Source organism: Coenobita brevimanus, chromosome 106, assembly GCF_032717465.1.
Source record: "Coenobita brevimanus isolate Jiangsu-jjx chromosome 106, ASM3271746v2, whole genome shotgun sequence".
Lineage (NCBI taxonomy): Eukaryota > Metazoa > Arthropoda > Malacostraca > Decapoda > Coenobitidae > Coenobita > Coenobita brevimanus.
This window is the reverse complement of record NC_137059.1, coordinates 15,451,734-15,523,822: the sequence shown is the minus strand read 5'-3', so window position 1 is coordinate 15,523,822 and position 72,089 is coordinate 15,451,734. Positions and strand designations below refer to the sequence as shown.

General features: G+C 44.0%; 1 non-coding gene and 1 pseudogene across 1 annotated transcript; one reads left to right on the top strand and one right to left on the bottom strand.

The window, feature by feature from the left end:
• Positions 1 to 12,274: 12,274 nt before the first annotated feature.
• LOC145416568 (5S ribosomal RNA) lies at positions 12,275 to 12,393 on the top strand. The gene has a single exon (XR_013900299.1). It is a non-coding gene; the product is annotated as a 5S ribosomal RNA (ribosomal RNA).
• Positions 12,394 to 47,243: 34,850 nt separating this feature from the next.
• LOC145416591 (5S ribosomal RNA) lies at positions 47,244 to 47,362 on the bottom strand (annotated as a pseudogene).
• Positions 47,363 to 72,089: the final 24,727 nt, after the last annotated feature.

Here is a 72,089-nt window from a genome sequence, read left to right as displayed (position 1 = left end):
TCTGGGTGGCATGTACAAATTGGCTACAATTACTTTACCTTCAGATGTGTCAATCTCTACTGCAATCAGTTCTACTTGTGATGGTATATCTAGTTTTATTTCCTTGACTTTTAGATTTTTCTTAGTTAATATTATAATTCCTCCTCCTTTTTTTAAATATCTGTCTCTTCTCCATATATTGTATTCCTCTAAGTTTAGTATGTCATTTGATATCCTTGGTATTAATTTTGTTTCTGTTAGGCATATTATTTGTGGTTCATTTTCTCTGACATAATCATTCATCTCTAGTAATTTAGATACCATTCCATCCACATTTGAGTACATCAACTTTATCATCTTGTTTATATACTTGTCATGACATGGTTCTACTACCTTCTTCCTTTTTCTTCCATCCTGTTTGTGTACCACTTTCGTACCTGCAATCCTATTACTTTGTAAAAAAATTTCTTCTTCTCCTCTTCTGATCTTCCCTCATTTTTTGTTTTTGCTTCCTCCCTTTTCTCTTTCAGTAATTCCAGTTCTTCTTGTGTTAGGCATCTTTTTATCCATACATTTTTGAACTCCTCTTTTTCCTTAAGAATCTTTGCATTTTTTAGTATCTCTTCCACAGTGTTTACACTCTGGAAAGTCACCTTTAGAGGTCTTGTCTTGCTTTTCTCGTATTTCCCTAACCTTTTGTGTTCCTCTATGTCTTTACTACAGATTTCCTCTGATACTTCTTTCAGTAAGCTCATTAGATTTGCCATCTCCTTTTTGTCTCTTGTGATCTTGTTTTTAACTTCATCCTCTTCTATACCAGTGATTACTATTGATTTGTTTATCTCTACTGAATCTCTGACTAACTTTGGATTGTTTTGGATTATTCTTTTCACCTCCTTTTTAATGCTTTTTTCCTCCACCTTTGTTTCTAAGTCTTTCTTTACTTTCACCATTTCAGCATACGTGGTTTCTACATCATTTTTGTAGCTTTGCACAGCTTCATTCACTTGTGTTATCTTCTCCTCAATATCACTGCTCTGGTCAATAAGACTGCTAACTTGCCTAATTGTCTCTGTGTCATTTTTGAACTCTTCCATAACACTCTCGTGACTGACTACTGTACTTGCCATTTCACTCATTTTCTTCCTAAGTGTACTCAATTCCATTGTTAGTTCACTGATGGTTGTGTCTTTCTTATTGGCCTCCCTTCCTAGTTTTTCTATTTCTTCCTTTTGCAAGTGCATCTGCTTCTTTATTTCATCAATTTCATTTTTGAAAGCCATTTCTAGTTTGTTTACACGTTCGACCAGTCTATTGTGAGTCTCTACTTCAACCAGTTCTTAGTAGAAATCATCATTTTGATTTTTACCTTTATCCCTTTTCTTTTCCAAATTTGTTTTTCTGAAGTATGTATCCATTTTGCAATACTTAAAGTGAAGAGCATGTACTTACAATCTCCGTGTTGTTGTAGTCTAAACAAACCTCAGAGATGACTCAGCGTATTCTTTCATCTTGCTTCTAGTTCCTGTTTGTACAAGTCTTGTTTAAACTTATTATTTTTTTCCTTTTAATAATGAACAATCATTTAGTCTAACCTGGTACTGAGTTTGACTCATACAAAGATACTATTTATGGAATGCCACTGGCCGTGATGATTTGGTACGGAGGGCCGGTGTCGCACGGCCGCCTAGATTGAATCCCTGTGTGTGTGTGTGTGTGTGTGTGTGTGTTCTTACCTAATTGTATCTTTACAGGAATGAATCAAGCTCGTACTGTCCCGTGTCTTAAACCATATTTATCGTACATATCCTTAAATTTGTGAATTGTTTTGGCACACACTATTTCATTTGGTAGTGCATTCCACTGATCAACTGCTCTATTTGGGAAACAAAATTTCCTTACGTCTTTATCACCTCTCTTCCTATGCAGTTTTTTCCAGTGTCCTCTTGCTGATGCTTCCCCATAGGTTAAGTAATCATTTATGACTATTTTCTCCTTCCCTGATATGCATTTATATAGCATAATCATGTCACCTCTTTTCCTTCTCTCCTGTAGTGTTGGTAGATTCAGTTTATTTAGTCTTTCTTCGTGGCTTAGATCCCTTAAGCTTGGTACCCATCTTGTAGTGGCCCTTTGAACTTTTTCAATCTTGTCTATGTGTTTTTTGAGATGAGGACTCCAGACTACTGATGCATACTCCAGGGTTGGTCTGATGAATGATGTTATTATCTTTCTTAGCATGTCTTCATTTATGTATGTGAACACTATTCTCATATTTGCAAGCAGTGTATACATGTTCTGTACCTTCTCACTGATGTGGTCAGCCGGAGATAGTCTGTTATTGATAATCACACCTAGGTCCTTCTCTCTTTCTGATGTGTGTAGGGTTTTATTTCCTAACTTATAATCCCAATCAGGTCTTTTTCCACTTTTACCAAACTTGATTACATGAACCTGTGGAGTCACATGGAGAGACAGGCTGATGAATGAGGATATAAAGGAGCGTTGTGGTGTGGATGTGGATGTGATAGGAAGCGTTGTGAGGAACACACTGAGGTGGTTTGGCCATGTGGAGAGGATGGAGGGTGAAAGACTGACGAAGAGAGTGTATGTGAGTGAGGTGGAGGGTGGAAGAGGGAGGGGGAGACCGAGGATGAGATGGAGGGATGGGGTGGAGAGGTATATGAGAGAGGGGGGTGTGAGTTGGGAGCAGGGCAGTGAAATGGCGGGGGACAGGGCGACTTGGAGGCGATTTGTTTGTGGCCACCCCAAACGGGATTGAGGCGTCTGGCAATAGATAGATAGATAGATAGATTACATGACACTTGTCCACATTGAACTCCATTTGCCATATATTACTCGATTCATTAAGTTTATTTAATTCTTCTTGTAGCTCTTTACAAGAGTCTGTGTTAGTAATTCTCCTTTGTATTTTTGCATCATCTGCAAACATATTTAGATAGCTTTCATTTCCAGTGTTACTGTCTATATTATTTATATACACTAAAAACATGATTGGTGCCAGCACTGAACCCTGTGGTACTCCACTAATCACTTCTTTCCATGATGAGTAGTTTCCTCTTAGTACTGTTCTCATTTCTCTTTTCATGAGAAAATCTTGCATCCAACAATACAGTTTGCCTCGAATTCCTACTTGATGGTACAGTTTCCATAAAAGTCTTTGGTGTGGTACTGTATCAAATGCTTTCTTGAAATCTAAATAGATACTGTCCACCCATCCTTCTGTTTCCTGTAATGTGTCTGTTAATCTGTCATAGTAGCTCAACAGATTAGTAACACATGATTTTCCTTTTCTGAAACCAAACTGTCTTTCTGTTATCATATTGTGTTCTTTTAGGTGATTTACCCAAGGTTTTCTCATAAGCTTTTCTAATATCTTGCTTACAACACTGGTTAGTGATACTGGTCGGTAGTTAAGTGGATTTTGTCTATTCCCTTTCTTGAATAAGGGAACAATGTTTGCTTTCTTCCAACTATCAGATAGTTTACCTTGACTCAAGGATTTCTTGAAAACTGAAAATAATGGTTTACTTAACTCCTTTGCACATTCACGCAGCACCCAACATGAAATTTCATCAAGACCAGTTGCTTTTCCTTTCTCTAATTTACTTAGCTCCTCCTGTATTTCTTTTTCTGATGTTTGTATATCTGGTAGTATGTGTGGGCATGCAAGTTCCACATAATCCCTCTCAAAATTTTTTTCCTCTGTAAAAACTGATTGGAAATTCTTGTTTAGTGCTTCACAAATATCCTTCTCTTGTGTATAAGTGATTCCATCGTCTGTAATGGATTGTATTTTATCTTTTACTTTGGTTTTGCTTCTGATGTAGCTGTAAAATAGCTTTGGTTGATCACTACTTTTATTTATGATATCCTCCTCAAACTGTTTTTGGGCTTCCCTCCTTATTCTTGTATAGTCGTTTCTTGCCTGTTTGTAATTATTATATGCCCTTTCACTATTGTGTCTTCTGTATCTATTCCACAACAAATCTCTTTTTTCTTTTTATTTTTTACATTCTGTATTGTACCATTTTTTTTATTTTATTTTCTTCTTTGTGCTGTGGGATGTATTTCTGGACTCCTATTTCATAAAGTTCACAGAATTTTTCATATATAGCATTTAAATCTTGTCCTCTAAGCTTCTTTTCCCAAGCAATTTCTAAGAAGTACTTCTTTAGGTCATGATACTTTCCCTTTTTATAATTTAGGCTCTTTTTGTAACTTTCATTGCTGTTACCTATGTCATATGCAATCCTGAAGCTGCAATTTAGTACTGCATGGTCGCTTTTGCCTTACGGAGGGTGATATATTAAATTGTCAATATCGTTTTCTTGCCTAGTAAATATGAGATCTAGCATTGAGGGTACATCGAGTTCTCTTTTTCTGGTGCTTTCCCTTACATGTTGCATTAGGAAAAACTCTTGCACGAGATCCAGGAGCTTTTGGTCCTAACAGCTTTCTTGGCTTATTATATCTACAGTATTCCAATTTATATTTGTATTAAAATCTCCAGTTAGTATAATTCTTTCCCATTTCTCTTCCATTTTATGTAGTAATGCTCTTAAACCCTGAATTATACTCTCTGCCAGGTCCTCATATTCGTCTCTTTCCCATGTGTTTGATCTGGGTGGCATGTAGAAATTGGCTACAATTACTTTCCCTTCAGATGTATTGATCTCTACTGCAATCAGTTCTACCTGTGACGGTATATCTAGTTCTATTTCTTTGACTTTTAGATTTTTCTTAGTTAATATTATAATTCCTCCTCCTTTTTTTAAGTTCCTATCTCTTCTCCACATATTGTATTCCTCTAAGTTTGGGATGTCATTTGATATCCTTGGTGTTAATTTTGTTTCAGTTAGGCATATTATATGTGGTTCATTTTTTCTGACATAATCCTTCATCTCTAATAATTTCGATACCATTCCATCTACATTTGAGTACATCAACTTAATCATCTTGTTTATATACTTGTCATGATTTGGTTCTACTACCTTCCTCCTTTTTATTCCCTCCTGTTTATGAACCACTTTCGTACCTGCAATCCAATTACTTTGTAAAAAAATATATTCTCCTCCTCCTCCTCTGATCTTCCCCCATTTTTTGTGTTTGCTTCCTCCCTCTTCTCTCTCAGTAATTCCAGTTCCTCTTGTGTTAGACATCTTTTTATCCATACATTTTTGAACTCCTCTTTTTCCATAAGATCCCTTGAATTTTTTAGTATCTCCTCCACGGTGTTTACACTCTGGAAGGTTACCTTTAGGGGTCTTGACTTGCTTCTCTCGTATTTCCCTAACCTTTTGTGTTCCTCTATGTCTTTACTACAGAGTTCCTCTGATACTTCTTCATTTCAGCATACGTGGTTTCCACATCATTTTTGTAGCTTTGCACAGCTTCATTCACCTGTGTTACCTTCTCCTCAATATCACTGCTCTGGTCTATCAGACTGCTTACTTGCCTAATTGTCTCTGTATCATTTTTGAACTCTTCCATAATACTCTCATGGTTGACTACTGTACTTGCCATTTCACTAATTTTCCTCCTAAGTGTACCCACTTCTACTGTGAGCTCATCTATGGTTGTGTCTTTCTTGTTGACTTCCTTTCCTGATTTTTCTATTTCTTCCTTTTGCAAGTGCATCTGTTTCTTAATTTCATCAATCTCATTCTGAAAAGCCATCTCTAGTCTATGTACTCGTCCCACCAGTTTATTGTGAGTCTCCATTTCAACCAATTCTTGGTAGAAATCATCATCCTGCTTTCTACCTTTATCCCTTTTCTTTTCCAAATATCCTTTACTAAAGTATGTCATCATTTTGCAGTACTACAAGCACATACAGTACTTACATTCCCTGGGGCAGTTGTAGACTAAACAAACGATCAGCTGATTGTGCACATTCTTGCTTTGCGTTGTTTTGTTTTCTGTTTGAACAAGTCCAACTTAAAACTTCTTTTTTTTTATTAGAACACCATTTAGTCTAACCTGGTACAGAGCTTGACTCATATGAAGATACCAATTTAGGTAATGCCACTGGCCAAGTCGGCCAGGTATGAAGCGGTGGCGACGTGCGTCTGTTCTCCTCAGTGCCTAGAGTGTGAGTGTGTGTGTGTGTGTGTGTGTGTGTGTGTGTGTGTGTGTGGTCGTGTGTTCCACTAGTGAAGGTATTGCTTGGCATGGTACCGCTCAAAACAATCACCCATGCAAAGCGGCACATCACATACAGGACACATGTTCCTTGTGTCCTTCCTCACCCCCAACCTGAAGCACAAGGTACACCTGAGCATCTCATAGGGGATCCTCGCCCAGTGGTGGCCCTGAGTGCGGTCTAACCTGATGTCGTCATCTATCACCCAGCGACGCTTGATTGGATGCCCTCGTGCTCCGTGGTCTTGTTGTGCAGGAAGGACAGCTGCAGGCCCAGGCACAGGTTCTCCTGACGGACCAGCAACTTTAGGTGGTGGCGGTGCTGACACCCATGATAGGCCTCCTGCAGGCAGTGCTGGTGGCGGTGATGGCACCCACGATGGGCTTGCTGCAGGTGGTGCTGGTGGCAGTGACAGCACCCGTGATGGGCTTGCTGCAGGTGGTGCTGGTGGCAGTGACAGCACCCGTGATGGGCCTGCTGCAGGTGGTGCTGGTGGCAGTGACAGCACCCGTGATGGGCCTGCTGCAGGTGGTGCTGGTGGCAGTGACAGCACCCATGATGGGCTTGCTGCAGGTGGTGCTGGTGGCAGTGACAGCACCCATGATGGGCCTGCTGCAGGTGGTGCTGGGGGTGGTGATGGGACCCGTGGTGGTCCTCTTGCAGGCGGTGCTGGTGATGGCTGGGCCCATCCTGGCACTGGTGCCTGTGCCTGCTGGGTGCCAGGTGTTGCTGGTGCTGGCCTTTGGGTAGATAGGCCTGGGGCATGGTGGATTACATCTCCAGACGCAGGCCAGTCCTCTTCATGGAAATGCAGAAGATCGTTGATGATCTGCTCCACAAATTCAAGGAGAGTTACTGTCCCACGTCTGTACTTTTTGTACAAGGCGAATGCGTTGAAGAGTGCCATGTGGACGAAGTAGAAGGTGATCTTCTTCGTCCACTTGATGGTTCGCCGTTGGATGGGGTAGTACTGAACCATCTGATCAAAATGATCCACACCACCCATGTACCTGTTGTAGTCCTCCGCTACGACGGGCTTGTTGACAACCTTCTCCACATAGGTTGTCCGCCTGTCATTACCCCGCACCTTCCCTCAAACCTTCTTTGGAATGGTGTCGGCGCTGTGGAAGGTGGACACCATGTTGACAATGCACTAGTCCCTCCACAGCAAGACAAGCACATTGTCTTTGTGCCTGTATGCCATACCCCCCTCAGGCAGGCCCTGGCAATGGCCTGCAGCTGCCGTGGTGCTCCTCTAGGCAGCTGCAGGGTCCCATACATGTAAATGCCTGCTGTGAAGAGTCATTTGCACAGGGCTACAGAATTGTAATAGTTGTCTATGAACAACTTACACCCCTGGTCCTTCAACGGTTACACCAGGCCCCACATGGTGTTCTCGAGGGTCTGCTGCACCCGTGCGTAGACCTCAAGGTTCCAGATGTAGCCCGAGGATGACTCAGCCACCATGCAGAGTTTAATGGCATACTTGGTGGGCTTCTGGGGGTTGTAGACACAGAAGGGCAACCTGCCCTTCCATCCCAGAGAGCCCTCATCGAGGCTGAGCTGCTCCTTGGGTTGGTACATTGACTGGAACTGCTGAAAAAGGTAGAGGTACCCCATGACTGTGTGAATGTGGATGAGCTGATCTTGGTTGTCCCAGGGTATGGCAAACGAGTTGAAGGTGTGGAAGTGCTTCAGGATGGCGTTGAAGCACCTTCCACTCATCGTCCGCCTGTACCTTGGGTAGTCGTGCTGCTCAGAACTCCTTCAGTAGTGCCTGATGGTGGGCATGTGCACGACTCCCATGAACAGGTACAGCCCCAGGAACTTGGCCATCTCCTCTTCATTACAGGTGAACCAGGCAACCAGCTGAGTCCCAAGGAATGTGGCATACCGGTTGGTTTCCATGGTGAGATATGACAACTCGCGAATGAAGAAGAGCTGGAAGAACTGCAACGGAGTTGTTGCAATATCCACCTTGATCCCTGGGGAGCCAGTGAACAGTCACTGGTTTGGTGTGAACAGGCCACTGCTCCACCCGGGACCCTCTTCACCGGCGGTGGCGGCAGAGGCAGCGGGTCGGCCTGCCAACACCCTTCGGCCTGCCCTCCAACCCCTTGGACGTCCCCCGTGACCAGACAACGGACCATGGTGCCCTCGTCTAGGAGGAGACGGCTCAGATGAGGACAAGGACAAGACAGAGGGCTCTGGGGACTAGAGATGTACTGATACCAAAATTTCGACCAATACCGATGCCGACAACACAAAATTGGACCAATGCCAATACTACTACCGATACTGATACTGATACCAGTGAGGGAGGGTGGTGCCTGCAGTCTGAGGGCTGTGGCAGGGCCCTGAGCTGCTGATATGAGGCTACTAACCTGTCTCGTTGATGTCCATGGTGACAGATGTGGCTCATTACCAAAGAATGTACTGTATTACTATGCACTGTGTACTCAAAATAATGATACTAAATAATTGGATATTATGGTACCAATAATTTATTTTTCAAACCTATAAAACATTCAAATCCTATTTAACAAAATAACTTCCTGTGAGTGATATGTTGTGATATGTTACACACTAAATTCCTTTTAAGTATCGGTAGTATCACCAGAAAATCGGCTGATACCAATTCCGATACCAATACTCTAAAAATGGGCCGATACCACCGATACCGATACATCGGTACATCTCTAATGGGGACACCATTCTCCTCGGCCTGGCTGGCGAGGATGTCACCATAGCATCCTGCACAGCAGGTGCAGGTGGAGGGGCCATAGTCACATACAATGGCCCAGATTCCAGTGACACTGGCTTGGCCAAGGGGGCAGAGGGGCCTGGAGATGGAAAGAAGACGAAGATAGTGGTGGGACCGGCAGGTCCTAGAGGTGGGAAGAGCCTCGAGGTGAGGCCGGCCACTGATGGTGGTGTTGTCTCCCATGGTGGAAGGCGGCGGGGCAGCTCCACTTGCTGGCCGGAAGGCGTGATGTCAATCTCCACCCCAGAATGTTTGCTCTCGCTGTCACTCTCCGACTCGATCTCATCAAGGAGTCTTCTCCACTTGTCTGGTGTCAACCCCTGTTTCATCTTTGCAAAAGACTTATTATCACTGCAAGCCAACTGGAGAATGAAATTGCTGAGCTAGGGTTGTGAGCTGAAATAAAGCAATCAAAATATTGTATCCACAGCCAGCCAAGAACTTTGCTCAACACTAGCACAACACAAGGATTCATGATATACATGTATGTCCTTGAAAAACATTGTCTGCTACACCTGACTTAGTGCACACGTAGGGGCCACCTAAGTGACCTACAGAACACATGCATGTACTTCAGTGGTAAACTATGCTGTATTTTTCATAAAGTGATAGATTTGGTTATTTCTCACGGGAAAAAAATACGTAAATAGTGCAGCGTGTTCTCATAAGGAAAATATCGTCTCCTACACCTAAGTTAGCACAAAGGTAGCGAAATGCAACGTGACCTACGGAACACGTGTATGTACTTTAGTGGTGAAATATACTGTATTTCTCATAAGTGATAGATTTGGTTATGTCTCATGTGAAAAAACACGTAAACAATGCAGTGTGTTGTCGTAAGAAAAATATCGTCTCCTACACCTGAGTTAGCACAAAAGTAGCAAAATCCAACGTGACATACAGAGCACATGAACGTACTTTAGTGGTGAAATATACTGTATTTCTCATAAAATGATTTATTTGGTTATGTCTAGCGTAACCAACACGTAATAAGCGCACCGCATGCTTGTGACAAATTCTCGTGTGCAAGACAATTAGTGCTACCTTTGGGCTTAGTCAGGTGTAGGAGACGATGTTTTTCTAACGAGCCCGCACCGCACTGTTTACATGTTTTGTTCAAATGAGACATAACCAAATCTATCACTTTATAAGAAATACTGTATATTTCAGCACTAAAGTATGTGCATGTGTTCCTTAGGTCACATTGCATTTCACTACTTTCACGCTAACTCAGGTGTAGGAGATGATATTTTCCTTACGAGAACACTCTGCACTGTTTACATGTTTTGTTCACATGAGACATAACAAAATCTATCACTTTATGAGAAATACAGAATATTTCACCACTAAAGTACCTGCACGTGTTCTGTAAGTCAAGTTCCATTTTGCTACCTTTGCGCTAACTCAGGTGTACAGGACAATGTTTTTCTTACGAGCATGTGGTTCACTCTTTCATTTTCTTTTCACATTACACATAACCAAATCTATCACTTTATGAGATACATAGTACATTTCACCACTATAGTGCATGCACATATTCCGTTGGTCACATAGGTGGCCCCTACCTGTGCGCCAAGTCAGGTGTTGCAGACGCTATTTTTGTAACGATAACACACTGCATTGTTTCTGTTTTTATTTCACATGAGACATAACCAAATCTATCACTCTATGAGAAACACTTCACCAGTGAAGTACATGCACATCCTCTGTATGTCACGTTGGATTCTGCTACCTTTGCGCTAAACTCAGGTGGTAGATGATGTTTTCTTACGAGCATGGGGTTCACTCTTCCATTTTCTTTTCACATTACACATAACCAAATCTATCAATTTATGAGATACACAGTATATTCCACCACTAAAAGTACATGAACGTTCTCTGTAGGTCACATGTGCAATACCTCAGGCATCGCACCACAATATTTTCTAACAAGAACGTGGTGCAGTGTTTACATTGTTCCACACAAGCATACGGTAAACATATCACTATAACATTCATGCTTTATTTCACACAACAAGCATACGGAATAAACATAACGGTATAAAATGAAATATCCCTAAGCCTTCTCCATTTCATCCCCTCAAGACAACAGCATGCCGTGGCTGTAAGGCATATGTGACTCATGCCCTAGCCAATATTTTATCTCGTACACTCATTGCACTGTACTCCTATTTATTGCACTATAACACTATCCCTCCTACATCAGCATAAAAAATGATTTCATCAACACTTTGCCAATTATTCCGTTCATGACAACGCCGTGTCGTAAGGCGGTTTCTTGTCTCCCCCTAAAGCTGCTGCACGTTTCACCATTTCCTTGCTCACTAGCTATTGCACACTGTATTCACTTGATTCACTATCACTATTTCAATGATTGAATACTCACATCTGGTGCAGGGCAGAGGCAGTGTAGTTGTGGGGCCACGGCGAAAAACAGGTAGCACAATCTTCGTTGGGCCAACGGTTGATAATGGCCAGGAATAATTCACAAACATCTAATTTCATATTGCAAACACCAAAGCTAATCACAATAGTGCCCAATAAAGTACAGACAAGCACTATTGGTATAGTGAAATATGACACGCACCTGGGACGGGGGTAATGGAGGAGGTTTAACCCCTTAACTGCGGGGCGTCACTTTCATGACGTTTGGGAGCAAGGGATCATACCGTGGGGCGACACTTTTGTGATTCTGTGTTATTTTGAATTCGCCCGGGCTTTCAAGTGGTGGCTTGTATCATCTATCAGTACTGCTAATGTCCAACACTAGTCAGCACTCCTAATCTCATCTGTACTCCCATCCATTGTTGACAATTTAGCCATTTCTCCCCGTTCTTGACTTCCCTCCCTACCTCCCCTCCATTACCCTATCCTCTCCCCTGCCTGGCCGTGCTAAGTAAATCTTCCCTGGAATTTTTCACTGATTTCATCCATTGAAATAAGCCCTATGCCATATTCTTATACCAAATAATATATACAAGAAAGAAATAAGGTAAGTGAGAGTGCCATATACCTAGAATTGGCTAATTATCACCTGACAACACCTCACATGCACTCGTTAGCTAATTTTCGCTTTTTATTTCCCCTTGAAATATGCCATATAATCTATTTTCGTAATAAAAATATATATAAGAAAGGAAGGGAGAAGCCTAAGTGATATTTACATTCACCTGGAACTACCTAATTATTGCAGGCCACCACACTGTATTCTACGCTGAGTAAATCTTCCCTGGAATTTTCCACTGATTTCATCCATTGAAATAAGCCCTATGCCCTATTCTTATACCAAATAATTTATACAAAAAAGAAATAAGGTAAGTGATAGTGCCATACACCTGGAATTGGCTAATTATCACCTGACAACACCTCACGGCCATACCACGTTGAGTACACCGCTTCCCGTCCGATCAGCGAAGTTAAGCAACGTTGGGTCTGGTTAGTACTTGGATGGGTGACCACCTGGGAACACCAGATGCTGTTGGCATCCCTACGTGTCAAGTGGGGTTGGTGGAGGATTAGTGCCCCTCCCTGTAAAACAATTAACTCTAAGTCCTTGGCCACCCCGTTTGGGATACATGGCGTCTGGCAATGAATGAATGAATGAACACCTCACGTGCACTCGTTCACTAATTTTCGCTGTTCATTTCCCCTTGAAATATGCCATATAATCTATTTTCGTAATAAATATACATATAAGGAGGGAAGGGAGAAGCCTAAGTGATATTTACATTCACCTGGAACTACCTAATTTATTATGTATTGTCTTGGTTTCCTGCCAATCATTTCACTGCTATATATTAGCAGGTCTCACAGGGCTGAAGTTGGTAGTATTGCACTCACCCTAGCCAGGCAGCAGGAGGCCACTACTATCAGATCACTGTCGTCTTTGAAGGTGGGAGTATGTCTGATTAGCTCCTGCTAACTTCCGCTGCTTTCTAGCCCCATGCAAAGGGCCCTGTGACCTTTACCCCCTACTAAACCTCGTGTGGAAAGAGGTAAAGGGCTGACAATTGATAGAGAGTGACTACGATCTTTTTATTGAGTAAAACAGTGCAAGTGGAATTGTAAATAATGTGTAAATAATGTGTAAACAGCAACTGAAAGCAATGAATGTAAATATAAGTGAACAGTGGAATATAGTTTTATAAGTTACTTCAAGTGACAGTGCATAACACAGTGTAAATAAAATAGAAATGTAAATAATGTAAATAAAATAGAGAACGTAAATAGAAATGTAAATGAGTAGTATTATAAGAATACGAGTATATATACTAGGAGTAATGAAAGTGAAAGTTTCACTCTAGCATGTATGAATACTATGAGTTATGAGAGTGAAGGTGAAAGTGACATTCACTCTCAATGCTAGTATACAGGACGAGAAAGTGAATGCTACGTATTTTACTGAAAGAAATTGAATCCCTACAGTGACAATAAACTACTATTATTGAAGGAAACTTATGGATAAAGACTGTAGATATATATGTGTTATATAGTAACAGATATATAAACTGTGGGTGTTTTTATGAATAATAGACAACACTAGCGGCGAACGATCGGAAGTGGGATGGTCATACGCCCTCGCAATTTTCATTACTTTCACAGTGTTTTTTTTTTGGAGTATGGATTCCAAACTATTTGAGAATCATAGAATAGTGTTTCTAGTGATAATATCAGGCTGTGGTAATCATATTACGAGTTGTCGGGAAGTGTAAAGTGGAGACTTCTTTACCCAACTTCAGAGGTCTCCACTAGTCCTACGGTACTCGACGAAGGCTCAACAAACACCCAAGGAGAAAGCTGAAGGTATGTGCCATAAGTATATGTGATTTTAATTTTCTAGGACCAATAACTGATTTTTGGCAAATATTTTTAGAGAGTCTGTCGGAGCGCGAATATGCCCGCGGGAGCCGCAAGTCAAAGCAAAACAAGCCCGCGGTTTAAGGGTTAAAGGGACACGACCATGCACTACCTTCTCCCCTGACAGCCAGTGTGGTACTAATCAACCTGTCTGCGCTGCCGCAAATCTTGGGACCAACAGTTGCCAACTAATTACTTTTGACAAGAGCCGGGCAAGCTATGACGCATCCAAAAATGACACAAATCACCCCAAAACTTAGTTTTGGAAGAATTTTTTTTACTTTTATAACGCTAATTGCGTCACTGTGCATTTACGAGGAAAGACCATAATGACGCAAAATGCATCACCGCATATGAAAGGGTTAAGAATATATGGAGTAGATGAGAATTTGTTGAATTCAGTGGAGAATATGTATGAGAGTGCTAAGGCTGCAGTGAGTGTGGATAAAGAAATGAGTGAATTCTTCTATCTGAAGGCTGAATTGAAACAGGGATGTGTCATGTCTCCATGGTTGTTCAATCTGTATATGGATGGGGTTATAAAAGAGATACAAGGTAGGGCAGTGGATGTTGGAGCGGCAGTGTTTGGAGAGAGCAGTGTTTGGAAACTCCCTATACTGTTCTTTGCAGATAATACTGTGTTGTTAAGTGAAGATGAGGGGGAGCTACAAGGCTTCATGGATGAGTTTAGGAAAGTGTGTAAGAAATGGAATCTAAAGGTGAACATAGGGAAGAATACAGTTATGGTCTTCAAGAGAAGTGAAGTCAGTGAATGTACAATGACGAGTGATGAGGAAACAGAAAATGTGTGTGTGTTTAAGTGCTTGGGTAGTGTGATCAGTAAGGATGGAAGTTTAGAGGGTGAAGTGTTTGAAAAGGTACAACAAGGAAGAAAGGTTGCTGGTTCCTTGAATGCAGTGATAAGAAACAGAGAATTGAGCATGGATGTGAAAAAGTTACTGTGACAGTACTGTGATACCAACTCTAACATATGGAAATGAAGCTTGGACTTTGTTGGAGGGACAGAAGTCAAGAGTGAGAGCAGTGGAAATGAGTTATTTGAGAGGAACATGTGGAGTCACATGGAGAGACAGACTGACAAATGAGGATATGAAGAAGCATTGTGGTGTGGCTGTGGATGTGATAGGAAGCATTAAGAGAAATACACTAAGGTGGTTGGCCATGTGGAGAGGATGGTGAGTCAGAGACTGATGAGGAGAGTGTGAGTGAGGTGGATGGGGGAGAGGGAGGGGGAGGCCAAGGAGGGATGGAGTGGAGAGGAACATGAGAGAGGGAGGTGTGAGCTGGGAGTAGGGCAGTGCAACGGTATTGGACAGGGTGACATGGAGGCAATTTGTTTGTGGCTACCCCATATGGGATTAAGGCATCTGGCAATAGATAGTACAGTGGAGTCTCTTTTATCCGAAATTCCTTTAACCATAATATGCCTTTAACCATAAGTTTTACCAAAACGTTTTCATTTTGATTAACCGCAAAAATCTGAAATCTATCCGAAAATTCATACACGGCGGGCTTGTTTCGCACCATTAGCGTTAGTTTACGGTTGCTCCGCTAGTCACTAGTGCGAGTGTTGGTTGCACCAGTCCCCATCCACCTTGGAAGATTTGGATGATGTGGGAAATGATGTGGATGATGAGGAAATGACTGAATAAGGAAACAGAAAATATGAAAAAACAATTAGGTTTAAGACTTTATTTGTTCAAATTACTTACAGGAAATAGTGTAATTGTTATGGTGAAGGTTTAAGTTTATTTGAGTGAAGGTTTATTTAACCCTTTAACCGCGGGCATTGTTTTGCCCCGACTGGCCTCTCCCGTGGGGGTTTCAGCCAAATGTAAACAAACCTTTAAATCTTAATAACTCTGCACAGAATAAAGCTAGAGAAAAAAATAAGGTACCAATAGAAAGTACTAACCTTCAACTTTGCACTGATGTAGGTTTCATGACTTTGTTGACTTTCACAGGACGGGAAGTGCCGTTAGAAGTGAGGGGTGTAAAATCACTATTTTACGCCCCACACACCAGTACCAAATGCCAACCACTCTCTGATAATAGTACTATAAACATATATGAACACTGAACATACGATAAACACCCACTCTGTGTTCACTGAGGTAGGTAAAAGGCACTGTAGTTGCCCGCACTTCACTGCGGCATCACACGCTTACTGACGTTTGGTTAATGGCGATGTTTTCATTATTTCTAACTTCTATTGCTATTTTACATATAATCTGGGCAATATACATTATATTTACACTGCACTTATTACTATATTGCGTCACTGTCGCATCACAGAATTACACAAGTGCCGCAGATCTTCTTATTACCATATCACTTATATACTGGCCATATTTACATAATTTTCTAGGTAAAATATCTCTTATTACTATATTATACAATTATTGGTAAAGCACGTCACTGTCGCATCACAGAATCACAGCAGTGCCGCAGATTCTCTTATTACAATATCACTTATTATACTGGCCAATATTTACATTGTTTTCTAGGCAAAATATCCCTTATTACTACATTATCCATTATACAATTATTGGTAAAGCACATCACTGTCGCATCACTGTATATCACTGTCACTGTCAGTATTTACTCAGAGAGTGGTACTCGGCAAAGCATGGAGTCACACAGAGAGCGACTTGACATTCCTGGCACTGGTGTGTGCTCATTTTTCTCGTCCGAGGCCTCCGTGTGGTGTTATGACACACTCTGCAGCAGCCCTGTGACAACCTGCCGCCTGCGGTAAGAGGCAATTTCACAAGCTGGTGCCGGCTCATGTAATTGCAGCACTCAAGACGGTCAGGTTGTGTGTCAGAGTGTCGCCTCGGGACCAATGCCATCACCTGACCAAATCGTGCAAGCAGCTGCAGCACGACAGTCTTGGAGAACTGTCTCAGGGATGGTTGCCTTATGCCCCGACTTGTGTCTTGTAGAGGAGGAAGGCGTTGAGCATGCACATATCGAGCATGTGCAGGCAAGCCTTCCTGTACCATCGGGTGTTTCTCCTGAGACAGTCTATTTCGCCAATCATCATGTCAGACTTATCAACAAGTCTCATGTTGATACTGTAGTCAATGACGGCATCGGGCTTCATGATTGGCTCTCCCATCCTGTAGCTGACCTTCCCAGTTCTCTGCAATTCCCCCTTGTGGATGGTGCTGAGCATATTCACGACCTTCTTGTCGTGCCACCTGATCGCCAGAAGCTTGTCTGACTTCTTCAGGTGCACATCTCCCTTGGATGAGGATGATGCTTCTGGGAAACTTGGCCACTCTTTCCTATGGCTCCGTACAGTGCCCACAGTGCCAATGCCATGTTCAGCCAGGTATTTGGCAAGTTTCGGTGCTGTGTAATAATTGTCTGTGTACAGCACATGATTCCCACCAAAATACCTCTCCATCAGCACTTTTACAACGGAGCCAGAGAAGCCAAGGGGGTCTTTCCTGTCCACGTCCATTGTACTTGCAGAGTAGATCACGAAATCAAGGATATACCCCGTCTCACAGTCACACAGCACAAAGAACTTTATCCCAAAGCGGTGGCATTTGCTGGGGATGTACTGCATGAATTTGAGACGTCCTCTGAACAATACCAGGGATTTATCTATGACGACTTTTTGCATAGGACGGAAAAATCGTATAATTCGATCCCTAATCCTGTTGAGAAAATCCCTCACTTTCCACAAAGGGTCAGTTTGGGACGGGTTTCCATTGTCAGTGAAGTGCAGGTATCCTAGCAGCTGTCGGAACCGATCTCGTGACATGTACTTCCCGAATGTTGGGATAGAAGTAATGTCATCAACCAGCCAGTACTCCTCCAACTCATGTCTCTTGATATGGGGCATCAAGAACATGAGAGCAAAGAACGCATACAGCTCTCTGATCCCGACAGGCAACCACGACACTTGCTTTGGTGAGCCAATAGGTCCCAGCCCTTCTGTTGCACACTGAGCTGCATACCTATTGGTCTCATCGCTGACAAACTGCACGATTTCGTCATCCATGAAGGCCAGGAAGTAGTCAACAAAATCATCTCCTTCGTTGGATGGGAAGGCAGGCTGTATTCCCGCATTTGTCATGGCAAATGGCGGATTGTGTGGCTGAAAATCAGCACCGTCAGACCAAACAAATGCATCCACTTTCCCGCTGCGTGGTTCAGTGGAAGTGGCAGGTCGCATTGCACTCTTTTCCCCGTGAGAAGGAGCTGAGGTGGAGGCAATGGGTGAGGCAGGAGGTGAGCGGGAGGGGGGTGAGTGGGGGGGTGAGTGGGGGGGTGGCGAGGGTGAGGGAGCTGGGCGGGGGGCAGGCGGGGGGGGGGTTACTGACCTGGTGTGTGGTGAAATCCGACCCTTTCTTCCCCGCTTATCACCTCGCTTATCACCCAGCTTTGCCCTCCTACTGCCACGCATCCCCTTTGTTCTAGGCCGGCCTGCCCTGCTTACCCTGCCTGCACGGCCTGCCTTCCCTCGCTGTGCAGGCTCTGGGAATTCATATTCCTCAGATGATGTAGACTGAGGAGAGGGCACAGCAGAAGATGAAGAAGATGTGAGGGCAGTAGGGCTAGGGGAACGGGAAAGTGGTGGGAAATGCTTGCTAGGGCCTGGTGTAGGAGACGTAAGTTTACGCTTCACTCCCTTCCCACATACAACACCAATTTTCCCCATAGGCGCCTTCCCTTTCCCAGAGTAAGTTGGGGGCGGTGGGGGGGAAACAACATGTTCACTTTCATCACTGTCACTGTCAATGCTAAACGGTTCACCACCGATCACTGCAAAATCGTCACTACTACTTGCTGTAAGTGTATTACTCTCACTGCCACAATCCAGAGTTGTACTTACAGTTTTATCCAGCTCTGTCCTAATTTCTGGGGTGCTCAACCCCTTCTGCCTCGCCGTCGGCAGTTCCTTCCTCGGTGTAGAGGTCGAAGGCACACTAGCACTAATAATTTCCCAGGAGGAAGCGAGCGATGATGACTCAGGACGGAGCGCCATTATCACGCACAGAGCTGGACAGATACTGACTGATGCGTGTCAGGGTAGGGGTGGAGGGGGCCCCCTCGGGGTGGGAGGAGGGAGGTGTGGGATGGCTGGTGTGAAAGAACTCGACAGCTACTCTTGCGTGAGACAATCTGCACACAGGAAAAACACGCGGTGTTCAAAATATTCACGAACATTCCAGAATGACACCTGCGGTTTGGTACAGTTTTGTCAATGTCATTCTGGAATGACACCCGCGGTTAAAGGGTTAAGCTGACAGTTTCTATTACAGTTACAAAAGTGCACTTACATATGCAGTTACTCGTTTCGTTTCGTTTTCGTTTCGTTTTTAAAGGCTCCAAGATGCTTGCATGTGTCAGCCTTGGTCACCTAATGGCGGTTTTCCACGCTGCACGATCCATTGCAGCCTCCCTGTTCAGTCCCTTAACCCTAAGGTCACAATTAATGACCTCGTCCCATGTCTTTCTCGGTCTACCCTTCATAACCCCATCCCCAATATTTACACTTCTCACCTTCCTCACCCAATTATCATCCCCCATCCTATCCACATGCCCAAACCACCTCAATCTACCTCTCCTCATCACAACACCAATACACTCCAGTCCCATCCTACCTCTCAACTCTTCCATTGTAAACCCAGCCCCTCCAGACCTTGGACGCAGGGACGCACTGCACATTCACCTAATCATTGTCATTTCTGTACGTCTGAGCCGGCGAATATCTTCCTCCTTCACTGCCCAGGTCTCACTGCCATACAGCATTACACTCCTAACACATGCTGCATACAAAGACCCCTTAGCATGTAGGGAGAGCCCTCTCAATGTCAGGAGAGGCAAAAGCTCCCTGAACTTCTTCCAACCACTTCTCACCCTAGCCACAGAGCTAGCTCCAGCCCCACCTCCAGCACACAACATGTCTCCCAAATAACAAAACTCTTCCACACACTCAAGAGATTCACCAGCAAGTTCAACCCTTTCACGTCTGACAATCTCCACCTGCTCACCCAGGCACGCCGTACACATCAAATCAGCATTATCTCGCAGTCTACCACTGATACCACTACATCTCTTATGCACCCATTTATCACACACACCGCACAAGATGGAATTACTTCCCATGCCCTTGTGGCAAACTGCACATGGCCACTCTCCCTCGTCTTTGACAGTACCGCCACCAACCCTAGATATCAACACTTTTGTTTTATCTGCATTTACCCTTAAACCCTTTTGCCCCATACCATCTCTCCACTTCCTAAACCTTTCCTCCGCCTCCCTTTCGTTCTCTGCAATCAACATCAAATCATCAGCATACAACAACTCCCACGGGAGTCCGTTTCTAAAGTCACGTGAAAGGGCTTCAAGTACCATGATAAACAACATGGGACTCAAGACTGACCCCTGATGAACACCAACATTCATGGAAAACTCATCACTCAAATCTCCTTTCACTCTCACCTGGGTGTGAGCACCCACATACATGGCCATAACCACCCTAACCAGCCACTCCTCCAAGCCAAGCTTTCTCATTACCCACTTCACCACCTCTCTAGGGACTCTGTCAAAGGCCTTTTCCAAATCAACAAAAACAAAGCTCCCTTCTCCTACCAATATATTTTTCCTGAAGCTGTTGAACAATGAATATGGTATCAATGGTCCCCCTACCTGGCATAAACCCAAACTGCATCTCATCAATATTCACTCTTTCTCTAATCATACCTTCTAAAACTCTCTCCATTACCTTCATTATCTGATCTAAAAGCTTTATACCTCTATAATTTCCTCTTTCCAGGGCATCACCTTTCCTTTTATACACATTTACAATTACACTCTTCAGCCAATCATCTGGGACAACACACTCATAAATAATCCTATTTATCAGGTCAGTGACTAAACTCACCCCTATATCGCCTGAGGCCTTCAACATTTCGGCAGTCAACCCAGACTCACCTGCTGCCTTCCCCACCCTCATCCTGCCTATTGCCTCACTCACAGTAGCAGTATCAATCAAAGGCCAAGGGCCAGACACTGGATCTACTGGCTCCAAACCTTCCCTGTCCCAGTCAAACTCCTCATTCAACAACCGGTTATAATGCTCTCTCCATGCATCTTTAATATCCTCACTGTTCACCACTACCCTTCCTTCATCATTCTTCACACATTGCTCACCTATAATATCCCGATTATCCCTCTTCACCCGACCTACCACCCTAAATATATTTTTCCTTTCCCCATGATTTAGGTTATCAAGATCAAGTAATTGTCTCTGTGACTCAGACTTTGCCCTGTATACCTCTCTTCTAGCCCTGTGCTTGGCAGCCAAATATTCCTCTTTGCTACCACCCTTCTTCCATTCCCGGAAAAGCCTTCTTTTCTCCTTAACTGCAGCTTCTACACCCTCATCCCACCACCAAGTTACTTTATGTCTTGGTGGTCCTCTTGTCCAACTGCATGTTACATCAGTAACTCTCAAGAAGTTGTTCTTGAGGGCTCTGTACTGTTCATTAACGCCTCTGTCTACAGCTCCCTGTTCAGCCACCACTCTCCTCAACTTGCTATAGAAGGCATCCCTTACTACTTGGTTTTTCAGCTTCCATATTTTCCTCCTAGGTACATAAGTCCTCTTTTTCATCACTTGTTCTTTAAGCACCATATCACAAATCAATAGTTTTTGCTGCTGCACACACTCCTCACTTCCTATAACTTTAACATCCCTCACTAACCTCCTATCGGCCCTCCTAACCAGAAAATGATCTATCTGACTGCTATTTCCCCCAGACTCATACGTAATTAACCTACTGTCTCTTTTCCTAAAATATGTGTTGCACACAATCATGTCTGTTGCCTCCCCAAACTCAAGTATCCTTTCCCCTTCTGCATTCCTTAGACCATACGCACAACCCCCATGCACTCCTTCATAACCTTGTGCTGCTTCACCTACATGACCATTTAAGTCCCCTCCCAAAATCACTATCTCATCATCCCGCATACCACCCACTACACGTATTAAATCTCAAAATCTATCTTTCTCTGATTCATCCAATCCTGCCTGTGGAGCATATGCCAATATAATCGCAGCTATCTTTCTTCCCAACAGAATTTTCACTACCAATATCCTATCGCTTACTCTCAAAACATTCATAACATAGTCAACCCATTTCTCCGCAACCATCACACCAACACCTCCATATCTGTCTGTCCCCCCCCTGCCAAAACAACTTATAGCAACAGTCCTTCCCAACAATCTTTCTGGCTGATCCACCCCTGTACTGGACTTCCTGCAAACATGGCACATCCACCCACCTCCTACTGAATGCCTCAACGACTTCCCCCGCTCTTCCCCTCAAACTTCCCACATTCCATGAACCCACCCTCATCCCCATGGGTGATTTACTGTCCTCAGGCTTGCTTTGAAACTTATTTTGTTTTGTCATCTTCAGTATTAATAAAGGGGGACAAACACAGCACAGGTCCCACTCACTGCACAGTCCCAGGTCCAGGCAATGGATCTGGGACCCCTAGCCCACCAGCTTACCTGTGGCTGTGGTAGTGGCCTCGGGGCACCCTGCCAGCACAGCTGCAGGGACACCCTCCAAGCGCATCTTGGCACTGCAACTATCCCGCCATTATACACCCACTGATAGGGCAGCCTCCTGGGGTGCTACTCCCAGGTTCGGGCCCCTCTCTATTGGGCGGAAAGCGGCAGCCTGGGAACCGCAATGCCCTGTACCCTCTAGCACAGGCCCGAGCCCCATCTCGCCCTGGACCCATGATCTATGCTGGCGGAACCCCCGCCACACCTCCCCCCAGAAGTCCGCCACTAGGTAGCGGGGGCAAAGTTTTCTGGCCGCATGCCCTTGGTGGCGGCAACCCCTGTAACGTAGTGGGATACGTTGGGTGAAATGTAAAGTGCATGTGGTGTAGTGCATAGATAGTTAGAGGAAATGTTTAGGAGAGTATGCTGGTCTACTCTCCATGTTACTGTCACACTGAAAAGGTCAGCAAAGGGGGATGGTCAGTTAGCTAGTGAAACAGGAGCTCTAGCTCTCCCTATCACCAGCATTCCCATTCCCCTCGGGAGTAATACCCTGTTCGGCCCGTGCTACGGCCTCCTCCTAACCTCTTCCTTACAAATAATCCTTCAGCTTACACTGTTAATCTTTTCTCTCCATTGGGCTCCTCCGATCACAACCTTATTACCTTAACCTGTCCTATCGCTCTGGTACAGCCTGTGGACCCTCTAAAAAAACATCGTATGTGGCACTTTTGAGCTGCAGATTGGGAAGCCCTTAGGCAGTACTTCTTTGATTTTCCCTGGAATAATTATTGCTTCCATGGCCAGGAGTCATCTGATTGTGCCTTGCGCATTACCGAGGTTATTCTCTCGGGCATTGAAGCATAAATTCCCTTCTCATATCCTTTGACTAATGTAAGAAAGCCTTTGTTTAATCACACTTGTTCTAATGCTGTCTGCAAGAAGGAAAGGGCCTATAAAAGGTACCAGAACAAACCCACCCCTGAATCACATCTTGCTTATATTTCTCCCCGGAATCGTGCTAAGTCTGTTCTTCTGTTCTGCTAAAAATAGTTTCATCCGTACTAAATGCTCTCAACTCTCTAACTCAAATTCTTCTCGCTCCTTCTGGCACCTTGCCAAAAACCATTCTAACAACTTTACTTCATCATCCTTCCCTCCTCATTTCTACTCTGATGGCTCTGTAGCTATTTCTACTGATAAAGCATATCTCTTCGCTCAGACTTTCTCCTCCAATACCACCTTAGATGATTCCGGTGCTGTTCTTCCATCACTTCCCCCCTCAGACTTCCTCATGCTGATAATAAAATTTCTTCAGCTGATGTATTTTCTGCCATCACAGGCCTCAATACTAACAAGGCATATAGGCCTGATGGAGTCCCTCCTGTTTTCCTCAAGAACTGTGCTTCTGTGCTTACACCCTGCCTAGGTAAACTCTTCTGCCTTTGTCTACCAACTTGTACCTTTCCTTCTTGCTGGAAGTTTGCTCTCATTCAGCCAGTCCCAAAGAAGAGTGACCATTCCTAATCCTCTGACTATCGTCCAATTGCCTTAACATCCTGTGTCTCAAAAGTTTTTGAGTCAATTCTTAACAGAAACATTTTAAAGCATCTTTCCTATCACAACCTTCTTTCTGATCGTCAGCATGAGTTCCATCAGGGACGCTCCACTGGCAATCTTCTCACCTACTTTCAGACTCCTGGTCATCCGTCTTTTGTGAATTTGGCTAAAGTTTTGCCATTTCACCTGACATCTCAAAGGCTCTTGATTGAGTCTGGAATAAATCTTTAATTTCCAAACTGCCCTCTTACGGTTTCTATCCTTCTATCTGTGCCTTCATCTCTAGCTTCCTTTCTGGTCATTCTATAGCTTCTGTTGTAGACAGCCATCGTTCTTCTAGATCTATCAACAGTGGTGTTCTTCAGGGCTCTGCCCTATTACCAACTCTTCCTTTTATTCATCAATGACCCTCTAAGCTGTACATCTAACCCTATCCACTCATACGCTGATGATTCCACCTTTCACCTTTTGTTCGGTTCCCACAATGTCCATCTCAGCAGTTACTTCAACAAACAAGGGATGAGGCTATGGCACACCTGATGTCTGACTTGGCTCGTATCTCTGACGGGTGAAAATAATCTAGTTGTTTATACTGCACCCACCTGGGGGTAGGGGGGGTTTTCAAGAATACTCCCCCAGTATCTCTGCTTGTCGTAAAAGGGGACTAAAAGGGTTGGCGAAGGGTTAGTGCCCCTCACCGGAAAACAACTAACTAAAGAAACAAACAATAAGCCTCGGACAAGGACTGACCAAACGATGACGACCAAGGACCGGACAAAGGACATTGTAATTGGAACTTGGAATGTAAGGGGAGCGAATGATGAGGTGAAAGAGAGAGAGATTGTCCAGGTGCTTGAGAATGCGAAAGTGGATGTTTGTGGAATAACTGAAACAAAATGGAAAGGAGAAAGTGTGAGAGAATGGGAGTATGGATAGGGTATATGTGCAGGAGTAGGTGAGAATGAGAGGGCAAAGGAAGGAGTATGTAAAGTTGTGAGTAAAAGATGGAAGAGGAGCATAAGACAGTATGGATCAGTTGGGTCAAGGATTGTGTGGGTAAAGTTGAAAGTTGGAATACAAATGTGGGCGATTGTGTGTGTGTATGCGCCAACGCAAGATTGTGCTAGAAGAGTGAGAGAAGAGTTCTGGACAAATGTAGAAGTGTGCATGTAAAAGTTTGGAAGGAATGAGAGAGTGTTTTTGATTGGTGATATGAATGGTAAAGTTGGGAATGTGAAGGTGGATGGAATAGTTGGTGAGTGGGGTGTGCCTGCTGAGATATATGAGAATGGGAGTGCGTTAGTGGACATTTGTGCTGGGAGGGGGTTGGTGATAGCCAATACCCTCTTCAGGCATAAAATGATCCACAGGTATACATGGCAAGTGATGAGAAGGGTGGGTGGTTAACTGAATGAAAGGAAGGCAATGATTGATTATGTGTGTGTGGATGACAGGATGCGAAGATGTGTAATGGATGCAAGAGTTTATAGAGGTTGGGGGAGTGGACTTTCCGACCACTACTTGGTGGTGGCCAGAATTAGAGTTCAAGTAAGATGGAGGAATAGAAGAAGAGAAAGACGAGAGGAAGGAGTAGTTGCAAGGAGAGTGGAAGGTTACAAGAGGATGAGAAAAAGGCAAAGTATAAGAGAGAAGTGGAGGAACGATTTGGCAAATATGAATTAGAGCAGATGGGAGACGTGGAAGGTGTGTGTAGAATATTTACAGAAGAAATATGTGCAGCATGTGATGTGGTGTGTGGAAGGAAGAGAAGGCGGAGGGGGGTGCAAGGAACAGCGTGGTGGACTGAAGAGGTGAAATGGGTTGTGGCACAAAAGAAGAAAGCATACAATAAATGGATGAGAAATAGGGGCGTGGAAGAGGTTGAGAGGCGGAAGAGAGAGTTATATGTAGATAGAAAGAGAGAGGTGAAAAGATTAGTAAGACAGAGTAAGAAGAGAGTGGATGAGGAATTTGGAAGGAATTTGAGTGTAAAGTGGAAGGACTGTAAGAAAATGTTCTGGAGAGAGGTAAAGAGTAAGACAGGGTGGAAGTGAAGTTAGCAGGGGAGTGAAAGATAAAAATGGTAGATTACTAGTGGAGAAGGGAGAAAAAATGAGCAGATGGAGAGAACACTTTAAGGAATTGTTGAACGTAGAGGATGGAAGTAATGCGAGTATAAGTGGCTGGGGAATGGCTGGGAGAAGGAGGGAGGTGAGAAGACAGGAAGAAATCAGTAGGACAGAAGTTGTGGAAGCAATGAAGAAAGTTAAATCAGGGAAAGCCCCAGGAATTGATGGAGTGTGTGGTAAAATGCTGAAGCATGGGGGAGAGATAGTAGTAGAATGGATGTGGAAGATGTGCAGATTGGCCTGGGAGGAAGGTAGAGTCCCAGAGGATTGGAAGTCAGGTATAATTATCCCTTGTACAAAGGAAAAGGGGAAAAAGAAGTGTGTAGTAATCATAGGGGCATTTGTCTTCTTAGTATAATAGGAAAAGTGTATGGTAGGATACTTATAGACAGAGTTAGAGAAAGAACAGAGAAATTAGTTGAAGAAGAACAGGGAGGCTTTAGGAAGGGAAGAGGTTGTGTAGATCAGATATTCATTCTTAGATCTTTAGTGGAAAAGTTTCTAGAGAAGGGAAAGAAGTTGTATGTGGCTTTCATGGATTTGGAGAAAGCATATGACAGGGTGGATAGACAAGGATTGTGGAAAGTGTTAAGAGTATATGGAGTAGATGGGAAGTTGTTGAATACTGTGAAGAGTATGTACGATGGTGCGAAGGCTGCAGTGCGTGTGGATGGTGAACTAAGTGAATTTTTCTCTTTGAAGGGTGGGTTGAAACAGGGATGTGTCATGTCTCCATGGCTGTTCAATCTGTACATGGATGGGGTAATAAAAAGGTACAGGGTAGGGTAGTGGATGTTGGAGTGGCCCTGGTGAGAGAGGATAGTGTTTGGAAACTCCCTGTACTGTTGTTTGCAGATGATACTGTGTTGTTGAGTGAAGACGAAGGGGAGCTGCAAGGCTTGGTGGATGAGTTTGAGAGAGTGTGTAAGAAATGGAATCTAAAGATGAATGTAGGGAACAGTAAAGTGATGGTCTTTGAGAGAGGTGAAGTCAGTGAATGTACAGCGAGGTTGGATGGTGAGGAATTGGAAAATGTGAGTACGTTTAAGTACTTGGGTAGTGTGATGAGTAAGGAGGTTTGGAGGTTTGGAGGGTGAAGTGCTTGAAAGGGTACAGCAGGGAGGAAAGGTTGCTGGTTCTTTGAAAGCAGTGATAAGAAACAGGGAAGTGAGCATGGAAGTGAAAAAGTTACTACATGACAGTATTGTGATACCAACTCTAACGTATAGAAGTGAAGCTTGGACGTTGTTGGAAGGACACAAATCAAGAGTGAGAGCAGTGGAAATGAGTTATTCAAGAGGAGCCTGTGGAGTCACATGGAGAGACAGGCTGATGAATGAGGATATAAAGGAGCGTTGTGGTGTGGATGTGGATGTTATGGGAAGCGTTATGAGGAACACACTGAGGTGGTTTGGCCATGTGGAGAGGATGGAGGGTGAAAGACTGACAAAGAGAGTGTATGTGAGTGAGGTGAAGGGGGAAAAAGGGAGGGGGAGGCCGAGGATGAGACAGAGGGATGGGGTGGAGAGGTATATGAGAGAGGGGGGTGTGAGTTGGGAGCAGGGCAGTGACATGGCAGGGGACAGGGCGACTTGGAGGTGATTTGTTTGTGGCCACCCCAAACGGGATTGAGGCGTCTGGCAATAGATAGATAGATAGATAGTTTATACTGCAACAAAGACTCAGTTCTTATACCTATCAACCCGACAAAATCTTCCACAGGAGTACCCACTAATTTTTAATAATATTCAGCTTAATCCTGCACCATCCTTGATCATGCTTGGGGTTTCATTCACTCAGGACTTATCTTAGAAAGATCATATTACATCTCTTGTAAAATCTGCTTCCAAGAGACTAGGTGTGCTAAGCCAACTCCGTACCTTCTTTACCCCTGCACAGTTGTTGGCTTTATACACGGGTTTTATCTTCCCCTGTGTAGAGTACAATTCTCGTGTGGGGAGGGTCCCCACATACAGCTCTTCTTAATAGGGTGGAGTCAAAGGCTTTTCGTCTCATTAACTCTCCTCCTCTAGCTGGCTTCCTTCAAAATCTGTTTCTTCGCCACACTTTTGCCTCTTTATCTCTTTTCTAATGCTACTTCAATGGTCACTGCTCCTCTGAACTGTCTGCTTGCATCCCTCCACCTCTATGATGGGCGCGTAGCACCCGTCTAGCAACAAACTCTCATCCCTTTTCTGTCCAGCACTCTAATGCAAAGTTAACCGTTACTCCCAGTCCTTCATTTATGCAACAGGTCAACTCTGGAACTGTCTCTCTCTGTCTGTATTTCCTCCTAGCTATGATCTCCAGTCTTTCAAACGCAGTGTGTCCAGGCTTCTCAAAATGATCGCATCTTGAATTTGGCTCTCTCTTGTATTTTGTTTTTCTTGTGTAGTGCCCGGAAGTGATAATGAGTTGTATCTAGTTTATTTTATGACCAAAAGTTCGATTAAGTGAGAGAATGTGGCCGAGGTATAGCCGTTTCCATGTGAACGTGATCAGAACGTATATTAAGTTACCTAGTTGCTAAGTCATTTTTTTTTCCCTACTGTAATTTACTAGTATTAAGTCTCTTTATAGTATAAAAACTCGAGTGGATGGGAATATGTGCCTATGGTCACGTACTCCAGCATAATGTACGCATGCATAAAGAGATGTAAGGCACGATGATTTTTATTTTTTCGATGTAAGGGTATAAAGAGAGATTGTTGTAAAGTAATTATTGTAACTACAGAATGTCATTTTTTTCAGGTAATCGATTGTGAGGGGAAAAGCATCACACTGAGATCACAAGCCTATAGTAATGAAAATTTTCAATTGCATAAGCCATCATCCCCCCCCTCCCCCTTTCCATCATGTAGTGTTAGTGTGTGACTCACTCACCCACCGACGGTGAAACGAGGCAGATGGTCAGTGCTGTAGTCATCCTCCCCCCCCCCCAAGGAATTCTCTGGTCGAAGCGTTGAGGTCAGTCCCAGTGAGTCAAGGTCTCGGTATCGAAGTCAAGGTCAAGAATAAGAGAGGACTGGACCAGTGAACTATGTGCTCAGAGGGACGATTATGAAGAACCACACTAGACTGAACCTGGGACTAAGGAGCTAAGTTTGGTGGAATTTGATATTAGGACCATATATTTTTGAATAAAGTACCAATTGATTCAGGTTTAATCTGTAAGGCTAGTAGATAGGAAGATTTCTACTCATTTGTTTGGTCTTGTTAATACATATTTCCTCCCACTCAAACTTTATTGTCTGTATAACCCTTGAGAACTGGTGGTATAGGGATTACCTAGTAGCTTGTTAATGTGTATCCCAGGAGCATTTTGGGAAATTGTGAAGGTTGGGCTTGGGTTGGCTGAGTGGAGACTGATTCCTGTCATTTTGGCACGCTACCACTCTTAACTTGACCACTTGAAAAGTAATAAACGCAACCAAAGAGGCCGCTACTGGGAGAGAGTCTCCGTCAATCTGAGTTCCTGAACGTTCCAGCACACAGTGGTAATCACTAGTGACTTGATTTCTGCCCTTTTTGACCACGCAAAAGTGCGGATCACAGAGGTGCCCAGTACACTTGGAAGGAACAGTTTGTGGGCTTGTCGCCTTCGGTTCCTTCTTCCTAGTATAAAAAAAAAACTCTCTTGATATTTATCCATTGTTATATACTCAACGTTGCGTGGGTCTGGTTAGTACTCGGATGGGTGACCGCCTGGGAACACCAGATGCTGTTGGCATCCCTACGTGTCAAGTGGGGTTGGTGGAGGATTAGTGCCCCTCCCTGTCAAACAATTAACTCTAAGCCCTTGACCACCCCGTTTGGATACATGGTGTCTGGCAATGGATGGATGGATGGATGGTTATATACTCTCTGCAAGTGCTATGGGTAATGTGGCACCTTTTGTATTTGGTTAAGGTTTAGAGTCTTGTGTTGGCCGATTAAGTGAAATTTTGATGAAATGACATGATATGGGTTCAAAGACTGGTACAGAACTTTTATTTAATTTACATAACCCCATTAGGAAGACACATTACGTAGATGACTGTCATCCCCTATCAAGATAATAGATCAGCCAACACCTGATATGAGCCTCTACATGTGTAGCAACACTATAGAGGAATGCCTATGTGGGGGAGAGTGAGGGGATGACCGCTGGGAGCTGTGGCCGTAACATGTTAACACTAGGCCAATTTAGAAGCCCGAATACACATTGTGTCACACTTGCAGTGAAGGTTAATCATTGCTTGCACTTAGCCAACTGCAAACAACGGGAATTGCAACTGTCCTAACACCACGTTCAGTGTTTACTGTAGATAATTCTATGAAGCTTTGTAACTGCAACCTCTACCAGCATTACTGAAATCCTTACAGGATATTAACGACTACATACTGCTAATGACAAACTCAGTGAGGTGCGTTTGGAGGGAAGTTGGGGATAGACTTGAGTAGTGCATGGTGGCCATGGCAATATATATAATTCGTAATATTCCAACGTGTCCAAAAATCCAATGGTTATGTGTCATATTTATACAACCTCATTGATCTTACATAAAAGACAATGAAATTACATCTCTATGGCTCTTAGGTTCTCGCAACAGCCATGAGGGACCTGGCCGAAGCTAGGTCTTTCCTCATCCCACATTCTGCATTATATCTTAAAAGGTTTCTTATTAACTGTAACCACCACAGTGAGGAGTAACACACTTTAATGACTGTAATTCCTTTTCACATAAATAATGCACCTCATACTGTCTTCCCAACCTCCTCAAACATCCACTAGTTTTCCAAACCCTCTACCTCCTCTACCCCCGCATAAAAGCACCAACCATCCACTGCCTGCCTCACCCAACTTTGCTTCCAATACACGTTCTAATACTCGGGTGGTTCACACCTCAGACAGCCCACACAATGAAAACACTGAGTGGTCAATGGACCAGTGGAGGCAACTGTACTCCTTCATATCCTTGAGCTTCTTCACCTACATGACCATTTAAATACCCTCCTAACACTACAATCTCATTGGCCCCCATACCACTTACTACACGTCTTAAGTCATCCCAAAATCTATCCTTCACTACCTCATCCAAGCCTGCCCGTGGGGCATACGCCAATATAAAAGCAACCATTATCCAACCAAACAAAATTTTCATTACTATTATGCTATCACTGACTCTCATAACATTCATGACATATTCCACCCATTTCTCCCCAACCAACGTCTCCACGCCACCATATCCATCTGTCCTATCTATCTATCTATCTATTGCCAGACGCCTCAATCCCGTTTGGGGTGGCCACAAACAAATCGCCTCCAAGTCGCCCTGTCCCGCGCCATCTCACTGCCCTGCTCCCAACTCACACCCCCCTCTCTCATATACCTCTCCACCCCATCCCGCCATCTCATCCTCGGCCTCCCCCTCCCTCTTCCCCCCTCCACCTCACTCACATACACTCTCTTCGTCAGTCTTTCACCCTCCATCCTCTCCACATGGCCAAACCACCTCAGTGTGTTCCTCATAACGCTTCCTATCACATCCACATCCACACCACAAAGCTCCTTTATATCCTCATTCGTCAGCCCGTCTCTCCATGTGACTCCACAGGCTCCTCTTAAATAACTCATTTCCACTGCTCTCACTCTTGACTTGTGTCCTTCCAACAACGTCCAAGCTTCACTTCCGTACGTTAGAGTTGGTATCACAATACTGTCATGTAGTAACTTTTTCACTTCCATGCTCACTTCCCTGTTTCTTATCACTGCTTTCAAAGAACCAGCAACCTTTCTTCCCTGCTGTACCCTTTCAAGCACTTCACCCTCCAAACCTCCATCCTTATTCATCACACTACCCAAGTACTTAAACGTACTCACATTTTCCAATTCCTCACCATCCAACCTCGCTGTACATTCACTGACTTCACCTCTCTCAAAGACCATCACTTTACTCTTCCCTACATTCACCTTTAGATTCCGTTTCTTACACACTCTCCCAAACTCATCCACCAAGCCTTGCAGCTCCCCTTCGTCTTCACTCAACAACACAGTATCATCTGCAAACAACAGTACAAGGTTCCAAACACTATCCTCTCTCACCAGGGCCACTCCAACATCCACTACCCTACCTTGTACCACTTTTATTACCCCATCCATGTAAAGATTGAACAACCATGGAGACATGACACATCCCTGTTTCAACCCAACTTTCAAAGAGAAAAATTCACTTAATTCACCATCCACACGCACTGCAGCCTTCGCACCATCGTACATACTCTTCACAGCATTCAACAACTTCCCATCTACTCCATATATTCTTAACACTTTCCACAATACTTCTCTATCCACCCTGTCATATGCTTTCTCCAAATCCATGAAAGCCGCATACAACTTCTTTCTCTTCTCTAGAAACTTTTCCACTAAAGATTTAAGAATGAATATCTGATCTACACAACCTCCTCCCTTCCTAAAGCCTCCCTGTTCTTCTCCAACTAATTTCTCTGTTCTTTCTCTAACTCTGTCAATAAGTATCCTCCCATACACTTTTCCTATTATACTAAGAAGACAAATGCCCCTATGATTACCACACACTTTTTTTTCCCCTTTTCCTTTGTACAAGGGAATAATTATACCTGACTTCCAATCCTCTGGGACTCTACCTTCCTCCCAGGCCAATCTGCACATCTTCCACATCCATTCTACTACTATCTCTCCCCCATGCTTCAGCATTTCACCACACACTCCATCAATTCCTGGGGCTTTCCCCGATTTAACTTTCTTCATTGTTGCCATAACTTCTATCCTACTGATTTCTTCCTGTCTTCTCACCTCCCTCCTCCCAGCCATTCCCCAGCCACTTATACTCGCATTACTTCCATCCTCTATGTTCAACAATTCCTTAAAGTGTTCTCTCCATCTGCTCACTTTTTCTCCCTTCTCCACTAGTAATCTACCATTTTTATCTTTCACTCCCCTGCTAACTTCACTTCCACCCTGTCTTACTCTTTTCACCTCTTTCCAGAACATTTTCTTACAGTCCCTCCACTTTACACTCAAATTCCTTCTAAATTCCTCATCCACTCTCTTCTTACTCTCTCTTACTACTCTTTTCACCTCTCTCTTTCTTTCTACATATAACTCTCTCTTCCGCCTCTCAACTTCTTCCACGCCCCTATTTCTCACCCACCTGTTCTACTCTGCCAAAACAACTTGTAATAACAAACCCTCCCTGCAATCATTCTGGCCGATCCTCCGCTATACCTGACTTCCTGCACATATACCACATCCAACCACCTCCTACTAAATGCCTCATGGAAAAATGAAAACAGTTGAAAACGGTTGGCACTGAGGGGTCACTCAGCCTCCCACACCCTTGGCACTGGACGCCCAAAAGCCAACATAGGCTCCAGCACAGAAAGGGTTAATGGCAGTCTGGATGGTTGATGTCATGAGGGAGTCTGGAGCATGAAGTCTCCCCCAGTAAGGTACCTGGGGCCGCTTTATCACAGTGGCCTTCCCCTTCCACAAGAGTCCATTCCCAAGCTCCAAAACATTTCACTACTGTGAGATGTTCCTAAGAGTTGTTCATTTATTTTCATTTGTCTTCCAAGATCCTCATTTACCTACTATTTTTTTTCCTTCATATTAATCTCTTTGAATGCTTTACTGTCAGTGTGCTCTCTTCTTTCATATGAGTACCTTTCTGCATCCACTCTTGCCACTTCTCCCTCTTTATCCCACCACCCTATATCCTACCCCACCATGTTTTATCATTCATTTTATCTGTTCCACCCACTTCCTCCATATATTCATCAGACAATTGCTGTTTTCTTTGTTTCTTCACTTTCAGTTTTTTGCCTTGACTGCTCTTCTCTCTCACTTTTAGTCTTATTCTTCCCAGCTTTACCTTCCATACCACAGCCATATGAAATGACAGACTTCCCGATCATCCTCTCACCACTCTCGTATCCACAACACTGTCAAGCACCACGCTGTACACAAGAACATAATCTGTCAGTACCAAGTGTATTTGTGTGCATCTCTATGCTTAAACTATGAACTACAAAACTGCACAATCTCCTTTCCTGACATACATTTCAGATTAATAAACTAAAATGTTAACAGTTGTGTTACGTTTGCCAGTTTTCCTTACATATTCTCCCTTATTTCTTTGAATCATCTGACTGCTTTCCTTGAATATTCTGCTTGATTTCTTCAAATATTCTGCCTGCCTTCTTTGAATATTCTGCCTGCTTTCCCTGATTATTCTGCCTGCCTTCTCTGAAAATTCTGCCTGCTTTCTTTGAATATCTCAAGTATCCATTGGAAGCAAATGACTATTATTTCCAGTGTAACCAGAACTTCAAACGTCAGCATGGTCACTTGGCTGACTGTTGGTTGTGACAACCTAAAATTGTCATCGTTGCACTGCCACACTGTGCCATATACCAAAGGGTCAGAGCACGTTTCATTTCCGGGTAGACAGCATTACTTCATCGTATGTAGCTGGTTATCTCATTTCTCACCAAGTTTGTCACAAATATAATTCATTCCCGGTATAAATGGTATCATTTCCTAACTCTTCATCATCACATCCACTGAGGAAGCCACTCCGTGGTGAAAAATTCCACGATTGGTGTAAGCAGTGGTCAACTGTTTGTGTTTATACCGTCGCCGACTCACCTCTTGTGAACGCCTCCTAACTCCTTAAAAGATGCCTGCACCACGAGCAGACTTGCCACACTGCTGGGATGAGTTCGCAGCATTAGGACCACTTTACAAGGTTGATAAATAACTCTTATGGTCATTTGCATATTTGTGAACGGTTCACTGGCTTGGGACTTTACCAGGCCCCTTGTGAATGTTGCCAGCTAATGATAAATACAGGCCCTGGTTTTGACATGGCTTTTTTTTTTTTTTTTTTTGGGGGGGGGGGGAGTTTTCATTTGTTTCGATCAATTTTTAAATCATCGTTTTTGTCAGAAATACCTTTTTTCGCCATGGGAAAGGGGGAGGGGGTTGAAAATGGTAAGATAAGGCATTTCCAATAAAAATGATCATTAAAACAACTGAAACATGAAAAGTTTCATTTGAACCAATAATAAAAAATAAAAACAAAGGTGAGGTAAAAAAAAAAAAAAATCCATAATTATTTATGGGTACTGTATTATACATGGCAAACCTATCCAAGGACAAATAAGGTCTGTATGGAGTATGATACACAAGCGTCATCATCCTAAAAATCAAGATAATGCTATCCCACAGTCCATCAAAGTATGTACAGTAGTCCCTCGTTTATCCAGACATGCAGTATCCAGACGTGTTCGTTACCTGGATGCTGGACCTTGGCTCTGTTAAACCATCATCCAAATTAACTTGCTATTATCCAGACGTAAAAGTCTCTGAGAACTTCGGCCGGCCAGCCGACATGGTCAAACATTTGGAATTGTGGCCGCTGGGTTCCAGCCGTGAGCGGGAAGTAGGCCATAACCCACAACCAGAGCTAAAATATCCGTCCACCCCTGTACTGAACAGTCAAAGCTGCACACGCATCCAATCACTCCCAATGAACCTCCAGCACCTGAGTAATACGACTGTAACCCACAAGAGGTGTCAAAACGTCCGTACACATCCCCAGCGAATGTCCAAAGTCACACGGCCACCGGGCTTAGTCTTTCCCAGCTGCCACCACCAACAAACACAGACCGCAATCCAGGGGTACACGTTCAGTGACAGCGGCCATCCGCCTCTCTACTAAACATTTAAAGTCACCTGAACACAATGAGATGTGTTTCCGCATGGCCACTCAGCGTCTAACAGACTGCAAGCCACAAGTAAATGTACGGTAAAAACACCCGTCTGCCTCTTGACAGAAGGGGGAGAATCCTGCCCATATCCTTGCTTCTCCCCCCCTCCCATCCCTCCTCCATACACTCCTGGCTCCCCCCTCACTCCCTCAGTCCCTACCCTACTCTGTGGTGGTAACATTTGTGAGTTTTTAAAGATTTGCGATTTATTCAACTACTATTGGTCATCTCGAAATTCCACAGAATCCTCAAGCTCATGAAATTTTGCATCTAGACATATGCTTAACTCTTGGGAGATGCTGACAAAATTTTGCACTAGGATGGTGGGAAGTTATATTAAGGTAAATTTAACACTTGAACACTTTATTCTCACTCCATTTCTGTACTTTTACTTATCAGTTTTGTGTTTTTATTAGCTTACCTTATAGTATAAACACCAGCAAAGATGATGGTATATCATTTATACCAATATAACCAATTTCCGGTGACATATTTGGCTGTGGATGTTTTTTTTTTCAGCCCTAAGAGCAATCACTCGTCACAGATATCTGATTTTCAAACCGTCTTCAGGTTTTTTGTGGATATTGTTATTTATGCATTGTTTTTTTGATGTTTAGCATGAAAATGGATAATCCTATGTGTGTCTGGATGTCTCAGTATGGCAGAATGACCGGAAAACACTGCCAAAATTAGGGGGGCTACTGTACATACGGTAGTGAATAGGCAGGGTGTTTTTTGGTTTTCAGCGTATTTTTGCATGGTTTTATTGGTGTTTAGCATTACACTGAATATTCCTATGTGTGTCTTGATGTCTAAATATGGCAGATTGACCTACGAACAGTGCCATTATTTTGGATAATCATATGTATGTCCTGATGTCAAAATATGGCAGAATGACTGGAAAACAGTGCCAAAATTAGGAGGGGTACTGTACATACAGTAGTGTATAGGTAGGGAGTTCTGGGGTTTTCATTTATTTTTTTTTTCCTGCATGGTTTTCTTGGAGTTTAGCATTACTTTGGATATTCCTAAGAGTGTTTTGATGTCTAAATTTGCCTGAACTGCCCAAAAACACTGTCAAATTAAGCACAGGTACTGTACAAATAGGTTAGGTATAGGATGGAGGTTGGGCATTGGTAGGGTCTGGGTATGATAGGAGAATAGTGTTCATTATCCGGATATTGCCACTACCAGGACATGCCTTTGGCTGTATTAAGTCCGGATAAATGAGCGATTACTGTATTTTCATGTGGAGGTGATGGATGTTATGAAACTCCTTTGACCATAAGGTTGGAAAGCCATGAAAACAAACATCAATTTCGACCAAAGCGTGCTCAACCTGTATTTGGACAAAATATTGGAGGAATGTGATACTCAAGTGCCCATGAGCACTTGGCTGAAACATGCGCAGAGTTTGGTTACCAAGTGCCCGGGACATGGCCAGTGTGCATGTGACTGAACTGCCTTAAGTTCATTATTTTTGTTGCTAGTTACTCTTACTTAAAGTGTGATGGGTCATTTGGGGTACCTGAGAAATGTATATGGCTGCATGATGTAAATCTGACCCCAGATGACTACGCTGACATCATCCGTTCTGCAAGCAAAAAATTCAGGGTCTTGCACCTGCAGTGAGAAGGCTTTTTAGAACTCCAAGCCCTCACTAAGGCTGTAACAATCCAGAGGGCCTGAGGGTATATGTTCCAAGGCAACCGAAACATGATAACAGACGCGTACAAGGAAGGATAACTCCTCAAGGACCACTATGGGGCTAGTGATGCACTGGCCACCAAAGTACGCATGCAGCCTCACCAGCAAACCTTTGTGCACGGGAACTTCCACCTGGACACTGTGACGATGAATCCAAAATACGAGGAGGAACGTTTGCTGAAGAAGACAAAAACAAAGGACCTGAACTTATTCCTGCCATTCTTTGTCCCTCCACTAAAAAGGGCATGCCTGGAAGGGCTTGTGGCACAGCAACAACAGCTTTGTGGTCATGTATGTGCACATGATGAGGACCAGGAGGTGGATGACCCAGACTATAACACCATGCACTATGTCTGTGATGAAAAAGACACTGGATAAGTGCCATATCCCTCGCCTGATTGACCCTTTTGTTGATGACTTTGGACTAGACACAGCCTACGGTACTGATAGCTAATGGAATGGATAATTGACCAATTCTTCACACAACACCACTGCAGGAGTGCTGACATTGTGTTGTCAGTAAAAAGAATAACCACTATAATACTAACCATTATTAATGTTTTTTCCTGTGTCATTGATTTTGGTTATTTATTCTTTATTATTTATTAATTCTGTCAATAAGGTTATTATTTTTATTGCAATGTTGCTTTTTAATGCAACAATGTCTTTTTCTTGTACTTACATTCTTCTTATTATTATTATTATTTTCTTTTGTTTTTATTGCCTTAATATTGCACTGTCTCCATCCGGGGAAATCCCTTGGTTTAGGAACCTTTCTTGTTATTATTACCAGGTTTGCTTGCACCTACAACCTGTAAAATACCAGGATTGTAACACAACACCAAAGTATGTACAACCATGGTGTTGTGCCTGTGTCAACTATTTTCACAGAACAAGAATGTCTACCGTTCACAAATCACACAGTACAAGTACTTGGTAAGCAAATAAAACAACAATTATGAATAATCTTTCCAAAATTTTAGGAAAGTTATTTTCATTGATGATAACTTTGCATAAAATTTTGCAACCAGTCTACTGAAATTCAACTTCATTTTAAAACATAAAGGAATCCTCTAGCTATAGGCCTATGGTACTAGTTTTTGTGTTATTGCTGTGCAAAGATCACACAACTGCATGCAACGTAAAACCGCGATGTCTAATATTTTTCCAAATTGACTGGAAAAATATAAAAAATAATAGTTTCTTTACCAAAAAGTTGTTGGATAATGTAGAGACATTCAGCTTTAACATACTGCAAACAGCATAACCCTAGCTATAATAGTTTTGGCGTTATCACTAATCAAACATTACAAACTCTGACCATGTTTTTTGGCACTTATAAAAAATGCTGTTTGTGTATCATACACCGCACAGGGCCTCAAATAACCTTCACAATTATAAAACATACAATTCTCTTTCATTTTAATTCCTGAAAAGCCAGCCTGACTTGCCAGATTTTGAAAATCTGTGGATTCCTTTATTACTTATAATGAATTTGCAAATATTACTAATGTACTGATGAAGTTTGCATACTGATGTAGCCTACAGGTGCTGATGAAGCCTGTGTAATGGGACAATACTGATGAAGCCTGTGTACTGGGATAGTATTGATGAAGCCTGTGTAGTGGGATAGTACTGATGAAGCCTGTGTACTGGGATAGTATTGATGAAGCCTATGTAGTGGGATAGTACTGATGAAGCCTGTGTACTGGGATAGTATTGATGAAGCCTGTGTAGTGGCATAGTACTGATGAAGCCTGTGTAGTGGCATAGTACTGATGAAGCCTATGTAGTGGGACAGTACTGATGAAGCCTGTGTAGTGGGACAGTACTGATGAAGCCTGTGTAGTGGGACAGTACTGATGAAGCCTGTGTAGTGGGACAGTACTGATGAAGCCTGTGTAGTGGGACAGTACTGATGAAGCCTGTGTAGTGGGACAGTACTGATGAAGCCTGTGTAGTGGGACAGTACTCATGAAGCCTGTGTAGTGTAAAAAAGAAAAAAAAAGTCAACCATCAAGACCTTTTCAAAATCCACAGTGTAAAATAATTCCCCAAATTAATGCTAAGTTTCTCATTTGGTCATGAAAACGAGTCAGTTTTAGATAACAGTAAAGATACGCATTATATGAAGCAGTAAAAGCATCTTCCACAGCCAGTTCTTCTTCCTGATAGTCTGTTACATATACTTTTCTGCGGTAGTACATAAACGATTCATGCAAAATCTGTTTCGCCTTTGTTTTTAGCTGTGTTCTGCTGTGTCAACTTGTTCAATCTGTCTGCTATAATGGTGAAAGGAGTCCTAACGTAAGTGTTAACAAAAACTAACCTAACCTAGCTTAACTGTACCTAATAATTTAATTAAATTTAATTTAATCTAACCTAACCTAGCTTAACTGTACCTAATAATTTAATTAAATTTAATTTAATCTAACCTAACCTATCTTAACTGTACCTAATAATTTAATTAAATTTAATCTAACCTAACTTAGCTTAACTGTACCTAATAACAGGCATGGGGCGATTACAGGGGTATTGTAATCGATTACGAATACAATTACTCTGCAAACTTCAGATTACGATTACAATTATGATTACAGTAAAAGTAAGAGTAATCGATTATGATTACATAAGAAGTACTCATGATTACATGTACTGTTATGCACTATATAAGTATGAGCACGTTTCTTTCATACTTGACACTGATTAACTAAATAGCTGGTTAGTTTTTAAAAGCAAAAACATCGTCCAGTAATATAAAACTGATATTTTCTAGGGATATATATCTTATATGCAAATCATTTTAATAAGAATTGCCTAAGTAAGGAAGAACACAGGGTTAAGCTCTGCAGGACCTATGGCAACTGTTACTCTGGATAAAATATACTGTACTGTACAGTGCTATGTCTGGTAAATTGTTCCTCTATTTTTTTACCAATTTACAAAACAAATGTGTTTTAATAATTCAAGCACCAAGACTTTTCTTCACTTTGTCCTTGACCCTTTCATTCTATTAACTTTTCTACCAACTGACATCTTCCCAGGTGATATTATTCTAGCTTAGGCAGGATATTATATGGAAGCTTCTAAGTGATAACCTACAATTCACTTTTGTTTTCATATTACTTATGGACTTTTATGGTGTATATTTGACTGTTTGACACTGAACTACAGTATTTTATTCTTGACAAGTATTTGTGGAAGAATAATTTATCTGGGGCCTTGTAATCGTAAAAGTAACAATGATTATGATTACAACATGAGAGTAATCGATTACAATTGTGGTTACTTTGAAAAAAATGCCTAAGTAAATTACGATTACAATTACACAAGTCTGTAATTGATTACGATTACCCCATGTCTGCCTAATTAAATTTAATCTAACCTAACCTGACCTACCTTAACTGTACCTAATAATTTAATTTAATCTAACCTAACCTAACCTACCTTAACTGTACGTAATAATTTAATTTTATCTAATCTGACCTAACCTAACCTAGCCTCCAGTTGGAAAGTTAGGACATGAAAACCGCCTTTGAGTACGCAGAGTACTGTAAGACAAAGAATCGTAGGTATGGCTTTAGGAACGTGATGATAAGAACAGTGGGAAATTTTCTGCAGGAAAGGTAATTTACCACCCTGAAAACAGTCACGCTAATACAAAAAAAAGTAAATTTTTAAAAGTAACCAATGTTTTCTTTTATTATTATTTTTATGGTTTCCAAAGCAAAATACTGTGCTTTAATTTGTTTTGACCCTCATTTTGGGGGGAAAATCTCCCTTTTGGAATTTTGTGTAAGATTTCCAAAAATGAGTTTATCCCCCAAAATCAAGATCAAGATTAATTAAAAACACACTTTTTTGCATTAAACTAACCCAAACCTAACCTAACCTAACCTAGGGCCTGACATAGACCGAGTACACAAGCCTGCACCAGCCAATGTGGCGCAACATTCATCCGTTACTGAGCGACAGCCTAACCTAAGCCACTATATGACTACCCCTACAAAATTTGCTCCCCCAACTCAAACTAGGTTTAAAAGGTAAGTCTTAGTTAGAATAGTTCAGGGACGTAATATAATGAAAATTGGTAACGTTGGTTACTTCTAAAGTTATACCCAAAAAACAAACTGGAGGAATATGAAGTGAATTGGTAAGGTCCTTCTACTGGTACAAGTGTATGTTTAACTGGATAATTGCTAGCTACACCACACAAAACTTTACAGCATCTTAAAAATTATTTGAAAGAGAATGAAACATTAAAACAAACTTGATCCAAATAAGCATACCGGGTAATTCATACAAATGGGTGTGGTGATTCCACCTGCATTATAACAAACCCACAATCTCAAGTAATTTTGGTACATATGCAACACAGATAGTTAACTAATGAGTTGTGACTGCATGAAGTGATTGGAAAACGACAAAATAAACCTATTTTTGGGTAGTTAAGGAAGCGGCCAGGCCACCCGCGGCAGTGTTTACCGATGGTCTCTCTGACTGCCAGCATTGTTTACCAACCGTCTCTCTGACTGGATGCATCAGTGTATCCCGTGTCAAAGCGATGGCAAATTTAATGATTTAATCAAACCTAACCCAGCCAAACCTAACCTAATCCAAGTTAACCTCACTTGCATTTGACAGCCAGCTTTCACATATAAAAATGCGCGTCATGAATGTTAAATACGGTCAGCTGCTGGTACACGGCGAAACATTAACGCTTTTCTAAAACCTCATTTGTAGCTTTTAGAGGCAGGTTTATAAAAATCCCCAGTAGCTGTGGTAATCCAGGAATAATAATCGGTCAAATTTTACACGTTGCCTTCATCCGATTTTTGACTTCATTAACATTTTCCAGTAGAATTGGTCATTCTAAGAATCTTTTCTTCTATGACATTTCTCTCACAAGTTGATAATAAACGAGTTAAACGCGACATACTTCCGCCAATCACAATGACAGGTGGTATTTTTTCGTACTTCCACCCAACTCACTGACAACAAAAGTGGCTAACTCACCTTATACTTTACGCAATTCTAAGCATTTTTTCTTCTATGACACTTCTGTCTTAAATCAACCGTTGATGAGTCGTGCAATTTATTACACTTATTATTTTCTATGGGAGAAAAATTTTCCCTGCCGTGGTCGGACAGTTCTGTGTGTTCGTTGGTGCGTGTTATGTGTGTGGGTGGATAAAGCGCATGCGTGGCACATGAATCAGCCAATCAGAAAGTAGAATTTCAAATGCCCCACGCTAGGGCCCGCAAGATTTGCAACTCAGTTCGTCTCCAACCATGGACTGGGAAGCCTGCAAAATTTATTACTTCACTACTATTTCACAGTTCTACCAGGAAGAAGATAAAACTGTAGCCTTTGTGCAATTGCATGGTGTTTTACCTTCAACAGGAACAAAGTACCCAAATCAAGGCAAAAGTCTCATTTTACGTGAGGATCAGAAAGTGTTGCACTGCCGCCCGTCACCAGTTGCTGTTACAGCTACAGACGACTCTTCAGATGCAGACGAGGAACTGTAAACTGCTAGGTAAATGCATTATTTCTTATTTACACCCAGTTAGGTTACGTTAAATGAGGTTTGGTTAATGTCATGGGGGGTCTGGGGGGCAAAGCCCCCCAGTTAGGAAACACGAACTCCCTAAGAAGCTTAAAATTATTTTCTTCCGAAGGATTTTAGTGTTTTTTGTTTGATTTTGATAACAGTTCCAGTAGGAAATCACTCGCTTTTGCGTTTTTCCCCCACCCAAAACCCCGGTTTCCCACAGGTCCCCCAGTATTCTTAGGGGGGGGGGAAGAACCGCAAAAAAAATACGTTTCACGTGATAAAAGGCATCCAACCTGAGTGTTTTCTGTTGTTTTTGGTGTGATTTTTGTTGATTTTGACCGGTCCTTTCCACCGTAAGTCGCTAGTGTCGTTCAACAAAAACTAGCGACTTGCGATAGAAACGAAGGTCAAAATCGATAGAATTACACCACAAACAACAGGAAACACTCAGGCTGGATGAAAAAATCGGATGAGGGCAACGTGTAAAAATTGACCTAATAATCAACCTGTGAAACATTCACTAGAAAATATGGAAAGGCCGCGGCCGTTTGGTAAAGAATGAATCAGTTGTGTATACATTTGTAATTTAGCACATCTGACATGGCTAACACAGTAACTTACTGGTGGAGTCTATCATTGAAGGACGCAGTGAACACCCTCCACACGATCGTCCTGACGGGGAAATGATCAAGTACACCTCGGTGCTCGGGCCTCGGCTCACCAATAATTACAGACAGCTGACGCCACAAGACAAACAACAATCACACCACTGATGCTGACTCCGCCATCTTTCCACTCCATTTATCGCTTGTGCTGTATAGATTTACCATCAGAACTTGGCAAAAGTTACATACATTCCTAAGCACCATGTTAATATCTTTGAACGCATACTTTAAAATATTTAGATTTCAAGTGCTCTTAAGTACGTGACCTCTTGAACAGGATTATTGTTCAGAAAGACGGCGGCCATATTGCTTCATAATTCAATGCTGCCCTTTAGTTAGGAAGTATCAATGATGTGTCTGTGCCACACGCCCGCCGCGGACGTGTGATTTTGGCGATCATATAAATACTTTATTTCCACTAAGCAGTGATTATTAATAAAGAGACACTTTTTTGGTTATAATACAAAAACATATATGGGTTATGATTTTTTTTTCTGCCTAGTTCATCGAATTATATTGGGTACAATTAGCCAATGAGTATAAAACAACGCCATAGGTCTTACCCTTTATGGCACTATCCATGTTATGAAACCGAATGTCCAGATTGATAAAGGCCGGAAGAAACATGGAAATATCTACAAGAGAATGTGAACAGAAGAGAAGAGGACATGGAGAGAAAGACTGAAGATAAATGGGCCCATTTTAGAGGCCTCATTCATGCAGGGATACTGTGGAAGAATCTTCCCGCCCCACCCCGTGGAGCAGTACTCTTATAGAATTAGTTAAATATCCGCACGGCAAGGTGAGCCAGACACCACCACCCCAGGAGGAGAGTACGGGGGGGCGGGCGATAACAACCCCACTAGGGGGTGACAGGGAGGCTGGTTTACCTGTCACATCTAGCAGTCAAGAGCGTCATATGTCCCTCGCGCCCCAATGCCCTACTTCTCCACAGCCAGACCACCCGGCAGCGTGCAGGAAAACGACACTACACTCAAGCAGAGGGAACTCTCACCAGAATCAGGGTGGGACTTGCATAGACAAGCTCCCAAGCAGACCCTCGAACACCGAGTCCCCTGGACCGGTCTCCTTTTTGACAGAGGATTCAGGAGGAGCCTCAAGGGTTGCTATCCCCCAGAAGGAGCAGCAGACATGCCAGAGCGCCGCCTCCTCTGCACCCGACCCCAGCCCCGGGCCTCCCCAGGTCCTCTCCCAGAACCCCAATAACAACGAAGGGCCGGCGCCGAGCTGTGCGCCTGTTGGCCCTCTTTGGCCCCAGCCCCAAGAGCCCGGCCTCCTATCAGGCCATAGCGACTAGAGAGCCGCCCTACACACCACCGGCCCACTCTTCTCTGACTCGTGGCAACCCAATGGACCACCTGCATCTATACTACTCACCGGGCAGCCCCCCTCCCACGCCAGGCCGCCACTTGGAACTCCCGTCATAGCGGGCCCTGTCCTCCTCTCTGTCAGAAACTGTGAGTAATAAATCCTCCCTTTACATTCCCCCAGTGTGACCAGCCCCGCCCCACAGTGAATCCTCCCTGTGATCCCCCGCAAATAACGTGTGATCTTTCCCCAGTATGCTCACCCCCTGTGCATTCTAGTGTACCCTATTACTCAAAGTGCTATTACATGGAGTACTCAGCACACCTGAACGAGTTGGTTCCTCCCCCCAACTGTGACCAATATTCCCCCAGTGTCACCTCCCCCACAGGACAACAGACGTCAGTGTAACCGCACCTGTGGACTCGCACTAAATCCCCCCCCCTTCCCTCCACTCCCACGAGAGTACACGCACCCTAGCCTCATCAAATCCCCCTCGGGTGACTGCCAGTGTGAGACCATATACATATATACTCTCTTGTATGTGACGCGGCATAGACTAAGTTAGCTAGGGCTTCGTCTATGTGACGCGAATATATTATATTAGCTAGGCTTTCGTCTCTGTGACGCGGACACCTAGGCTTAAGGTTGAGTATATATCTATATTATCATCTCAGTTTTGCTGGAGACACTAAGCCCTGTTGTATATGTATGTGTCACATGTCATGTGCCTGAATATTTCTGTGGAATACTTGTTGTGATACTGGATGGACATATTGTAAAATCAGTCAGGTGCGATCCCATATTAGACAAGCTGAACTAGGAACTGAGAGTGATCCTTGTAACTGCTATTGTATCCACCCAGCTTTGATCATGGAATAGTGTATGTGTGTATTTTTAGTAAATATATAAGTGTACTCTTGAACCCAAGGTGTTTGTGTTTTTCCCTTCCTGGCTGACCCTGACCCGGTCTGGAACAAAGAACCCCACATTGCACCATACCTAGGACCGAGAAGTCGGAACCTAGAATACGCTGCATAACATTTAGCAACAAGATATATTTCTTACTTGTGAAATGTAATGCCATCTCTCTCTGATGAATTCCCTCATCCTTTGCATCCAGAAGCAACACACCTGACCGTGGCACTCTATATTACAGAATCATCAGCTGTTTTTAACCCCTTAACTGCGGGGCATCACTTTCATGATGCTCGGGCGCAATGGATCATACCGCGGGCGTCACTTTTGTGATTCTGTGTTATTTTGAATTATCCCGGGCTTACAAGTGGTGGCTTGTATCATCTATCATTACTGCCAATGTCCAACACTAGTCAGCACTCCAAATCTCATCTGTACTCCCATCCATTGTTGACAATTTAGCCATTTTTCCCCATTCCTGACTCCCCTCCCTACCTCCCCTACATTACTCTGTCCTCTCACCTCCCTGGCCGCGCTGCGCTAAAGTAAATTTCCCCCGGAATTATCCACTGATTTCATCCATTGAAATAAGCCCTATGCCCTATTCTTATACAAAATAATATATACCAAAAAGAAATAAGGTAAGTGATAGTGCTATACACCTTGATTTGGCTAATTATCACCTGACAACACCTCACATGCACTCGTTTGCTAATTTCCCACGGAAATTTCCCCTTTGAAATATGCCGTATAATCTATTCTCGTAAAAAAAAATTATATAAGAAAGGAAGGGAGAAGCCAAAGTGACATTTACATTCACCTGGAACTACCTACTTTTTTCTGTATTTTCGAGATTTCCTACTAATCATTTTTTAGCATGTACTGCTACTGTCCACCAATAGTACGCACTCCTAATCTCATCTGTACTCCCATCCGTTGTTGACAATTTAGCCATTTTCCCCTGTTCTTGACTCCCTTCCCTACCTCCCCTCCAGTACCCTCTCACCCCTCCCTACCTCACCTCCTTTACCCTTTCCTATCGCCTGCCCTGCCGTGCTGCGCTAAGCAAATCTCCCCCGGATTTTTCCACAGATTTCATCCATTGAAATAAGCCCTATGCCCTATACTTACACAAAATAATATATCCCATCCATCCATTGCCAGATGCCATGTATCCCAAACGGGGTGGCCAAGGGCTTAGAGTTAGTTGTTTTACAGGGAGGGGCACTAATCCTCCACCAACCCCACTTGACACGTAGGGATGCCAACAGCATCTGGTGTTCCCAGGCGGTCACCCATCCAAGTACTAACCAGACCCAGCGTTGCTTAACTTTGCTGATCGGACGGAAAGCGGCGTACTCAACGTCGTATACCAAAAAAAATAAGGTAAGTGATAGTGGTATACACCAGGAATTGGCTAATTATCACCTGACAACACCTCACATGCATTCATTCACTAAATTCCCACGGTAATTTCCCCTTTGAATTATGCCTTGTAATCTATTTCTGTAATAAAAATATATATCAGAAAGGAAGGGAGAAGCCTAAGTGACATTTACATTCACCTGGAACTACCTATTTCTTTATGTATTGCCGAGATTTTCTACCAATAATTTCTTAGCATGTAAGTTAGCAGCTGTCAGCCCCATTGTCACTGTCAACCCTTGCCTTCTCAGATAAGCCGTGCCATTTAGTTCCTTGTCCTCCTCTGTGGTCAAAACATGTTGCACTCGCGCCCCGCCATTTCTGCCACTTCTACGCCCATTGCAAAGGGCCCTGTGACCTCTACACCCAGAAAAACTCGTGGGGGAAACAGGAATGGACTAAGTGACTCTGCAGTGGAACGTGAACTTTATTTTTTTTTATGTGAGGAAGAAGGAACCAAAGGCAATGAGACTGCAATACTGTTCCCTCCAAGAGAAAAACAAAATATAAGAGAGAGCCAAATTCAAGATCCATTCATTTTGAGATGCCTGGACACACTGCATTTGAAAGACTGGAGATCATAGGAAGCAGGAAATACAGACAGAGGGAGATAGTTCCAGAGTTGACCTGTTGCATAAATGAAGGACTGGGAGTAACGGTTGACTCTTGCATTAGAAAGTTGGACAGAAAAGGGGTGAGAGTTTGCTGTTAGACGGGTGCTACGCGCCCGTCGTAGAAGTGGAGGAATGCATGCAGACAGTTCAGAGGAACAGTGACCATTGAAGTAGCGACAGAAAAGAGATAAAGATGCAACACTGCGGTGAAGAGACAGAGGTTGAAGGGAGTCAGTAAGAGGGGGAGGGTTAATGAGACGAAAAGCCCCCCCATACATGAGAGTTGTACTCCACACAGGGGCGGATAAAACCCCTGTATAGAGTCAACAATTGTGCAGGGGTAAAGAAGGAAAGGAGTCGGCTTAGCACACCCAATCGTTTGGAAGCAGATTTTACAAGAGATGTAATATGATCTTTCCAAGACAAGTCCCGAGCAAATGAAACCCCAAGCATGTTCAACGATGATGCAGGATTACTTTGAGTATTATTAAACATAAGTGGGTATACCTGTGGAAGATTTTGTCGGGTTGATAGGTGCAAAAACTGAGTCTTTGATGCATTAAAAACAATCAGATTATTTTTACCCCAGTCAGAGATACGAGCCAAGTCAGACATTAGGTGTGCCATAGCCTCATCCCTTGCCTGTTGAAGTAACTGCTGAGATGGACGTTGTGGGAATCGAATGGAAAGGTGAAAGGTGGAGTCATCAGCGTATGAGTGGATAGGGTTAGATGTATAGCTGAGAAGGTCATTGATGAATAAAAGGAAGAGAGTTGATGATAGGACAGAGCCCTGTGGGACACCACTGTTAATAGATCTAGGAGAAGAACGATACCCGTCTACAACAGCGGCTATAGAACCACCAGAAAGGAAGCTAGAGATGAAGGCACAGATAGAAGGATAGAAACCGTAAGAGGGCGGTTTGGAAATTAAAGGTTTGTGCCAGACTTGATCGAAAGCCTTTGAGATGTCAAGTGCAATGGCAAAGCTTTCGCCAAAGTCCCGAAAGGAGGATGATCAGGAGTCTGAAAGGTAGGTGAGAAGATCGCCAGTGGAGCGTCCCTGATGGAACCCATACTGACGATCAGAAAGAAGGTTGTGATAGGAAAGATGCTTTAAAATTTTGCTATTAAGAATTGACTCGAAAACTTTTGAGATACATGGTGTTAAAGCAATTGGACGATAGTTAGAGGGTTGGGAATGGTCACCCTTCTTTGGGACTGGCTGAATGAGAGCAAACTTCCAGCAAGAAGGAAAAGCACAAGTTGATAGACAAAGGCAAAAGAGTTTGCCTTGGCAGGGTGTAAGCACAGTTCTTGAGAACAACAGGAGGGACTCCATCAGGCCCATATGCCTTATTAGTACTGAGGCCAGCAATAGCAGAAAATACATCAGCCGAAGACATTTTAATGTTAGCCATGAGGAAGTCAGAGGGGGGAAGTGAGGGAGGAACAGCACCGGAATCGTCTAAGGTGGAGTTGGAGGAGAAAGTCTGAGCGAAGAGATCTGCTTTATCAGTAGAAGAAATAGCTACAGAGCCATCACAGTAGAAAAGAGGAGGGAAGGATGATGAGGTAAAGTCGTTAGAAAGGTTTTCGGCAAGGTGCCAGAAGGAGTGGGAAGAGTTCGAGTTAGAGAGTTGAGAGCATTTTGTATGGATGAAATTATTTTTAGCAGAGCGAAGAACAGACTTACCACGATTCCGGGCAGAAATGTATAAAAGATGTGATTCAGGGGTGGGTTGGCTCCGGTACCTTTTATAGACCCTCTCCTTGTTGCGGACAACATTAGAACAAGCGTGATTAAACCAAGGCTTTCGTGCATTAGTCAAAGGATATGAGAAAGGAATGTATGCTTCCATGCCCGAGAGAATAACCTCCATAATGCGCAAGGCACACCCAGATGGCTCCCGGACATGGAAGCAATAATCATTCCAGGGAAAATCAAAGAAGTACTGCCTGAGGGCCTCCCAATCCGCCGCTCCAAAGTGCCAGAGACGACTTTTTTTTGGAGGGTCCGTGGGCCGTACCGGAGCGATAGGACAGGTTAAGGTGATAAGGTTGTGATCGGAGGAGCCCAACGGAGAGAAAAGATTAACAGTGTAAGCAGAAGGATTAGTTGTAAGGAAGAGATCAAGTATGTTGGAGCTCTCTCCAAGGCGGTGATTCGTGTGATGAGCCGGGTGAGGAAATCGTGCCAGAAACTACTAGTACGAGTGCTTCAGTGTCCCAAGTTATCCCTAGCTCCAAGGGAAAGGAGCCATTAGTGCAGCAAGGGAAAGAATTTGGGAAGGGAATGAAAAAGCGGCGGGTTAGCCCTGGAACAATGGCCCCACGTGACCCAGCCCGCCATGAGTCCCGAGGTGATTCACCTTCCTGTTCCCCAAGCCCCACTTCACTCATTTCTTCTTCCTCTGCTGAATTTTCTCCGGAGTCTTCGTCGTCGGAGTCACCACCAGCATCAACAATGAAGGCAGGCCGTAGAGGAAGAGGTAAATCCCTGACCTGTAAAAGTAGAGTTGCCAGTAGAGTAAGGGCTGCTAGTGCTGTACGGCAACCCAGGGTCAGTGCGAGTGACCTTGAACCAGATAAATCTGCCTCACAGCCACCCTTCACCCTCACCCACCCTACACCGCCACGACAGGGAATCCTGGACGCCTTCGCGTGGAGGGAAGGGTCCGATTTTGTCCCTGAACATCTCCATTTTGACGAGAGTTCCTCAGGAATACAGCCTGCCTTCACTCTTGACGAGGATGCTGAGTGTGTGGACTTCCTTTTGGCCTTCCTCGATGACGAAGTCATGCAGCACATATGTGATGAGACCAACAGGTATGAATTACAACGTGCTGCAAGTGGTACAGGTGCAGCCAAGATGCAACAGTGGTCCATGCTGGGAGTGCAGGAGCTGTATGTGATCTTCGCCCTCATGCTTCTCATGCCACACTCAAAGAAGCATTAGTTGGAAGAATACTGGTCCATGGACCCCTTACTACCCTCACCCACCTTCAATAAGTACATGGCCAGAGATCGTTTCTGGAACATCATGGGAAACCTGCACTTTGCCGACAACGATGTACCTTCCCAAACCGACCCACTCTGGAAGATCCGGGAGATTCTGAGCAGAATGAAGGATAAGTTTATGACATTCTTCCACCCCTTTCAGAAGGTTCTCATTGACGAATCCTTGGTTTTGTTAAGAGGACGTCTTAGGTTTGTGCAGTACATTCCAAGCAAACGCCATTGCTTTGGAATCAAGTTCTTTGTACTGTGCGACTGTAAGACGGGGTACATCCTTGACTTCGTCATTTATTCAGCCAGCACTGTCGATCTTGATAAAACACACCCCCTTGGCTTCTCAGTCTGTGTAGTGAAAGTGCTCCTTGAAAGGTATTTTGGTGGGAATCATGTGCTGTATACAGACAACTATTATACAGCACCGAAACTTGCCAAATACCTTTCAGAGCACGACATCGGCTCCTGCGGCACTGTCAAGAGTAATCGTGCCCACTTCCCTAAATTCCCAGAGGCAGGAACCTCGCAGCGAGGAGACGTGCACCTACGCAAGTCTGAGAAGATGCTGGCAATACGGTGGCATGACAAGAGGGTCGTGCACATACTCACCACCGTACACAAGGGGGAAATGACAGACAGTGGGAAGGTCGACCGTAGGACAGGCGAACCTGTGAGGAAACCTGATGCTGTCTTAGACTACAATATCAACATGTGGCTGGTGGACAAGTCCAACAGGATGATTGGAGAGATCGACTGCCTCAGAAAGAATACTAGGTGGTACAGGAAAGTTTTTCTGCATCTCATAGACATGACGATGCTGAACGCCTTCATCCTGTACAAGATGAAGGTCAAGCCACCCAAATCCTTCTCCCTGAGGTTGTTCGCCAGGACTTGTGTTCAGCAGCTGCTTGAAAGATATGGTAGGGTGACAGCAGCAACTCCAAGGCACCATGCAGTAACACTTCTCGACAGACTTGAGCAGAGGGCGTACATGGATCAGCACAGATTGGTGCAAATGCCTGCCACAACCAAGAGGAAGGCTGCGATCCGCAGGTGCCAGGTGTGTGCATATACTACCCGACGCACACCTGAGCACAAAGTGCCAGGTTCCCCTCTGTGTTACCTGCTTCTTTGATTACCACAGCCAGAAGCAGTTCTAAAAGTGCAAGTGGGAAAGGAAAATAATGTGTAAATAACGTGTAAATAGCAAGTGAAAGCAATGGATCTACAGTACATATGACTGAACAGTGTAATATAGTTTTATGTTACTGCAAGTGACAGTGAATAACATAGTGTAAGTAAAATAGAAGTGTAAATATTGAAAATACAATAGAAAATGTAAATAGAAATGTAAGTAATTAGTAATATAAGAATATGAGTACAAATACTTGAGATTATAACAGTGAAAGTGAATCCGTGGCTCTCTACGTATTTTACTGGATGAAAAATTGAATGACTTCAGTGACAATAAACTAATACTACTGAAGGAAACTTATGGATAAAGACTGCAGATATATATAAGTGTTATATAGTAACAGAAATATAAAGTGTGAGGGGTTTTATGAATAATAAATGACAGAATACCAACAGCGAACTATAATAGCGCAAGTGGGAAGGTCACACGCACTCGTAATTTTCATTGCTTTCACAGTGGCTTTTTTTTTGGAGTATGGATCCCAAACTACTTGATAATCAAAGAATAGTGTTTCTAGTGATAATATCTGGCTGTGGTAATCATATTATGGGTTGTCAGGAAGTGTAAAGTGGAGACTTCGTTACCCAGCTTCAGAGGTCTCCACAAGTCCTACGGTAATCGACGAAGGTTCAACAAACATCCCAGGAGAAAGCTGAAAGTATGTGCCATATGCATATGTAATTTCAATATTCTAGGACTAATAACTGATTTTTGGCAAATATTTTTTGAGAGTCTGTCGGAGCCCAAATATGCCAGCGGGACATGCAAAACATTGGAAAACAAGCCCCCAGTGTAAGGGTTAAAAACCCAACGAACACCTTGGTTCAAAAACCGTAGGCATCAGGCGAGGTGTAGCATGGCTGCCGCTACACCAGTGCTCCCTGGCGGCGGCTACATCAGTTACGCTGTGTTAGCCATGATATAGCCACTCTATTACAGAGCTCAGTGCTGTGTACACATCACTCAGCTGTATAACATGGAGGGCTACCTTCAAAACGAGCGTGTGACTTACGGCCGCCATATTAAAACACTCGCATTCGTCATCGCCATCATGGTAATCTCACTGAGTTTTATAGTATGGAGAGGCTTTCTCATGGGTAGCACAGCATAATTTATGTAGCTGCCTCCAGGGCAGCGCTGGTGTAGTGGCAGCCATGTTACACCATGCCTGATGACCGCATTTTTGTACTGAGCTGCTCTTTGGGTTTTTGAAAGCAGCTGACGATTCCAGAAAATATAGTGCCATGGTCCACTGTACAGCTTATGGATACAAAAATGAGCACAGGAATGCATCGAGGAGAGATGGCGTTACATTTCACAGGTAAGAAATTAAAATGCCAACGATAACAACACAAGCCGCCACCACACCCCCAGGAGGAGGACACGGAGGGCTGGACGGCGCATGGATTGCGCCCAGGCAACAGGGCCAAAAGATCACCTGGGCCATGTGCCCCTATTCCCCGGAACTTGCCCACCACCACCACCTTAATCAAAGTGCACTGCCTTCTGGGTAAGCTGACCACCGACAGGATCGGGGTGGAACTGGCCTAGCAGTTCTGAGCAACACCCCAGCCACGGTCTATAGTTGGGCACCTGGGACAGCCGATAGCCACTCAGTTAATAAAGAGGCGGCCTATAGCCGCTCACAAAAAGAAAGGGTCACGGCCTATACCCAGACCGTCAATTAGGAAACAGCCTATAGCCGCTGTGCCTAGTGCTGCTCACACCCCCTACAGAAACCAGCGACAGCCTATAGCCGCGATGGGGAGAGACAGGTACGTCCCCTCTCCTTCTGTAGTTGCCTCAGAGGGCACGCCACCGGCGACAGCCTATAGCTGCGCCCGTAGGGAGGAGCCAGCCTGGAGCTACTCCTCTCCTGCACAGTGCCCTCCTTGCGGGACCTCGGTGACGGCCAATAGCTGCACCGGCAGGCAGGCAAAGACCTATAGCCACACCTCGCCTGGGTGCCCGTTAGGCAGTCGGGCCCCGGCGATGGCCTGTAGCCGTGCTGACAGCGAAGGGACGGCCTGTAGCCGCCCTCCGTCTGTTGCCCAAGGGAACCTAGTGACAGCCTATAGCCATGCCGGGCAAAGTCACCAAAGTCTCTTGCCCCCTGTGACTCCGCAACGAAATGGTGAGCTGTGCTCAGTCCTGCCCTCTGGCAGGAGCACAGGTTACCCACCTGTCCACCCAGACCGAGGCAACCTCCAGGAGGAAGACCACTACTCGGAGGATTGGTGGAGTGGCCCTGTACTGTCCCCGGGGTTGTTCTCCCTACATCAGGAGGAGGAGGACGCCAGCCTGACATACTCCAGCCGAGAGTGATGCCGCAACCCAGCCCTGACGGTGGAGCCCCCAGCAGAAGACTGCAGCGGGTGCCCCTCTGAGGACAGCCCCTGGACCCCCAGCCGGGCCCACTCCCCATCCCAATGAAGGCAACGCCCGTCCTTCACCAGGCACTTGAGAGAGCGCCTCCAATGCTTGTTTGGCCCCATTCCCGAGGGCCAGACCCCAGTCCCCAGTCCCAACAGTGAGGGGCCTTTTGCCACACACAGTCCGAGCTCCAGAACAGAGACGGCGCCCCTGAGAGTGGTCCCGTGGCTGCGGGACAAAGGGACTCCCACAGGGCCTCCACCCACCCCGGGCCGAGAGTTGTGAGCCCAGTGAGTGAAACCAAGTGTGCATGAAAAGACAGTGAATTCATAGTAAACAGTGGGATCGGCACTAAGAGTATAGATGTGAGTTCACAGTGAACACAGTGAGGCCAGAAAAGACCAAAGTAAGTGAATATTGAAGAACAGCCATAAAATGCAGTATAGTACCCCCAAAAGCTCCCAGACACCCCCACAAGGAGCCCACAGAGGAGCAATGACGGTGTGTCGGGACTCGGAGCAACAACGGCATAAGTCAGCCCGTGCCGTGCACCCCTATGACCCGGAACTCGCCCGCCACAACCATAACAGGAATACTAGACTACCTTCCGGACGAGCCTTCCCCAACCAGCTTCGGGATGGAACTGTTTCTCCAGCTCCTGCCAGCACCCCTGAGACAGAATAGCCGCTCACCCCTTGCTAAGGAGACGGTCTGTAACCGCTCTGAGGGCAATAAGGAGGCGGCCTGTAGCCGCTCCCGCCTTCATCAGGAAATGCCCTGTAGCCACTCTGAAGGTGTCTTTCTTGAGACGGCCTGTAGCTGCTCACCTCTCGATAAGGAGACGGCCTGTAGCTGCTCTGAGGGTAATAAGGAGACGGCCTGTAGCTGCTCTGAGGGTAATAAGGAGACGGCCTGTAGCTGCTCTGAGGGTAATAAGGAGACGGCCTGTAGCTGCTCTGAGGGTAATAAGGAGACGGCCTGTAGCTGCTCTGAGGGTAATAAGGAGACGGCCTGTAGCTGCTCTGAGGGTAATAAGGAGACGGCCTGTAGCCTCTCCGAAGATGTCCTTCCTGAGACGGCCTGTAGCTGCTCAAACTTCCTGAAGGAGATGGCTTGTAGCCACTCACGCCTTCGTCAGGAGACGGCCTGTAGCCGCTCCGAAGGTGTCTTCCCTGAGATGGCCTGTAGCCGCTCAACCCTCCTGAAGGAGATGGCCTGTAGCTGCTCTGAGGGGAACCAGGAGACGGCCTGTAGCCGCTCCCGCCTTCGTCAGGAGATAGCCTGTAGCCACTCTGAAGGTGCCTTTGGGTCTGCTGGTAGCTGCTCACTCCCCCAGGCCACTGCCAGTAGCCGCGCCCCCAGGTGGCCACAGCCAGTTGCCGGGCCCTACGGCAGGAGATGGCCTTTAGCCGCTCCTCCGTTTGAAGCTGATGCCTGTTCCCCGACCCATGACCCAGAGGGAGTCTCGGGCCTAGAGGAGTACTGGAGAGGCTCCTTGGTCTCCCCTGGCCTCTTCTCCCTACAACCGGATCTGGAGGAGACCCACCTGTCGGACCCCGACGGAGACCGGTGCCGCAGTCCCTTTCTGATGGCGCCGCCAAGCCCTGGGGATCGCAGGCCTCAGGAACCCCAGACTGCCCCCAGGACTCCTGGGCGGGAACTCCCCACACCTCAATGTCAGAAATCTTCGTCCTCCATCAGGAGCCTAAACGAAAGGTTCAGGCAGTTATTCGGCCCCAGCCCTGAGGGCTGTACTCCAGTCCCCAGCTCCGAGAGTGCGGGACCCTTCGCCACCCACAGCCCTGGATGAGAACGGACGCCCCTACGTGTGATCCCGTGGCCTCTGGATATAGAGGCCCCCGGCGGAACCCAGCCCCATCAGTAGCGGAGCTGTGACACCCCACCACCCTTGTAACTGACTGTCACGACGCCCGGACCCGAAAGGAGTGACAGTGATAGTACAGTGTCTGTGACCTACTGATATAAAGGCAGAACAGTGAACTAACCCTCTAATAGAAGTCAGTGATAATACCAAAGTGGTGGAGTGAGTAACAGTGACAGTGTAACCACAAATACGGCCACCCAGTGAGAGTCGAGTCTGTCTGAGTGAATATGCTACCACCAGAAAATACCTCCCGATACTAAGACCATATTCAGACCCCAGTGCCAATGAAACACTTACCAGCAAGGAATAACTTTAGTAACTCCCCGAATATAGAAAACCCGGACTTCCCATAATTAATAACACTGCCTCAAGTGCTACTCACTGTGACCCGAGCAGTATCCTGCACGATACTGACAACCCATATCTAGACATAAAAGTTGTAACTGCCCAGTGTATCTGTCTCAGCGATATCTACTCGTTCCCCTGACCAACTTAGTAATACACGTGTAAGGTTGTTGCCTTGAGTTTTTGTGTCCTACCTCTCTGCTATTTGTCTAAGCTCCGGTCTAGGAGAGCCTTGCTACACACTTGGCGTTTACGGGACGGGGAAGCCGGACCTAAAACGCCTAGCATTACAAGGCACCCTAGAGAATTCCAGTGTACAGTGGGGCCAAGTAAGACTCTACAGTAGAATACCAAGGTGTAGACAGTGAATATTACGAGCAGTGATATTACCCTTGCCCCCTTGCAACGACACCTGTAACTATTCTCCTCCCTTGTGCAAGTCAGTAACACCCTCCCCAGTATTCAGCCCATTAACTCAGTGTCAGAGCAGGACAGTGCCTCACCACCCCGAACAGTGTAATAGTGCCTTTACCCTCCTGAGCCAGACTTAGACTCCTGTGCATCCAGTATCCTGTGTGATACTACTGTAGACTCATTAATGCCAGCCTATGTGTTGATTCTTGTACATGAAATTGTGTAAGATTGTCTACCTGTTGCACATCAGTTGAATTTGTCAATATACGTGTAAGGTTGTTGCCCTGTGTTTTTATGCCCTGGCCCTCTCTTGTATGTCTAAGCTCCGGTCTAGAAAGAGAACCCAGCTGCACTCTAGGCGTTCCAGGGACGGGAAGCCGCCCCTTAAACACCTAGCATAACAGAAATATATCTTGTTGCTAATTCTCTATCATTACTGCCCCCTGGGGAGGGGCAGAAAGATTCTTCCCCAGTATCCCTGCATGAATGAGGCCATTAAAATGGGTCCATTTATCTCCAGCGTTTCTCTCCATGTCCTCTTCTCTTCTTTTCACACGCTCTTGCAGATACTTCCATGTTTCTTCCGGCCTTTATCAATCTGGACATTCGGTTTCATGACATGGATAGTCTAAGGACTTCCCACATCATTTCAACACCATTACTTCAACGTAAAACAGCTTCAACGTCACTATCATTTCAACGTTAATACCACACTTTTCTCTTTCTGCCATCACCTTTCTCTTAGTGCCAAAAGGTTTAGTTCTGCACTGCGGCAACCTATGGCGTTGTTTTATACTCATTGGCTAAATGTTCCCGATATAATTCGTTGAACTAGGCAGAAAAAAATAAAAATCATAATCCATATATGTTTTTGTATTATAAGCGACGAGTGTATCTTTATTAATAACCACTGGTTAGTGGAAATAAAGTACAGTATTTGAATTTGAATTTGAGTGCTGGTGTTTCAATATGGCGGCCAAAATCACACGCCCGCGGCGGAGATAGCCTCTCCATACTATAGAGCTCAGTGGGCAATCTTAGCTTGCTGTCTGTTTCCCTGTTGCTTCTGTGTATACATCATGATCATCATCCGGACCTCCGTTCCCACCCTAGGGCAGGGTGAGGGGTAGCAACGTCCAGACAGCCTAAGGGCCACGCTTCCATTCACTCATCATTGAAGCTCATGGATCCTGGCTTCATCAGAGAGGCCAAAAAACTTTCACCACGTTCTGTAGCTTCACATATACCTTTCTGTACCATAATACAAAATATATATATACAAAATATAAGTAGATTATGATTTTTTTTCTGCCTAGCTCTATGAATTATGTGATACATTTAGCCAAGAACATAAATAAATAAAACAACGTCATAGGCTGCTGCAGTGTAGATCTTTTTTTTTTTTTTTTTTTTTTCTGACGGCCTTAACCTAATGTCAGTTTAATTATGACAGTTAAAATCCCCGGGACTCCAGCCCAGACGGAAAAGTATAGCACAGTGCCGGCTCCAACTGCCACCACAAACCACCACCGGGTATTCTCATTTTACTCTAACTTGGCCTAAAATTGCCATCTCTCCATCTTTAGTGCGGAGCTTGTAGCAGTAAATCAACACTTCAAGATGATACTAGTCACGAAGAAGTGCAATGGAAAAGATATAGAGCCGCAGTACTGTCTTTATCTGCCAGTGAGCTACGTGAAATAAGCTGCATAAGGACGAAAATCTGCGCCAAAATAGCGTATGAGAGATCTAGCTGACATAGGAGTGTCCGCGCCAGAAGGGCCCAAAGAGGAGGGGGAGAGAGGGAGGTTTTAGAGAACAGAGAGGGTGAGAAATGGAACAGATTTTGGAAGGGATTAGGGAGGGAGAGGGAAAAAAAAGAGAGGAGGGAGATAGAGGGAAGGTTTAGAGAAGAGCGAGGGAGAGAGAAGAGGAAGACTATGGAAGGGATCAGTTAGGTAGAGGGGGAAAAGGGAGAAGGAAGAGAGAGGGACGATTTAGGTAAGGGAGGAAGAGAGAAGAGGAAGACATTGGAAGGGGTTACAGGGCGAGAGAGAGAGGGGGAGGGGGCGGAGGGGGAAGGAAATTTGGTGAAAAGAGAGGAAGAAAGAAGAAGACCTTGGAAGGGTTTATATATGGCGTTCAGTCACCCTTCACATTCAGACTGCCTCGTCAGCTGAATAAAATCGTCTGGTGTAGTACTTTCACATTAACTTGGCCTGGATTTGTGTCGTTTGGCAGCTTATAACGTAGTTCAGTGGCAGAAAAAGGCAATGCTACAGCTGTACATCCTGTGCATAGTATTTCCTGTGAGTACCATTATATTCCCATCTTGACTGTTACACCTCAGCAGTCAAGAGTGAAGTATGGCAGCTCTTGGCCAAATTAGTTTGAAAAAGTATCTTCTATCTCTCTTTCCTTCATTCTTTCCTCGTCCTTCTGCCCACAGGTGACTTTACACTCCCTCTTCTGTCTTTCATTCCTTCATTCTTTCCTCTTCCTTCTGCCTATGGGTGACTCTACACTGAGTGACAAGCCAAATGGTTTCCTGTACACCAGGAAACTACTCGTATTTACTACGCTGGGTGGTAACCATGTAACTAAGTTTTGGCGCCTGGTGGTTTAGTGGGTAATTATTGTGCTCCAATCGGATTGAGCTAGTGAAGGTTTATATCCAAGGGATGGTTGGGGTTTATTGCTCACGTAATGCCACTCAGGGATTAGTGAGGCTGGTCACTCTCATCTTAAATGTCAGGACCAACTGCCTCGCCCCGGGCCCCTACGCTGTTCATGGGGCAATGTAGGACTGGATGATGGATGGATGGATATCATCATCATCATCATCATCCGGACCTCCTTTCCCACCCTAGGGCAGGGTGAGGAGTAGCAACGTCCAGACAGCCTAAATTTGCCCAAGCCAATAGTCCACGCTTCCATCCACTCACTATTCAAGCCCCCGGAATACTGGCTCAATCGGATACGCCAAAAACATTCACCACATTCTGTAGCTTCAGCTAAACGTATCCAATAGAGTCAATCCGGACGCTACCACTTTAAAAAAGGGGTGCCAAATCCCTGATCTTGCACCTCTCCTCACAACATTCATTCAGCCAGCTCGATCTCTTGTCAGTTCTCTAGCCTCATCGACTTCCAAACCTCTCTTCCTCACACACTCATCCACCATATCCCTCCACCTTCTCCTTGGCCTACCTCGCCTTCTCCCTCCTTCAAATTCGCTCAGTATAACAGAATGAATAACATAAAAATGGCGTCCTGTGGCTAAGAAGTAACCTGTCTTTGTAAAGGATTATGTTTTGTTACAGACTACGGTAATTAGGTCAGGGAGAAGATACGCGTTGGACTGACCCTGGCTGATAAGATGGTATGAAGCGCCTAAGCCTGGATGTTTGTGCCCGTGGGGTGGAGTCAGGATTCCGGGGGCTGGAATGGTGAGTGAAGGAAAGTGTGGCCAGTTTAATCATACAATCATTTAGTTAGTTTCTCCTTTTCTTATTTTTTTTCTTGGTCTCTGGACCCTACCTCACCCCGTCTCGAGGTGTGAAAAAGGTCCGCATGAGAGAGAGAGAGAGAGAGAGAGAGAGAGAGAGAGAGAGAGAGAGTTAATACGATGGGAGGGCAACTCGATATCGTAAAATGGTCATAAAAAGACATTGTTCAGAAATAGAGATAATTAAAGTGAGAGAGTAATGACGAGATGAAGAGAGGCTGAGAGTAAAGAAAAGAGATAATTAAAGAGGCTCAGAGAAATCGAAGAAAGGAGGGAGAGGAGTGAACGAAGGAGAAAGAAGGAAGCAGAGTAAGGGAAGCAGAGGTGTATAGGGAAATAGTAAAGGAATGAGAATTATTAAAGATATAAAATAACAGCAGACAAGGAAGAGACAAGGGAGAACCATGAATGAAAGAAGAGATAGGATGAAAGCGGGAAGACATAAGGATAATGGCAAAGACTGCCACAAGAGGAGAGAGAGAGAGAGAGAGAGAGAGAGAGAGAGAACCATGAATGAAGGAAGAGATAGGATGAAAGCGTAAAGACATAGGGATAAGGGTAAAGTATGGCGCAGAGAGAGAGAGAGAGAGAGAGAGAGAGAGACCCTTTGTGAGCTGGAATATGGCAGTCGATCCCGGCTTCATGAAGTCGGCGTCTCGTCGTCACGTGATGGGAGTTCAGCCGCAAATTTCTTGTATGCTCCACTGATGTTCGCATTGGATATGCCGTTGCAGCTGCCACGATCATAGCGTCCATCCTTGCCAACGTTACTCGTGGCCTCCCTCTTCGAGGTTTTGTCTCCACTGAGCCCTCTTCCTCCCACCGGTGGATCCACCTCCTAATCGTCTTGGTGCTCCTCCCCACTTCGAGAGCAATGTTCGGCACAGTTGCCCCAGCTCTCCACATCCCGACGATTAGGCCTTGCTCGGCAATCACCTCCGACGAATTTGCTCGTCCTGCAGGCATATCTGAAATGGCAGAGTAAAGGCCCTCTCCCACTTCGGCGTAAATAGGCACGATGAAGCCACGATGAAAATCGTGGCCGAAGTCGGTGATGTGTCGACGATTCTGACCAAGAATCGTGGTGTCGGCGTAATACCGGCGACACAAGTACGACAAAACGCCGACACCTCGGCGGAGTATACGATATAACCGGTGACTAGTAGCCAACATATTGCCGATATGTCGGCGTAATGCGCAAGCATTATTCTAAATTCAAATTTTAACGGTTTTTTCCAAGGCGATTCAAAGGCGATAAACGTTCAACGGCGGCGTGCTGTCGACGATGTATCGTCGATGTGTCGGGGAATGCATCGGCGCAAGAGGCACGACGTAATTCCTCTGAGTTCGCCTACATGTTGGCGCAGTATTGGCGATATGCGCAAGATCATCATACGATTCATTGGCGACTTAGGCAGGACTATATATATAGGTGGCCAAGTGAGACTCCTCCCATTCTACTGCCAGAACCTATACAACATGGAACACACCCTGGACACTGTCATGGTGGGGACCCACTTCATCTCACTGCGAAAGTTTTGTGGTATCATTGTGGATGTCGTTGAAGAATACCAGCAACGAGTTAGGGATGAGTTGGAGGAGCAGGAAAAAAGTGAGGAAAGGCAGAAGAGAACACAGAAGAAGAGAAGTATATGGGTGCGTTCGTGGATACAACAGAGACCAGAATATGGCCAGTGGGAGCATCTCATCCCGGAGCTCGTCATGAATGACCAGGAATCATTCAAGAACTTTTTTCGCCTTGACAAGGACCTGTTCATGGAGATTTTGATGAGAGTGGGCCCACACATCCAGAAGAAGGATACCAACTTCAGGAAGCCACTTGAGCCAGGCCTGCGACTTGCAATAACACTTCGCTATCTGGCCACTGGTAACGCCTTCCGTGATTTACGTTTCGGTTTCCGTGTTGCTGATAACACTATTTCAAAAATAGTATCTGAGACCTGTGAGGCAATAGTGAGCGAGTATATGGAAGAGGTCATTGCTTGCCCCTCCACACCAGAAGAATGGAAGAAAGTTGCCATAGGTTTCTCCGACAGATGGAACTTCCACCACACCATAGCTGCACTTGATGGTAAACACGTGGCCATTCGTCCCCCAGGGAAAAGTGGTTCCTACTACTTTAATTACAAGGGCTACCACTCACTTGTCCTACTAGCCCTAGTTGACAGTGATTACAAGTTTCTTTATGTGGATGTCGGAGCCAATGGTGCCAACAGCGACGGACACATCTTCAATCACACCAAATTGAAGCATGCCCTAGAAACCAACGCAATTACTTACCTAACCCTGAACTGCTAGAAGATCGACCAGTGCCTTACTTCATCATCGGAGATGACGCCTTTGCCCTAAACTACTACCTACTGAAACCTTATCCTCGTCGAGCCATGACGTTGGAAGAACGCATCTTTAATTACAGACTGTCCCGGGCCAGACGAGTGGTGGAGAACGCCTTTGGGCTATTGGCCAACAAGTAAGTAATGTTAAATGTTAGCTACACGTGTGCCTTAACAGAGTCACTATTTTATAGATATTATTTTTTGTATATATATATATATATATATATATATATATATATATATATATATATATATATATATATATATATATATATAGAGAGAGAGAGAGAGAGAGAGAGAGAGAGAGAGAGAGAGAGGTATATATATATATATATATATATATATATATATATATATATATATATATATATATATTTTTTTTTTTTTATGCGAGGAAGAAGGAACCAAAGGCCATGAGCCCGCAGTAACAGTTCCCTCCAAGAGAAAAACAAAATACAATAGAGAGCCAAATTCAAGATCCGATCATTTTGAGATGCCTGGATACACTGCGTTTGAAAGACTGGAGATCATAGGCAGGAGGAAATACAGACAGAGGGAGACAGTTCCAGAGCTGACCTGTTGCATGAATGAAAGACTGGGAGTAACGGTTAACTCTTGCATTAGAGAGTTGGACAGAAAAGGGATGAGAGTTTGCTGCCAGACGGGTGCTACGCGCCCGTCGTAGAGGTGGAGGAATGCAAGCAGACAGTTCAGAGGAGCAGTGACCATTAAAGTAGCGATAGAAAAGAGATAAAGATGCAACAGTGCGGCGAAGAGACAGAGGTTGAAGGGAGTCAGTAAGAGGAGGAGAGTTAATGAGACGAAAAGCCTTTGACTCCACCCTATTGAGAAGAGCTGTATGTGGGGAGCCTCCCTACACATGAGAGTTGTACTCCACACAGGGGCGGATAAAACCCCTGTATAGAGTCAACAATTGTGCAGGGGTAAAGAAAGAGCGGAGTCGGCTTAGCACACCCAATCTCTTGGAAGCAGATTTTACAAGAGATGTAATATGATCTTTCCAAGATAAGTCCCGAGTAAATGAAACCCCAAGCATGTTCAAGGATGATGCAGGATTAATCTGAATATTATTAAACATTAGTGGGTATACCTGTGGAAGATTTTGTCGGGTTGATAGGTGTAAAGAACTGAGTCTTAGAAGCATTAAAGACAACCATATTATTTTTACCCCAGTCAGAGATATGAGCCAAGTCAGACATTAGGTGTGCCATAGCCTCATCCCTTGTTTCTTGAAGTAACTGTTGAGATGGGCGTTGCGGGAACCGAATGGAAAGGTGAAGGATGGAGTCATCAGCGTATGAGTGGATAGGGTTAGATGTACAGCTTAGAAGATCATTGATGAATAAAAGGAAGAGAGTTGGTGATAGGACAGAGCCCTGAGGTACACCACTGTTGATAGATCTAGGAGAAGAACGATGGCCGTCTACGACAGCAGCTATAGAACGACCAGAAAGGAAGCTAGCGATGAAGGTACAGATAGAAGGATAGAAACCGTAGGAGGGCAGTTTGGAAATTAAAGATTTGTGCCAGACTCGATCGAAAGCCTTTGAGATGTCAAGTGCAATGGCAAAGCTTTCGCCAAAGTCCCGAAAGGAGGATGATCAGGAGTCTGAAAGGTAGGTGAGAAGATCGCCAGTGGAGCGTCCCTGACGGAACCCATACTGACGATCGGAAAGAAGGTTGTGATAGGAAAGATGCCTTAAAATTTTTTTATTAAGAATTGACTCGAAAACTTTTGAAATACAGGACGTTAAAGCAATTGGACGATAGTTGGAGGGTTGGGAGTGGTCACCCTTCTTTGGGACTGGCTGAATGAGAGCAAACTTCCAGCAAGAAGGAAAGGTACAAGTTGACAGACAAAGGCGAAATAGCTTGCCTAGGCAGGGTGTAAGCACAGAAGCACAGTTTTTGAGAACAACAGGAGGGACCCCATCAGGCCCATATGCCTTGTTAGTACTGAGGCCAGTAATGGCAGAAAATACATCAACTGAAGAAATTTTAATGTCAGCCATGAGGAAGTCAGAGGGGGGAAGTGATGGAGGAACAGCACCGGAATCGTCTAAGGTGGAATTGGAGGAGAAAGTCTGTGCGAAGAGATCTGCTTTATCAGTAGAAGAAATAGCTACAGAACCATCAGAGTAGAAAAGAGGAGGGAAGGATGATGAGGTAAAGTTGTTAGAAAGATTTTTGGCAAGGTGCCAGAAGGAGCGGGAAGAATTCGAGTTGGAGAGTTGAGAGCATTTAGTATGGATGAAATTATTTTTAGTAGAGCGAAGAACAGACTTAGCACGATTCCGGGCAGAAACGTAAAGATTATGTGATTCAGGGGTGGGTTGGCTCCGGTACCTTTTGTAGGCCTTCTCCTTGTTGCGGACAGCATTAGAACAAGCGTGATTAAACCAAGGCTTTCTTGCGTTAGTCAAAGGATATGAGAAAGGAATGTATGCTTCCATGCCCGAGAGAATAACCTCCGTAATGCGCAAGGCAAACTCAGATGGCTCACGGCCATGGAAGCAATAATCATTCCAGGGAAAATCAAAGAAGTACTGCCTGAGGGCCTCCCAGTCCGCAGCTCCAAAATGCCAGAGACGACGTTTCCCTGGAGGGTCCGCAGGCCGTACTGGAGCGATAGGACAGGTTAAGGTAATAAGGTTGTGATCGGAGGAGCCCAACGGAGAGAAAAGATTAACAGAGTAAGTAGAAGGATTAGTTGTAAGGAAGAGGTCAAGTATGTTGGAGCTCTCTCCAAGGCGGTCAGGGATACGGGTAGGGTGCTGTACAAGCTGCTCTAGGTCATTAAGGATAGAAAAGATGTAGGCTTGTTCACCAGGTGGATCCGTGAAAGGAGAGGAGAGCCAAAGGTGGTGGTGAACATTGAAATCTCCAAGAATGGAGATTTCAGAGAAAGGAGAAATGGACAGAATGTGTTCCATCGTAGAAGATAGTCGAAGAATTTTTGATAGTCAGTAGAATTAGGGGATAAGTAAACAGCACAGATATATTTAGTCAGAGAATGACAGGAAAGCCGAAGCCAGAGAGTGGAGAATTCAGAAGAATCAAGTTCAGGAACACGAGAGCAAGATAAGTCGTTGCGTATGTATACACAACAGCCACCTTTGGCTTTGAAATGAGTATAGAGAAAGTAGGAGGATACAGAAAAGGGTTTGCTGTCAGTTGCCTCAGACAGCTGAGTCTCCGTTAGAAAAAGAAGGTGAGGTTTAGAGGAGGAGAGGTGGTGCTCAACAGAGCGAAAGTTAGATGAAAGGCCGCGAATGTTGCAGAAATGAAGAAGAAGAGAGTCAGACAGTGGTTCCAGGCACCTCGAGTCGTCACCGGGAGAGGGGCAGATGGCGGGGGCATTTATGGTCCCCCCCCCCTGGGGACTCCGAGGCTGGGTGAATTGACGCCATTTTGGTAAATTTTGAATAGGAAGTGTACTGTAGTGTGTACTGTGCATGTAGTTTGGTGAAGATAGATAGAGAAATTTGTACTGGAGAGCATGCTGGCCTACTCTCTGTGTAACTGAGACACTGAAAAAGTTCAGCAAAGGGGGATGGTCAGGAACTAGTCCTGAGGGCTGATGAAACGGGAGCTCCAGCACTCCCTGTCATCAGCTTTCCATCCACCTCGGGAGTACTGCCCTGCTCGACTGGTGCTACAGTCTACTCCACCTATATATATATATATATATATATATATATATATATATATATATATATATATATATATATAAAGCTTCTGAATCGTCAACAAACCAGTGTGAAGCAAAAGAACCAAGTAAAGAATCAATGAACCAAGTATCAAAAGGCTGATTCATCGATACAATACACTATAATCCTAAGGTATACAACTTTGTTGATGATTCATAGTTATTTAATGAAGGCTTAAGTTTGTGAATGTACAAAGACTCCAAAATTCGCAGTTCCATTCTGTCATTACTACTATGTAAAATACTGAAATTATCCATATTACAAGTATGGCCCATATCGAAACAGTGGTTCCTAATCTCTGACAAAGTTGGGTTAGACAGTGGCAAAGATGTTCTATGAGACAAGCCTCTGTGCTCACACATACGAATTTTGAGGTTCCGAATTGAACTCCCAATATATCTAGCTGTACAGCTAGAACAGGCATATAAATATACTATGTTTGAGCACAGTGGCTTTGGGATATTATCTTTACATCGAAAAAATGAACCTACAGTAAAAGGATTTACAAATACAAATCTGAATGAGATTTGAGGACAGACACACTTGAGTATTTTCAAAAGCTGGTTCCTAATATTATTATTTATTTCTCGAGTTTGTTATTAAAGAAAAAAATACATTTAATATATATATATATATATATATATATATATATATATATATATATATATATATATATATATATATATATATATATATATATATATATATATATATATATATATATATATATATATATATATATATTTTCCTGTCATTCGATACATCTTTGTCCGTTTAAGGAATACGTGTGTTTTCATAAGTGAACATTCCAGTAATGGTAGCTGGAAGATGGTGTAGTGTTTAATAATGTTATACTTGGCAGGTTTGCAGTTCTAAATTAATATATGGCTTCTTAAAACCAACAGAATATCCAAATACAGTACTTAAAGGGGTGCAGGTAGGGGGAGCCCTGTCTGCTGCCACTTTGTACACGTATGAAATAATTTATGTATTTTGTTGTTAACACTTTTGCCCTTTCCCTTATTTATTTCTACAGATTTCGGGTGTTGCTGACGACCATGCTCATGAAGCCTGAGAGGGTGGAGGCTTCTGTAATGGCTTGCTGCTGCCTTCACAACCTAATAAGAATAAGGAAGCCCTGTGAAGCAATAACAGCAGCAGATGTAGAGGACCCTCAGACCCACGAGGTAACAGCAGGTGCCTGGAGGAGTGAGGACTCTATGCGGCCCCTGGATCAGGACAATAACGAGCGGGGTCCCATGGCAGCAAGGAACCTGAGAGACTACCTGAAGGCGTACTACAACTCACCACTTGGAGCAGTCCCCTGGCAAGACATGTACGCCTAAACATAACTATGAGATGTATTTAATGAATGTGTGAATAGGTGTATGAATAGATTTGTTATCTATAATGTTCCATTTATCATTTACATATCAATATAACATATTCGTATGCTCTTGTTCTGATGTAAATAAAATAACACACACCGTCAACACCTGTTGTTTTCTTGCCTTTCTTGTAAAAGAACTATATGTTACCAATTGTTTGCATGCTTTGTAAAAAAATAAAAATAAAAATAACATATATATATATATATATATATATATATATATATATATATATATATATATATATATATATATATGTGTGTGTGTGTGTGTGTGTGTGTGTGTGTGTGTGTGTGTGTGTGTGTCTGTGTGTGTGTGTGTGCGTATGTTTGTGTGTGTGTGTGTCGTATGTGTGAAGGGATCTGTAGTGGCGAAACAAATTTCTATACGTGTTGGAATAAGCAACTTTTGGCTAACTAAAAAAAAAAAACAAGGATAAAAGTCCTTTAAGAAACACTAGAGGCAGATGCAAATAACCATTGCCATAAGTTATTGTGGATAAAAATACTTTGTCCATGGGAGCATGACATACACACATAGAAGCAGAGATAATAATAATGAATAACACACATAGAAGGAATAATATCTGCCCTGTCATAAAAGTGGGAGCGAGGAGGAGGGGGAAGGAGAAAGAAGAGGAGGAGGAGGAGGGGGAGAAAGAGAAGGAGCAGGAAGTGAAGAAGGAGGAAGAAGGATCATCTCTCTCCCTCTCTCTGTGGGAGTTTCTCTAGCTTCCCCCCCCCCACCTCTCATAAAAGAAGAAGGAAGCGAATAGGAGAAAGTCATTCAAGCATTCTCTAGGCGTGAGTGGGGGTGCTAATCTTCATTCTTATTAATAGCCTCACTCGCGACAGATAGACATCTATGGTAAAAAAAAAAAAAATATCCCAGGCAACTTAGATTTTGGTAAATTTTATTAAATATTTTATATTCATGATTTACCACTCTGTTTTCGTATATCTTACGAAAGATTTTGCCTTACGTATAAAAGACAATAAAACTTCCACATACACCTTTAAATATGTTTTATTTCCATGAGTTTCCATGAAACTTAAGAAAATATTATCACTTTATTGCATTTATCCATTACATGAACAGTAATATGAACAAAGAGTGTACATATAACATGTAAATAGTATGTTTTATTAATGTAATTCCCTGCTAAGAGGAAAATAAATTCGTTGATGTGCACTTTACTTAAATTGATGAAATAAAGTTAATACTAAACCTAATTGACAGTTACCGAGGTGTCGATGACCCAGGTGTGGGTGTTGACACCTCAGCAGGTGGGTCTGGTGGCGTGTTAAGCATGGACGTGAAACTCGTGTTGCTGAGGTTGAGGGACGATGGGAAGACAGGAATGGGTTGTTGCTGTTGTGCTTGTTGCTGGTGTGGCATGTAGTAAATGGGGTATGGTTGGTACCCCATGACAGGTGATGCTCGTTGCCCAGTTGCAGCGGCTGGTGTGTGATGTGGGAGTGGTCCTGCTGGTTGTGCTGTTGCGCTGGTGCTCGGTTGCTGCTGCGTCCTGGCTATCCCTCTCTTGACCAGATCCTGCACCTCAACAATGAACCAGTTCACTGTTGCAGTGTCCCATTCGCCCATGAATCACTTAATATTCTGCAGAAACCCATTGACCTTCAGCTCGGATGCCCCTGACCCTTGTGTGTTTGCCGTAACACGAGAGACGACCTGTAATGCAAGTAAAAAAGATTTGAAAATAGTGGGAAAAAAATAATTAAAAAAAAAAAGTCCTAACACGTATTAATGAAATAATTATCAGAGCAAACACTTGGCATGTACTGCACAGCACTGAACTCTTGGCTGGCCTGTGCATGACACATACATAAAAAGAATGTTATTAGGTTATGTTCCTTATTCTCATTTTAACCATAAAAAAAAAAAAAAATCTTACCTCCTCTATAAGTTCCCTTGTACTTGTATTAGAACCTCCCACAGAGGAACCAGAGCGCGTGGAGACGGCAGGTGATTGGTGTGTGATGGGGCGGTCTACCAGGGCGACTGGGGAGGGGGAGTCACGGCGAGGTACAGGTGAGCTGTCCTCTGATAGCTTGTATGATCCTGAGGTGGAAGCCTGTGGGGTGTCCTCGGATACAGTCACCAAAGGCCATGTCTGTACACAAGTAAAAATCAGAACAGGTTATTATTAATAAATTGGCCACATACCATATGTTAGGCTTAAAGAGGTCACACATTACGGGAGATTACCGAGGGGCGGAGAGAGGTCAAGTCATACTTCCACCCTTTGTCTATACCAAGGCAAACCAGGGCATATCCGCGTATCTTTGTAGTAGCCTATCAGGCTTACATGATGGTAGAATAAAGTTGTTACATCGTTATTATCTCTCAAAAATATACGGATATGTGCATACCGGTACATTTTTTAAATATATATGTCGATATGAAATATAACTAATGTACATTTTAGGCAAAATGTTGTTAATTTCAAACTTCAGATTGTTTCCAATACCTAACTTGTAATATAAGGACAGGGACTGAGCAGACCTAGATATAGGAATGACCTTGGTACTGACATACACTAACGTGGAACACCTGTCTTAATCCCTCCCTCCCTCCCTCTCTCTCTCTCTCTATCTATCGATCTATCTATCTATGGATAGGTAGAAAGGGATATATACTCGTGTGTATATATATATATATATATATATATATATATATATATATAGAGAGAGAGAGAGAGAGAGAGAGAGAGAGAGAGAGAGATTGGAGTCCTGGATCCGGCCCTGTTCGCCGTCATAAAAAAAAAAAAATGAAGAAATCAAAATCTTCATGATAACCCAAGAAATGCTCCTTACCTTACTCTGTCGGCCAGGGCATCTAACGATATGTTTCTTTAGAAACCCGAAGGATGTGTATATCCACCTGTCCCTGTCGCTCATGTCCTCCACAATAGGGTCCTGACCAGACTTGGTGTTAGCAAGGCGACCATACCGTGTGCGCATTGATGCCAACCAGGTTTGAAGCTGGGGAACTGCAGAGGATACATAATAAAAATCAATGAGTTGTATTGAGTGGACAACTGCCAAACACAATATAGCACCGACTGCAACACCGTGGCAAGAAATTTAAATAACTAAAATGCATATAATGATCATGTATACTGGAGATCTTAAAACAATGACCAGTAAGTGAAACAACAAGAACGTGTGTGGAAGTGGAATAGGTCAAACTCACCTGTTAATCCTACTTCTGTTGCCTTCTTCTCCATGGTCCGTCCCTTCTTCAGCTGATTGCAGTAATCCCTGTGTTTCTTGTCGTATAAGAAATCATGAGCCTGGTACCACTCTGCAATTTCAGTTTCCTGCCTCCTTGTGAGGCTTTCGGCGCCCCTCCTGCCCCTCTTCCTCTTTCCTCCTCCTAGGACCTAGCTTGTCTCCTCGTCGGAATCTACAGATGTGGGCTCGTCATCCTCCTGCTGTGATGTTCCCTGTGGGGGCTGTGGTGGGAACATTATCTCTTGACTCTCCAATATGTCTTGGGTGTCATTTTCGCTACTAATGTCCTCGGATGCCATGATGACATGGGCGTTGGACACGTGGGGCAGAAGGAGGGCGTTGGGCACGTAGAAACATGGGCACTTTGGGCTGAGAGAACATGTGGTTGTACCGGCGACACTGGGAAAACTGACTGCAACATAGCGGCGCCCTGCAGGAGGAAATCTTGGTGGATGAGTTACCAATGCGGAATAAATCGCACGGACCTCGCAGACGAAACACCGAGGCCATCGCAGGTGCCTCGCCGTCATCGGCGTATTTAAGGCGATTAATCGACGGTTCCTCCACGAAATGTCGGCGATATATCACAGACATTCATAAGATGA